This window comes from Astatotilapia calliptera, chromosome 8 (assembly GCF_900246225.1).
Source record: "Astatotilapia calliptera chromosome 8, fAstCal1.2, whole genome shotgun sequence".
In the NCBI taxonomy this organism is placed as follows: domain Eukaryota; kingdom Metazoa; phylum Chordata; class Actinopteri; order Cichliformes; family Cichlidae; genus Astatotilapia; species Astatotilapia calliptera.
The window spans coordinates 1-52,704 of NC_039309.1; the positions used below are offsets into that span (position 1 = coordinate 1).

General features: G+C 39.9%; 1 protein-coding gene across 10 annotated transcripts; it reads right to left on the reverse strand.

Annotated features, from left to right (window-relative positions):
* Window positions 1-20,431: 20,431 nt before the first annotated feature.
* Window positions 20,432-45,567, reverse strand: lrrfip1b (leucine rich repeat (in FLII) interacting protein 1b). Of its 10 annotated transcripts, XM_026177726.1 has the most exons (19): window positions 44,381-45,408; window positions 37,899-37,982; window positions 36,934-36,951; window positions 36,668-36,715; window positions 35,011-35,055; window positions 34,500-34,550; window positions 33,540-33,617; window positions 33,374-33,409; window positions 33,059-33,184; window positions 32,668-32,838; window positions 31,297-31,389; window positions 29,042-29,134; window positions 28,794-28,886; window positions 27,327-27,465; window positions 23,902-23,951; window positions 23,682-23,799; window positions 23,370-23,449; window positions 22,600-22,704; window positions 20,432-22,465 (listed from the first exon to the last, which is right to left on the reverse strand). In XM_026177726.1, the coding sequence occupies exons 1-19, from the start codon at window positions 44,468-44,470 to the stop codon at window positions 22,355-22,357; spliced, it is 1,629 nt and encodes a 542-aa protein (XP_026033511.1). In that variant the 5' UTR covers window positions 44,471-45,408; the 3' UTR covers window positions 20,432-22,354. The 10 variants fall into 10 exon arrangements, with proteins under 10 accessions (XP_026033511.1, XP_026033502.1, XP_026033501.1 ...); XM_026177717.1 differs by lacking the exons at window positions 20,432-22,465; window positions 22,600-22,704; window positions 23,370-23,449; window positions 23,682-23,799; window positions 23,902-23,951 and adding an exon at window positions 24,485-26,367 and having other exon boundaries at window positions 44,381-44,675; window positions 45,130-45,567; XM_026177716.1 differs by lacking the exons at window positions 20,432-22,465; window positions 22,600-22,704; window positions 23,370-23,449; window positions 23,682-23,799; window positions 23,902-23,951 and adding an exon at window positions 24,485-26,367 and having other exon boundaries at window positions 44,381-45,567.
* Between the last annotated feature and the right edge of the window lie 7,137 nt (window positions 45,568-52,704).

A 52,704-nucleotide genomic window follows, 5' to 3' on the forward strand; every position in this document is an offset into this window, starting at 1 on the left:
AAGGACACCATGCTCTTCTGATTTTCAAACGAACCTTCTGAGCCATTTTAACATTAGAGTCTATGGAAGAGTTGGAGGGAGGAGGCTGTGCATTGGTGACATTTACGGAAGAACCATAACACCTAGGACAATAGTAAACACATTGGATGAAAGAGGACAGCGATGGCTACGTTTTGAGGGTAAAATCATACCTGTAGAGCAAACGCTGCGGACACAGCAGCAGTTTTAAAAAAGATTTTAAGATTAATTTTTTTGCTCCTCTCACTCTAGCAGTTGAGCTGCCTCACTCTAGCCCCAACATTCCGTCCCATACACACCCATTATAAACTCTGAAACGGGTGAAAAAACATCATGAAACTTAAACTGGAACTGAAGAAAAAGTATAATAGATATTGAAAAGATAAATACAAGTTGAATAGTTGAATGTCGTGTCTTCGTTTTAAAGTTTGAATGGTGGCTCTATGTGAACGTATGTTGAAGTAGTAAGAGTTTAAAAATGAGTAAGTTAAATGAGAATTTGAAGGGTCTCCCCATTGAAATACATGGGAAATTTTTGTTGAATAAAGTTGAATAAAATTAAAAATATAAATGTTAAAAATGAGAAAAATAGAAGCAATGTTGTCCAAAATAATAGGAATCTAACGATGTTTGAATGGTTTTTCTAAGTTGAACGGTTTTGAAGGAGTAGGCTTTCAAAAAACGTACGGAATACAGAATAAAATATAATAATAAAGATTAGAAGAACAATACTGTGAATGCTTTTCAAGCATTCACACTAATAATAAAGATTAGAAGAACAATACTGTGAATGCTTTTCAAGCATTCACACTAATAAAGATTAGAAGAACAATACTGTGAATGCTTTTCAAGCATTCACACTAATAAAGATTAGAATAACAATACTGTGAATGCTTTTCAAGCATTCACACTAATAATAAAGATTAGAATAACAATACTGTGAATGCTTTTCAAGCATTCACACTAATAATAAAGATTAGAATAACAATACTGTGAATGCTTTTCAAGCATTCACACTAATTAGTTAAACTGCAGGAATGTCTTAAAGACATAAAGACCTGGATGGCCGCTAACTTTCTGCTTCTTAATTCAGATCAAACTGATGTTATTGTACTCGGCCCTGAAAATCTTAGAAATATGGTATCTAACCAGATTCTTACTCTGGATGGCATTACCTCCAGTAACGCTGTGAGGAACCTTGGAGTCATTTTTGACCAGGATATGTCCTTCAACGCACATATTAAACAAATATGTAAGACTGCGTTCTTCCATTTGCGCAACATCTCTAAAATTAGAAATATCCTGTCTCAGAGTGACGCTGAAAAACTAGTTCATGCATTTATTACTTCCAGGCTGGACTACTGTAATTCATTATTATCAGGATGTCCAAAAAACTCCCTGAAAAGCCTTCAGCTAATCCAAAATGCTGCAGCAAGATTACTGACAGGGACTAGAAAGAGAGAGCATATTTCTCCTGTTTTGGCTTCCCTTCATTGGCTTCCTGTTAAATCCAGAATTGAATTCAAAATCTTGCTCCTCACATACAAGGTCTTAAATAATCAGGCCCCATCTTATCTTAATGACCTTGTAGTACCATATCACCCTATTAGAGCACTTCGCTCTCGCTCTGCAGGCCTACTTGTTGTTCCTAGAGTATTTAAAAGTAGAATGGGAGGGAGAGCCTTCAGTTTTCAGGCCCCTCTTCTGTGGAACCAGCTTCCAGTTTGGATTTGGGAGACAGACACTATCTCTACTTTTAAGATTAGGCTTAAAACTTTCTTTTTTGCTAAAGAATATAGTTAGGGCTGGACCAGGTGACCCTGAATCCTCCCTTAGTTATGCTGCAATAGACATAGGCTGCCGGGGGATTCCCATGATGCATTGAGTTTTTCCTTTCCAGTCACCTTTCTCACTCACTATGTACACTGAACAAAAATATAAACGCAACACTTTTGGTTTTGCTCCCATTTTTCATGAGCTGAACTTAAAGATCTGAAACATTTTCTACAAACACAAAGGACCCATTACTATCAAATACTGTTCACAAATCTGTCTAAATCTGTGTTAGTGAGAACTTCAGGTTTGCCGAGATAATCCGTCCCACCTCACAGGTGTGGCATGTCGAGGTGCTGATTAGACAGCATGAACATTGCACAGGTGTGCCTTAGACTGCCCACAATAAAAGGCCACTCTGAAATATGCAGTTTGATCACACAGCACAATGCTACAGATGCCGCAAAACCAGTCAGTATCTGGTGTGGCCACCATTTGCCTCACCTTCTGAGGCAAATGGTGTGCAATGGACATAGAGTTTATCAGGTTGTTGATTGTGGGCAGTGGAATGTTGGTCCACTCCTCTTCAATACTTGTGCAAAGTTGCTGAATATTGGCAGGAAGTAGAACACGCTGTCATATACGCCGAGCCGAGCGTCCCAAACATGCTCAATGGGTGACATGTCTGGTGAGTATGCTGGCCATGCAAGAACTGGGATGTTTTCAGCTTCCAAGGAATTGTGTACAGATCCTTGCAATATGGGGCCGTGCATTATCATGCTGTAACAGGAGGTTATGGTCATGAATAAATGGCACAACCATGGTCCTCAGGATCTCAACAATAAAATGCACTCGTGTTCATTGTCCATAACCCCACTGCCACCATGGGCCACTCAGTCCACAACATTGACGTCAGCAAACTGCTCATCCACATGACGCAACACAAGCTGTCTGCCATCTGCCCTGAACAGTAAAAACATCTGTCAACAGAACACCTCTCCAACGTGCCAGATGCCATTGAATGTGAGCATTTGTCCCCTCAAGTTGGTTAAAATGATGAACTGCAGTCAGGTCTAGACCCCGATGAGGACCACGAGCATGCAGATGAGCTTCCCTGACACGGTTTCTGACAGTTTTTGCAAAAATTATTTTATGCAAACCGATTGTTGCTGCAGCTGTCTGGGTGGCTGGCCTCCACCTGGTCGACCATCCTGGAGGTGAACATGCTGGATGTGGAGGTCCTGGGCTGGTGTGGTTACATGTGGTCTGCAATTGTGAGGCTGGTTGGATGTACAGCCAAATTCTCTTAAACGCCTTTGAAGATGGCTTATGGCAGAGAAATGAACATTCATTTCACAACAACTGTTCTGGTAGACATTCCTGCAGTCAGCATGCCAATTGCATGCTCCCTCAAAAGCTGCGGCATCTGTAGCATTGTGCTGTGTGATCAAACTGCATATTTCAGAGTGGCCTTTTATTGTGGGCAGTCTAAGGCACACCTGTGCAATGTTTATGCTGTCTAATCAGCACCTCGACATGCCACACCTGTGAGGTGGGACAGATTATCTCGGCAAACCTGAAGTTCTCACTAACACAGATTTAGACAGATTTGTGAACAGTATTTGATAGTAATGGGTCCTTTGTGTTTGTAGAAAATGTTTCAGATCTTTAAGTTCAGCTCATGAAAAATGGGAGCAAAACCAAAAGTGTTGCGTTTATATTTTTGTTCAGTGTATTAAATAGACCTCTCTGCATTGAATCATATCTGTTATTAACCTCTGTCTCTCTTCCACAGCATGTCTTTTATCCTGTCTTCCTTCTCTCACCCCAACCGGTCGCAGCAGATGGCCGCCCCTCCCTGAGCCTGGTTCTGCCGGAGGTTTCTTCCTGTTAAAAGGGAGTTTTTCCTTCCTACTGTTGCCAAAGTGCTTGCTCATAGGGGGTCATATGATTGTTGTGTTTTTCTCTGTATCTATGAAGCGCCTTGAGGCGACTTTTGTTGTGATTTGGCGCTATATAAATAAAATTGAATTGAAAAAAAATTGAACTATGCACATTCTAAAAAAAATTATTGAATTTCATATGTTGGTTAATCAATGACATTAATTAATGACATGATATGTTTAAAGAGTAATTTAAAAAGTAATTTTTGTTCATCTTATGTTGGACAAATGTGTACCACATTACCAAAAGTATCTGTTATCAAAAGTAGGTAGCAAAAAACAACTCTAAAATATGCAGTTGTATGTATTCATTGTTTTTTTTAATATTGACAATTTTATTAATTTGTTATTTATATTTTTCAGATTGATGAAACTGTCATTCCCTTAATGACAGACAGTGACCTGGCAAAGTACATCCCCAAAGTTTATGATAGAGTCTCCACTGTGGCCTTCTGCAGACAAGCAACACTGTCACCGACGTCACCATCCAGGAAAGAATCTATACTCTCAAGGCTACGACAAAGACTGACAGGAGCTGAGGGAATGCCTCCTAAAAAGAAATTGTCTCAGTGGGCAGAAAATACAAATGCAAAACGAACAGTGAGACGAATTGAGGTTGGCTGGATGGATTTTGATGAGGAGAAGGGTGGGTTCAAACAGGTGAAGTCTGTAAGTGGTGGTGGAACAAGGCATTTATCTGTAGATAAAAATGAAACAGTGTCAAATATCAAACTTATGGCTGAAAATCTGTTTTTCCCCAATGGCACCTCAAAAAAAAAACTAAAGTCTTTCACACTATTCAACTCATATTGAGAGCTCACAGATGCATGTGGATGCTTCCAGTACAGTTGATGAGTTGTATATGCAAAGTAAGGTCAAAATTCTGCAACTTTATCTGTGTACCAGAAAGAAAACACAACAGCAGCCTCAAGACATAGAGGCCGATCATGCAATAACCCAGCCCTCTGGTAGATCTCACTGACAATGACCCTAATCAGGCCGCTGATGATCTGTTGGTGGAAAACATAAATTCAGAACCATCAAACCACTTAATGATGGAGCTTCCATAAGTGGATATTTGGAACTGAATGACACATTACCATGGGATGGTCTGCCAAATGTAGGTGAAAGTGAAGATTCTGATGCAGTTGTTATTATTAGTGGGGATAACAGGGTGGATATTAGTGTGGTTGAACTAAACCCTGAAACACTGTTTACAGAAAAAGAGTCTGATCCACCTCATCACACATTGTCTCTCTCACCGGGGCTGACAGGAGAGCCAATATTCCTGACCAAGCACCCCCTGAATCACGATCTTGTCCCGTAATGCTAACTGTTAGAAGAGGTCATTGTCTTACTGATTTGATCAGTGCCTTTAAGGACTCAAACATTATTTCATCTCAATATCAAAATGTTGCTACCAAATGGAGAGCTTGAACAGGGGGAAGGAAGTGGTGTTTTGCGGGACTGCCTGACAGAATTTTGGATGGATTTCTATGACAGCTGCACATTGGGAGTTGAGGTGAAAGTCCCATTCATCCGGCATGACTTTCAATGTGAAGAATGGCAGGCTATAGCTAGAGTGTTTGTTGTAGGGTGGAAACAAGCTGGTTACTTCCCAGTGAAGCTTGCAATACCCTTTCTGGAGGAGATATTGTATGGCTCGACAACCAGTAGTTTAAAAGAGTCCTTTCTTTTGTATGTCTCACAAGAAGAGTGATCTGTTCTCCTGAAGGCTTTGGATGACTTCAATTCAGTGGATACAGATGAATTGCTGGAAGTACTTGATGCATATGAGTGCAAGCAGGTTCCTACCAAGGACACACTGCTCCCTGTTTTGGCACAGATAGGACACAAAGTACTTATTCAGGCCCCAATGTTTGTAATCAAGTGCTGTCGTCCCGTTGTGGGTTCTGTAGCTGGTTTACTCCCACCAGAAGGACTGCATCATTTCATTGCAGAAAAAACAACAACTGTAAAAACAGTGAAGGAGCTTCTAATCTTTCCAGAGGAGATGACAGCTGCCCAGTCAACAGTTTCTCGTTACCTGAAAAGGTACATTGGAGAAATTGATTTCAATTATATTCAGCTTTTCCTGCAGTTATGTACAGGATCCAATCTGTTGGATAAAGCCATACTAATTGAGTTCATAGAAACTACAGATTTCCTCCGCAGACCACAATCCCACACATGTGGATGTGTACTAAAGCTGCCCCTTGGTTATCACAGCTATCCAGACTTTCGCAGTGAATTTAACAGCATTCTCGCAAGCTCTATGTGGGTGATGGATGTAGTGTAGGTCAGTGTTACCCAACCTTGGTCCTCAAGGCACTCTGCCCTACACGTTTTAGGTTTTCCACCCTAACAGTTCATAGAAACACGGGTGTAGTTAACACTAACATGAAGGAATGAATGTGAATGTTCAATAGACTGGGTGGTTAAGTTCTCTTAACAGTGTAGGCCATTGTGACTTTTTCATGTGCAGCCTTTTTTTTCATCTGGTCAGTAAGTGCTTTCTTAGTTTCTCCCCCCAATTAAAATAGTAAGCTAAAGGGAATGTTCAGGTTTTTTGAAGTGGAGTTACCTGTAGTAGACAGCACTTAGCACTCTGACTTTGCAGAAGCAGCAGTGAGTGTTGGGGACAAAATAAGGCAACAAATTGCTTGGGGAATGAGACCACAAAACAACACCATACCACCAAATACATATACATATTTAAATAACATTTTCAGTGCTTCACCTGGTAGGAATGCGTACACTAAACATAGAAGAGCATCTGTTCCTGCTGCACACATTGTTGCTGTGTTTTTGGCTAGTGCCAAAATAAATTACTAATTTTAACATCCTAATACTTTTTTACTACAGGAAGAGTAACAAATATTTCCAATATAGCATACAGTAACAGTTCTACAAACTGGAAGATTGCTGAGTGCTGTCTACTGTATATACAAACATAAGTACAACACCATTACAAATACCATATTCCAACTGATTAAGCATGTTCTATATTAAAGTATTTCAGATGTTTGCAGAAATCTTAATAGAAACAAGAATGTGAACCTTTATGTTCCTAATGGGTTTAGAAGAAAAGTTGTCAATTACAGAGATTGGTTACATTGTAAAGAGGTTTGTATAACATTTTAGAAATAACTGTTATTTTATCCTGTTATTATATGCAAAATACAACCTGTTTTTGAGTATGGTGTACTTTGAAAGACACCAGTAAACCATTCTCATTTGTACAAAACATTGTCCTCTCTGTTACATTCTATACATCTTTAAACATGAACATGTCTAATGACACCACTGAAAGTTATTTAACTACTCACTCTATAATGTCATACACGTGCTGTGATTTTTAAGAAAAGAAGCCGTTCTTTATCAAACATGGGATTGCTTTAATCTATTCCACTATAACAAAATTATAGGCTCAAGAAACATTTGGAGCATTGGTGACACAACTATGATTCTACACTTTAGCCTACTTGGTCTTCTTGTCTAATTGATCACAACATTAGATATATTGCCAGTCTATGTGGTTGTTATCCAAGGTGCTCTTGTTTTTGTTAGAAATGAACACATTTTTGCTACCAAAAACTATTATGAACAACTTTTGATGCTTTAACAGTGTGGTAAGTTTAACTCAATCCCAAAAGGATTTATTTTTTTCTAACCTGTATCATATTTTAGTTTAATACTCCACGCTTTGTAGCTACCAAGAGCAAGCAACACTTCATGATGAGTTAATTTACTGACATGGATAAAATGAAAATTATGTTATACAGTCTTTTCTGATAATTTTGATACAAAGACAAGATAACTACACACTGGAGAAAAATAATTACTTAATAATAAGTACATTAAGCTTTAGGAATATGTACTGAAGTACAAAATGTACTACATTTGTATGTTTGTGTCCATTTAAGTAGCCTCAAATAACTGTGAACGAACTGTATCCCTGAGATGAAAATATAAATCAAGGGCCTGGGACATGGTAGATGGGAATTCCAAGCTTGATTTCTCCATTATTATTGTGCACAAATCAAACACTTGCACATCACATGGGACTGAACTAACAAAAGTGCAGCTATTTTTACACAAGGTCAAATCTTCTGTTAGTGGAACAAGACAGTCTTCTGCACCCCAAAGGTGAGGGGCCATGTACATGACATCAGGTATCCCACAGGTAGGGATGGGTACCGGTGTCCGGTGCCATGATGGCACCGGTTCTGACATAAACAGACCGAAAAGCAGCGCACATTTCGGTGCTTTATTTCGGTGCTTTTTTTCCTGAGCTGTGATACACTTCTAGCCAATCATTTTACGTTTCCGAGGACAGTAGGCGGGTCCAGGTACATATGTTCATTTAGAGCAGAGCTACAGATTAAAAATGTCCAAGGCGAAGCGGTCAAAAGTCTGGCTGTACTTCACAGCAAAATATGCAAACTCAGCAGCCTGCAACAAGTGCTTTAAGCTGATACTGTGATACTGTCAAAGGAGGTAACACCTCAAATCCGATGAAACACCTGGCGACGCATAGCGTTTTTTTTTTAAAAGCCCAGAAATGCGCCGTATGCTTGCTGCGAGACCTCACACCGAGCGCATCTACTGTGTGTGGGTTGCCTGTTATCGGACCCGGAGTTAGCAACATCCCCCAAAAACCCGAAGAGGAGAGTCCTGGCCCCTAGCCCTGCCAGTGTAGCAGAAATGATGAGGATGATGATGCAGCAGCAGCCGTTCTTCTCTGTGTGAGTAGCTTAATGTTCGTGTGTAATTTACGTTGAGTAGGCTAACCACGTTATTATATTCATGCATGTAAGGTGAACTAGCAAACATCATCATAGCTACATGCGGCTGTCTTCTTGTTTGATGACAGATACTCCCTTCACCCTGGCCAAAAAGGCTAAAATGACCAAAGAAAAAGTGGAAAACAGTTAAACATGAGAGGTTTTGGATAAAGTTTGTGTTTTTTCCATTGATTAAGCACTGCTTCCAGCCAAGAGTGATGCCATATATGCCCCCTAGCTGCAGAAAAGGCTAACATTGTTATCTTTTTACAAAAAACCAGCTGAACATGAGAGGTTTTTGGACCAATTTTGTGTTCTCCATTCTTTAAGCACCGGTTTGAGCACCGTTTGAGCACTGGCACCGTTTCAAAAGTACCGATTTGGCACCGGTATCGGATAAAACCTAAACGATACCCATCCCTACCCACAGGGCACGTTGTTATTCTTTGAGGGCCTTATACGGTGAGCATTCCAAACACTCCGGATGTCATTCAATACCTCCTGATGAAGAAACAAGAATTAGGTCAGAGCTGTAATACAAGGCATTTTTAAAATGGTCGAAAATAAGTGTGGTGCATCCTTAAATGAATTGAAAAGCAGCAATGTTTGGATGCAGTTTAATGAAAACCAAAGGAAGAGGGAGTGATGGCAAAAAAAGAAAAGAAAGAACCACACCAGGCAAACCACTGAGTTGTGGGATCTGGGCTTTATACTAATACTAATACTAATCTTGGTGCGGATGCGCAAAGCTTTTCAACTTTATGCGCATAATACAGGTGTCAAAATCAATATTTTTCAATCCCATGAGGGGATCCAATATCATCTCAGACCTGAATGTACCAATGATAGAGCGCTGAAGAGTTACTGATGCATGAAGCCTCTGACTGCTTTTGACAGACTGGCAGTGACAGATCGGTAGCTGCAGCATAACTGCTGATGCAGAATGAGCGCAGACAAGGATAATGTCCTCCGATCAGAAAAAAACAACATTTAAGTCGTGCTGACTTCTGATCAGTTCAATTGGCAAAATGTTCCCTGATTTAAAAACTTTGGCTGGGTCGCAGAGCGCAGTTGACCTACTTCAACAACGTTAGGAATACATTGCATTTACCGTTCGGTAAAGGTAACGTCGTTTTAACTATGTAAAAGATTATTTTGTTACCCTTACTGCTAAAACAGCGTAATTTAATGTAATTAATTACCACCACTGGTTATCATAATATGGGCCATTTATCTGAATGATAGGCATGAAGCAGAACTGTGACAGAGCTTTGTCAATGAAATCCCCAAAGAAGAATCCTTCGTCCTTCAGTTCTCCTAGAAGCGTGATCCATGACTCGACTCCTTCTTTTCTCATCACTCCCCACCAGCTCTCAATTCTCTGGTTTGCGGTACTTGCTCCTGTGACGTAGCTTCTGTCTCCTGCTCTACCATCCCCGTCATTTCTCCATAAATAACGCTGGAGGTCTCTGACCAACACGTTCTCAGTGCCCATGTCAGTTCGTACGAGCCTGGGGAAACCCCCACGACTCTCCACTGCTTCCACAAAGTAACCTCCGATGTCATGGTCCTGGGTCGTGCGACCCAGTGTTTTGTGTTTAACCTATTTTTGATGATTATCGTTTATTGTTTGTTTAGGTTCACTAGGTAGTCCAGCCAGTTGTATATATTACCCTTGTATTAAGTCTCCCTTGCCCTTCGTGTCTTTATATCTGTGTGTCTTGTATTGTCAAGTTCATGCTGTCAGTTATATCATCTCCCCTGTACTACGTCTCCCCGGTTCATGTGTCATGTCTAATCTCCATGTTTCCTGTTTTACTTTGAAAGCCTGTATTTACTGTCAGTGTATTCAGTTTCACTCCTCCTGTCCTGTCGTTACGTTCATGTGTGTCAGCTGTGTTCCCATGTGTGGCCACTTGCCCTGATCATCCCTCATGTGTATTTAGTCTCTGTGTTTCATACAGTCTGTGTCGCATCGTCTGTGTTCCCACCCTCCATGTTGTCACAGCCAGTCTTAGTATTCATAGTTATGGTTTCCTGAGTCTTCATAGTTTTTCCTAGTTTTACTTTCCCAGTTTAGTCATAGTTTAGTTTGTCACTGCGTTTCTGCTTTGTCTGCACTCCTTGTCACCAGCCACAATAAAGGCTCGCTTTCAGTTAAGGTTACTCCAGTCTACTCTTGTGTGTTCGCACCTGGGTCCACCACACACACCACCGCACGGTCTGCCTCCTCAGATCGTGACACTCCGATAACCTTTGGGTCACTGTTAGTGTGTGCGGCCCGCAGCCAAATGATGTTGCGTGAGAAACCGTCGATGCATCCATTAATACATATCCCATATGGCTTTAGTTTGTCATAAGAGTCTATGTGCCTTACAAAGTTAGGTCCCTGAGCAAAATATTGCCTCCTTCTGAGACGTCTGGTCTGGCGAACCTGGGAACCTACTGGGTCCAGTAAAGAGATGAGGATCCTGACGTCTTTTTTCCTGATCGCAATGCCGTGTTGTTTGCACTTTGTAAACATCCACCGATAACCGTGATCCTTCCCAGGCCCTTGCAGTTGGTTCACAATAAAATCTATCCCGGCGTCCAGGTCGTACTTACGTCTGTAAAGCGACTTGGCTCTCAATATCCGGTTTAAATGTCTCTCCGTAATGATGGTTCCTTGCATTGCCAGGCTTTTCAAAATGCATTTGTAGCTCATTCCCAGCCTAAAATAAAACTCAATCAGACTGTCTCTGTCCATGGTGTATAGGTTTAGCCTACTTTTATGCTTGTGTCTCTACGCAGCTGTCCAGGAATTCTATCAATAAGATGTGCGCACGTTATCTATTTCGTGGCCATAAATGCGTAATTCGTTGCCACGTTATACCCAATTCGTGCCCTCGAAATAGTATTTCGTGGCCACAAATAAGTATTTCGTGGGCACGTTATACCTATTTCGTGCCCTCGAAGTAGTATTTTGTGGCCACAATTTATTTATTTTTTGGACCATGTCATCAGAGGGGCTCTGTAGTTTATCAAAAACCCTGAAAGGCCAACGTAAGGCTCCAGTTAGCTAATGTTAAACGAAATTATGTGATAAATAAATTAGTAATAATCAAATATAATGGGAAATAAGATTTATATATTTTTTTCAGCCTAAATTTACTGAGTATTACAAAGTTGCATCAGTGTCTGTACTAAGTGGTGTTAAATGCAGTGGCTTAACCATTAAACAAGCTAATAGGGCAGGGATACGACTGTCTTCTGCCACAAAATAAAGTAAATTCGTGCTCATGTAAGGTCATATTTATGGGATGTTTGCTTTTCTGTAGCTTTAGTTCAATTTATTCTTCTAAAATCTGTTTTTATTATTATTAATATGGCTGCTCTGTTGATAGTCTGTCAGCGGTGACATTACCAGCACATAGCCACAGCCGCTATAAACATGCTGATAGGATGATGTAGCTTCTGCAGCCAGCAGCGAGAACACTCAATACAGACTTAAGATTCAGTGTAACAGTTATCTAAATGTTGCGTGTCCTGTTTGTAAGCCCAGAAAATAAAATTAAATAAAATGGCAACCTCTAGCTTCAAGCTAAAGTAAGCTTCATGCTATTGTGAGGTTGTTAAATTTGCAAATATGCGCTTCACATATTCGACATGAATCATTTATATTTTTGATCTAAACATAATTCAGTCTCACGCTTTTCACTTGTTTTTAAAAGACTGTTCAGTCTTTTAAAATAAGTCAATTAAAATAATCGAAAATAGTTATGTTTTCTGTTGAAACCCCGCCCCTATAGGGTGTGTTCTGCGAGGGAAGATTGACCGTGGTGTCCGCCATTTCTTCTCTTCGTGGGAGGTGTACGTTTGGCGCAGAGCTCTACTTTGTCGAGGTAAATTAAACTTAAAACTAAATTTTCGAGGGAAAATTATGGAAGCCCGTTTCCGCCACTAAAAAAAAAAATAAAGATCCATAACTCAAAATTTCGAGTTATTTTCTCGAAATTTCGAGTTATTATCTCGAAATTTCGACATATTAACTCAAAATTTTGAGAAAAGCAACTCGAAATTTCGAGTTAGCGCTGCCAATCAGTAATCTACGTGAATGACGTCATTTCCCTGTTACCCGGAAGCTGAAGCCCTCAGCTACAAATGCTACAGCTAAGCTACCGGTATTACATCCAGTCGTGACTGCACAGATTGCTGAGTGTTTTCAGCCTGGCTTCACAAATGATGAAATCCCTGTGTTATTAGCTGAATCACATGGTGTTACTATCAGCAAACATACTTTAATTTGTTGGGATCCGTTTTTGAGTGCGCGGTCCTGCGCCATATGCTTCCGGGTAACAAGAAAGCGACCTCATTCACGTATATTTTTGATTGGCAGAGCTAACTCGAAATTTTGAGAAAAGTAACTCGAAATTTCGAGTTATGGATACTAGCTTTTTTTTTTTTTTTTAGTGGCGGAAACGGGCTTCCATAGGAAATGAAGATAAAATCTATCAGATGTGTGAATTTTTACCGAGGTAGTTTTTCGTATATACTGCTGTTGAGCAACATAGTGGAAAATAAGAATTATTCCTCAAATTATCTGACGATAATGCTAGCTTAAGCTGCAGGATAGTATTATGCATGTTAACATCTTTTCCAACAAACTTGTGTGCTTTTAGTTAACTGGTGTTAGTAAAAATGTTTTACAAAAAAAGACAGGTATGAAGGGCCTGCAGTAGTCATTAGTGCCAGAGAAATTGTAAGTTTATTGTATTTTCTGGGTCATTGTGATAATATAATTATTTGAAATGTATTGACTTTTTCTTTACAGACATTTGGTGCTTATCACTCATTTAAGAAAGTTAGGATGCCCTGAGGTGGTTGTGAACTCTGTGACACAGAAACCAGGGGGCAAATCAAGTGCTGCTTTTGCCATTAAAAGACCACGGCGGTCTGAAGTAAACTATTGTCCCCCCTATCTGGTTGGAGAATCTGAAGATAGCCTTGAGACTGTGAGAGTGGAGCTTCTTTTAGATGTGAAGAAGACAAACAACCGGGAGGTGGTGAGAATGAAAATGGAGAAAACATTTGCATATAGGAGACATGAAGTAGTTTGTGACACACCCATGATCAGCGACTTCCAGGCAAGATGGCCAGCACTCTTTGAAGTGAGCGAGGTATGTAATTTGTGAATTCTTTTGTGAAGATCATTGTGTTTTAATGGTATCCTGTAATAGAACATTGACAACATTTACGTTGTCTGCCAGGTTTGTGGAAACTGTCAGAAATCATTTTGAACTGTAAAGATTTTTTGTTATTGATTGTAGCACCTGAAGCATACACTGTATATAAAAGATAGAAATGGTTTCTAGGTCTACTGACTTTATCTTTGACCTCAGTAAACATGATTTATGGTTCCTGAGTGTTTGTGGTCTAAGTTGCTAGTTTCATATTCATTATGACAGGGTGTTCATTGTACCCATTAATATGGAAAAGGACAGTGGACTAGTGTATGCTCATTGGCTAACGATTTTTGATTAACTAATGAGGGTACAGTGTCTCTTGGTTCCATAGGCAGATCTACACTGTGCTAATGACATGCTATTTAAAAAGAAAGCTTGAAGGGCAACTGTGGAAATGCACAGCTTAAGACTTCAAAATAGAAATTAACAAGTGGTGACATCATTCTCTTTTTATATACAATCAGTGGTTATAAGCCACTTCTAACTCGAGCAGTTGTGTAACTTTTTTCCTCTGGAAGTCTGTCGAAATAAAAATCAGTCCATTTCACCACAAAAGTGAGTGGGATGCATAGCTGAAAATTAGTAATATGAGAAAAAATATAACTTTTTGTAAATGTGAGCTTGTTACATTTGAGTTTGTGACTGTTATTTTTACGTGTCAACTTCTCTTTTTAGATAAATGCAGAGTTTAAGTGCATTACCACTAGAGCTGGGCGATATGAGATTTTTTCATATCACGATATGTTTTTTTCATTTCAGGCGATAACGATATCTATCACGATATAAGCCAAATAACTATATTTGTAAGATTTTAATGTGCCGTTGCTCACAAGTAAAATGTGAAATAATCAGCAGCTTGTTTTTATTTAACTATTTATTTCCCATAATAAGTTCAACAGGGTAGATGTACTTAAGGAACATGAGACTTTTTCAGATAAATAAAGGCAAATATTGCAAACTACACAAAAGGCAGCCGCTAAAGCGTTTAAGTTTCAAAATAGAACAAACGAAACAGACTAAATTGTCAATTCCACTTAGAAACAAAATATTAATTCTAAAAATAAATCTTAGTTTGTTTTACAGAAGAACAGACAAAACTGACTAACTTTTGTCAATATCAACTGAGATATAAACTGAGAACTAAAAGGAAATTCTCAATCTCTCCTTGTTGTATAGCTTAGCTTTTCAAACAGTTTTAACAGTTACTTTAGTCTGACAAAAGCCGAATGACGAATTAGCGCTTCCAGTCAGAGACTGAGGCTACGTCCACATGTACACGGGTATTTTTGAAAACGGAGATTTTCCGTTTTTGTTTAAAAAAAATAATCCCGTCCACACATAAAGGCAGAAATGAAGGAAAAGGCTGCTATGAACATGCCAAAGCAGCAGGTGGCGCTAGATTCCTAACCGTGCAGAAATGTTGGCCAATCAGAAGTCTAGAAGCCTTGGTGGGAAAAAGTAAACAAAGCTGGGGCATAGAAGCAGAACAGAGTCGTATGTGTGGACGGACAGTAACTGTGTGTATATGTAAGCATTTAAACACTGCAGAGAGTAGAATTAACAGTATTGTAGAAATTCATTTCACCGGGCTGTGGCCCCCCCACACCCTCTAGCAGATTATTACATGAAGGAACCTTTTAAAAAAACAAAAAACAAGCGCGTCCATGCTCACAGGTGTACACACGGGTGATCACACCCACAAACTACACCCTTTTTGGCTCCTACCTCAAAGCACACTGTGTTCTGTTGATCTTATGTGCTGCACAATAATGTTTAACATTTAGTATTTACTGTCATATTCCCATATATCATTGTGATGTTGTTTATTCTATTACTCTTGTTCTCTTCTGCTTGCTTTCTTTTTTCTTTCTCAGCAGGTGATCCAGGTGATTGATATATGCATTTTTTTTGCTCTGCCCGTTCTGTTGGTTTTTGTCTTTTGCCCTTCTCCCCCGTCCCTCTTCTCAGCTGTTTCTCTTTCCCTCTTTCTTTCTCCCCTTCTTTCCCCCAGACAAGTCTGTCCCGTATTCAGTAAGTGAAAATAAAATAAACAATAAAAGGTGAATCAAATGGACCATTACGGCAAGGCTGGGATGGTCAGTTTGGTAAAGTAAATCCGTTGGGCATCTTTCTTTGCCTTTAGACAACAATTCTGATGGCAAAAGAGCCAAACGGGACAGGCCAAAAAAAAGAAAAAAAAAAAAAAAGAAAAAAAAGAAATTCATTTCACTGAAACAATAACGTGGCGCACAGTGTGACGCATGCACCAGTTTATTGTATTTCCAGACTTGCTTTCGGCACAATTTACAGTGCACGCTACTCTGTTTTTTGTCAGACTTGAAATAGCCGAAATACCTTCACACTACGGAACTTCTTTGGCTCTTCCGTTCGACAATCTCTCCGGCATTGGAACCATCATTTGTTTTCTCTTCGGTCACGCTCGGTTGATTTTTCTAGTCGGCACACTCATTTCCTCCATTATGCGCTGGCTCCATTACCCGCTGGCTGCTTCCCAAACAAACACACGTGCGGCTTGGCACTTGTGCTGTACGTAACAAGTCACGCGACGTGACGCTGCGGCTGTGATTGGTTCGGCTCTGCGCTACTTAATTTGGATTGGCTGACCTTTTTTTTTTTTTTTTTAAGAGGACAAGAGCGGCGAGGTCTATCGTGATAGCTTAATTTCTCTATCGAGTAAAAGTTATATCGCGATACATATCGTTATCGTTCTATCGCCCAGCTCTAATTACCACCATGCCACTGCAGTCCCGATTTCTCTCGCAGATAGATGTGCTATCTGACAAATTTATAAAGGTGTTCAAAGAGCGAGGAGGACAGATAGGAAGAAGACTGCAGAATATTCTGGAACCCATGGCCCAGGTAAGAAAGAATTTTAATTTGTGTCTACAGTTTAGAGAAAATAATAATTTTAACAAAATGCTGCTTGTCACCCTTTGCCAGGATGATGTTGATCTTGTGCGTGAATGTATTATCAAGGGGCTCTGCGTGTACCTCAACGAAGACCCCAGCAATTTAATGACAGAACATGTGGTAAGTGTTATTATAGAAGGTCATTTTATTGAAAATAAATGTGGTTGCTTCATGAACTAAACCCCCCCCTCCCAAAACTTAAAAATCTAAAATCTCTTACCCCTTGGCTGAAAAAGGCTTTTATTGCCACAATGACGCATGGACAACTGAACAACAAAGTCATGTAGGACTGTCAAATTCATCCCATTGGTGCAGCTACTAAAAAGATTTTGAATCTCAATAACATTGACCTCTCGGATTTTGAAAATGATCTAAGATTTTCAAAATTGTGCCACAGGTGTATCTGCTGGTGACTGTGGGATACCACTGGTGGCCCCTAGTTTGTATGTCTTTTTTAATTCTAAAATGAATAGACATATCTGAAAATGATTAGACTATATTTAGCTATGACATCTTGTTTTATCTACATGCGGACATGCCACAATTTCACTTTTTAATGGACATATTTAATAAATATGTCCTCCCACTATCCAAAGACATGTAGTTTGTGGGGATAGGTTAATTGGATAATCCAAATTGCCACTAGGTGTGAATGTGAGTATGAATGGTTGTCTGTCCTTGTGTGTTAGCCCTGCGACAGACTGGCGACCTGTCCAGGGTGTACCCCGCCTCTCGCCCTATGACAGCTGGGATTGGCTCCAGCACCCCCCGCGACCCTGAAAAGGATAAGCGGAAGCGAATGGATGGATGATGGATGGATATTTAATAAATATTGGGACCACCTTATTTATTAGACAAAATACTGTATGGCCTGGAAGTGTTTATAAAAAAAAATATTTATGAAATACTTGGATCCAGCTAATGTCTTTGTTTTGGATCATAGTTTAGTACAGTTCAGATGCTAGTATCTCTACAGTTATTGCTTTTGACAAAATTAACATAATAACCAAAAACCAGACTAAATCGACAAGCTTGTTTTGTGTCAGTCACTTTGTAAAAATACTGCTTTATTCAGTGTCCTTTCTAAACCATGGCAAAATGTAGTTATCTACTAATAAATGGGTTGAACGTCACCTTAGCCAAGGGAGAAAGAGATACAGAGAATTGTCTATATGGGTTAGAGAAGATATTATGTTTAGGTGTTTTACTTTTTTTTTCCTTCTACATGCATTAGGACCACGTGTTCTCTGAACACCTCTTCAGAGAATGAAGAGGTGTTCATAGTTGAACACCTCTTCATTCTCTGACAGTATTCTGCTTCTTTGCAATGACCAGTGTTCTGTTGAATTTAATTTTGGGAATGTGTATTTTCCAGGCCACAGATGAAGGAGTTATCCAACAATCTATTGAGGAAACAACCATGGGAATCTACATCATAAAGTCAAGAGATGCCAGTGACAGCCCTGAGGACATTGGGATAGTCCTTGAAGGCCAGAGAGTCTTGCAGGATTTGGATAACTGTGCCCTAGCAGCTGCTATGCTATTTGGATTAATGTACACTTTGAACCTGACCTACCCACCAGAACTGATGTATACCTTCGAGGTATTCCAGAAACTGGTTATGGAGCTCGAAGGGAACAGCCTTTCAAAGAAGGCCCTGGTTCTTAAGAACAGACTGTACGAGTGAACAGTTATGACATGGAAACTATATGTCTACCTCTCTGAATATGTTCCATTGATTCTTTTTTGCCAACACTGGCAAAATTACAGTATATAGTGAAACTGATTTTTCTCACAATTTTATAGGTTTTTACTGGTAGGAGCAACTTTCACTTTTAACTTTGGGGCCATCATTACTATAGCATTCAATGTTCATTTTTCAATCCATACTCTTTTGAGGAATAGTTTGTACTCTAGTGTTTTTTCTTGTTTGTTTTTTTTGGTTTGTTTGTATTTCTCATCACATTGAGGCTGAGTGTGCCACACTTTCTGCTTCTGCACAAAAATTTTCAATCAAGGTGTATTGCCACTGACATTGCATGTAATTGCCAACTCAGTCCCATTCAATTGTAAAATGATCGTTGCATCATTGCCGTCACCAAAGTCATTTTGAAGCTGGTAACTGCTCTCAGGTCAAAAGCCTGAAATAATTGAAGCAGCTGTTTAGAAGGCATACAATTTTTAAGTTCATTGGACATGGTTACAGTAATTTTGGTTATGTTGTGATGTCCAACCACTGTTTTGTTTTGTTTGTTAGTATAAGTTATTGTGATGTTTTACTTATAGAAGGAAGCCAAAACGAATCATATTTTAGGGCTCTTGGTTTTGTGTTTGAAAATGTTATTTTCAAGCTTTTCTTCGTCACATTTTAATATTTGCATTCCTGTTGCCATATTGCCTTAAGGCTCTTACATTTAAAAAAAAGAAAAAAAAATACCTGAGGAATTCTCACCTTTTACCTTTGGGCCAGTATTCCTAGAAAATTCAGTGTTAACATTTTCATAGGCCCTAGAATGTTGAATTCAGGATCCAGCAGTTGTTTGTGTTTGGTACATTTTGGAAGAGATGCATTCAGATGACTCATGTATAATCTGAACTGCTGTTACAACTTCCAATTGTATACTGTTTTGAAAAATACAGGTCATTGTTAAAAAATGTTTTGCTTGTTGGTTTGATTGAAAGCAAAACATACAGTACATACTCTGTGTGTGTGTGTGTATATAGCATAAAATGATCTTGTCAATCTAACACATGGTAGTCAAATACAATTAACGTAAAAGAACTCTTTACATTTTACATAACCAGTTAATGTCTGATAAACAAGTAACGTCTATAAATATTTGACATGAATGAAAAGGATACAAACAACATGAAAAAATCATGTTCATGTTACAAAAAATTTGTGTGCAGTTATAACATGAAAAAATAAGGTTGACAAAACATAACTTAATTGCGTGTAACCTATTACAATATTTTTTTTTATGTTTATCCCACTGATTATTTTTTTTTAGTGTATCCCAGGCTGCTCCAGTCTGCATGCCAAGTATCCTTGGGCAAGATACTAATCATCGGAGTGTGAATGTGTATGAATGTTAGATACTAAGCACTTAAGAGCTTAGAAGAGGTGCTGGTGTCAATGAATTAGTTGTATAAAGCGCTTTGAGTGCTCAAACAGAGTAGAAAAGCGCTATATAAGAACAAGTCCATTTACATGGTGCGACTCTCCATTCAATGGCTCTGGTAAATATTTTAGAGAGTCACCTGTCATGTCTGCAAGTAACCAGTTGTCAGCAGCAAAGTGATGTGCAATGACCAAATCACTTTTCGTGGACGCAGCTTTAGAAATAAGAATGTAAACATGATTGCTCATGTGCTTCTGATGCGCAAGTCCATAACATGCAACTGTTCCAATTAGACTGTTTGTCATTTTAACTGAATTTTATCGAAGCATACCCAAAACAGAGTCCACTGAGACATTTCAGGTGGCCAACCCGGAGGCCGACGACAGAGACGGAACAGGTCCGGAGGCCAGCCGTGGGGAGGGCAGCGGCGTCGACAAAACCGGTCCGGAGGCCACCTGCGCCGGCAAAGAAGTCCAGTCAGCGGCCTGTCCATTAGTGTTATGAGTCACCTTACAGTGAGATGACAAACAGCAGAAGGTCACGTCCCTCAAGCCAATCCAGTTTAGTACTACAGGCAAGTGGATGGTGGATTTTAACTGAGAAGGCTTGTTCATTCACAGAAACCACAAACACAATGAGATATTGCATGAGTTTAATTGAATACTCCATCACACTGATCAATAAAATCAATAAAACCCCACTGACTGATATATTGACACCCCGCATCCTAATCAATAGGACAGCCGATACAATAAAATAGATGAAAGTTTCCCCAAACATGAGATAAAATATTGCACACTGAATGATCAGGATCAGCTTGTATTGATGATTTCTGCTCAGCAGGCAGCGACCCGTACATTCACAAAAACATCAGAGATTATTGATTATCAGATTAACACTTGAAGAGTTTGATCCAAACATCCTTCAACACCCAGAGAGACAAACATAGGTGCTGCCGTAGAAAATCCCTCTCACTGGATCAAAACAGCAATTCAAACTCTTCATCCATTCATTCATTCATTACATTTACAAGCTGGTGATTTAACATCCCATGTGCCAAGAAAAGTCCCAAAATCCAACACAGAGACACAAGATGACCTCCTCCACTGTGGCCACACCTCCTTCTGTTGCCTGGTTCCATCAATAAAATATACTGGGTGGCGCTGGGCACTGCTATCTGGGTTAGGTTCCTGTCCAGTCTCTGAGGGAAACTGCGCCCCCAAGTATTGGAGAAGAGGTAGTGCCACACTGCACACAGATGGATGCTGATGAGGCAGATGTAGAGTTTGTTTTAACACACCTGGAGGGCCAGGTGGGCGATGTTTACCCACACTGGGACACCACAACTGCAGCTCTGATGGTTTTTAATGTGCATTAGGAGCGTCAGAGGGTAAAAACACAGATAAATGGTCACATTCTGTTTGCTTAGTTTTGTTTTTAAGTCTGCACATTCTGTAATGTGACCTTTAGATATTAGATAATAGCTAAATAAATACAAAATCAGGGGAGAGGTTGGATATGATGATAAAACACTGAATTTGGGGCGATTTCATAGGCACTTTCCTGCTTCAGCTCTTGTTTAAAAATGCTCATGAAAACTTTACCCTATAATATATGGACTACTGAAACATATTTTGTTCAAGGCAACCTATATATTGTGAGAAGATGTGCTGCAGTCATGCCGCATAAATATATTTGGTTTGGTTTTGTTCCAACAGACCTCACTAACATGAACAAGAACATTTTTCAAAAGCCACAACTATTCATGTATATCCATTTGAGGCTGCTTAAGGTTGAGGCTTTCCTAAAAAGAAAAGGAAAAACAATAAAATACTGAGTACAGGTAGCATTGCTCAGCCTTTAGGGATTGATAAAAGCACAGTGAGGCTGGTGACTAAATAAATCACTTCCAGTCACTGACTAAACTGTCCACAAGCATTGAAAAGTGATCACTCCTTTTTCATCACCTATCATGTGTAAACTATTTGATGAAAGACTGTAAAGCTTCTACAAGATGGCCTGGATATGGACTTCCATGTCCACAGATAATGCTCGATATGGGATTGTTTAAGCAAGATAACCATGGATGTACTATGAAGCTTCTACAAATGGCTCCAGTAAAGACATACTGAGTGGAACCAGAATTTCTTAGCTTCTGCTGGGGCGTAAGGAGTGTTGAGCCAACATGATGATCTTTGCTCTAACCTCTGGAACTAAAATACGTGGATGTTGAACTAGAATACATTGCTTTAATGCAGTGGAGGTTTTTGTGTCTCCTGGCTCGATCTGCTCTGTTTTTTTGTCCTCTGAGGCTTGATGGATGGACAATGCTACAGTCTGAAGTCCGATGTGGTAAATCCTGCCATGACTATGGATGGCATGTGTTCACAGAGCTACATTAAAGATCACATTTCATTTTCTCAGATTCGGGTTTTGGTTTGTTTTCACTGCCTCAGCAAACACCACATATCTGGTGCTTATTTAGAGTAAAATCAAGCACTCGCAAAGACATTCTGTTCAGGTCTGATTGTCTCTGGAGATGAAGATGGGAAGAGCAATCACTGCTGGGCTAGCAGGGCATTACGGTTGGCCTTCATCTTCTCCAGGCGCTTGGAGAGGTGGCTGTTACTGACCTCCAGCTCATCAATCCGATCCAGAGCTGAGCGGAGCTGCGAGAGACATAGAAACAATAAATGTTCCTTAGTGCTCACATAGAAAACAGTGAAGACAGAATACATGCCCAAGAAACCAGAAAACACAAAGCAAGGAAAGTCAACTCCCAGACAGAAGGTGGTGCTCTCACCTCTCTCTGCAGCTTTCGTTTCTCTACCTTTAGCTCATCTTCGATCTTCTCTGCATTCTCCGATGCCCCTTTATAGCGACTCACCTGACCCTCCAGACGGATTACCTGAGGACATCAACAGCAACATGAACCGTCTTATTTAAGGCAGATAAAGTTTCAAACTTCTTGATGAAGTCAGATGAAAGTGGACTTTTAGGGAGGGAGTGAGTACAACTAAACAGTTTTGTTGTGTTTCCTGGCCAAGCTACAAGAAAGACCTACAGGAGCTTTTATGACATCCCACACATCTTGACTGATCCCCTCATCGCAGCTATAACAGCTCCTGCTCTTCTGGGAAGGCTTATGGTCAGACAATGATGTTTTGACATTTGCAGTCTCCATTTTACTTCATATCAAAGGTATGTGATGGAGCAGATATTAGGGCTGTGTGCAGGGCGGTTAATTTCTTCCACAGCAAACTCATTCATTCTAGCTTTTATGTACCTCACTTTGTGCACAGTGGCACAAGAGAAAAGGACCTTCCCCAAAACGGTTCACGCAAAGCTGGAAGTAGAGAATTTTCCAAAATGTGACAGTAAGCCGAAGCATGAACATTTTCCTTCAGTGGAACTGAGAGACCTAGATAAACAGGGATTTACAGTTGGTGTGGTCAAACACTTCTGTCCATGCAGTGCACCTATGATAAAGGTGCTCCAAAGATTTATCTTGTTTGAATATTTCTGAGATTGAACCCATTTGGGAAGGAAACACTTAAGCATGTCAGTACTTACATTTTGTTCAAGCGTGGTGACTTCCTGTTCAGATTTCACTAATTTGAATTTAAGGTCACTGATTTGTCTGTTGGCATCTCCTACAGAAAAAGAAAATCAAACGAACAAAGAAACTTAATGATCATTTTAATTATTATTTAATTTCACTGACAACGAATCCACAGAAATTTCACAAATCCAATGTACATTTTGTGAATACTACAACAACGACAAAACTAAACAGAAAACATGAAACTGAAGAATGGCAAGGGGTAGATGAGGAAGATTAAACAGGATGAAAGATTAAAAAGGATGAAAATGATGAAGACTCACTCTGCAGTTCTAGCAGATGAGAGTCCATCCCGTTCTCCAGACCATCGTTTTCTGTATTCTGAACTCCTTCTGTGATGATCTTCTGTCTCTGATCCAGCTGAGACTGCAGTAGCCTCACCTGTTCACACATTCAGAAGCACATTTCATATACTTGGCTAACATCGGATTAAACAAATCTGCAGTGGAGGTGCTTTCCAACTTTATAATACAGGCAACTCACCTGATCCTGTAAACTCTCTCTTTCTTCAAAAAGTTTTTTCAGCCGAAACTCTGAAACAGCAGAAAAAAATTAGTCCAGGAAACAGTCATATTATTCTAGCCTGAATTCTCTTATGGTTTAACCTTGAATTAAACATCAAACACTGATTCGGCACATCTGCCTTTCATTATAGCTTTATTGATTGTGAGCAGAGTGCCCCTTTAATTGTGTTGGAAAAGATCTGTGCCAATCCTTCCCGAGAACATTATGAGTGACGCATTATGTGAGAATAATAATAAATCCTGTAAATGGAAGTTAAAAGCTCCATTAAGTAAAGTCCTTTGACTAGTTGTGGTTTTTCAAACACACTTTGCATGTGTTGTGTCTGAGCAGCTGAAACATGATAGAAAATATAAAAGGACCCAATGTAGATCCTTGAAAAGCTAATCTAAAACTCTGACTCTGAAGTTATCAGTTCTTTAAGTTCTTTAAGTGTACTGGGCACCAATTTGAAGCCTTTCTGCTTCCTCAAGCCAAAAATTACTTAATAAAACTTTACATTTATTCATGATAGAAAATTTCAAATGTAAAATACAGACAAATATTCTTTTCAAACAAGTGCATTTTATTAATCTGAAATTTTTTTTTTTAAAAATACCATCAACCCATTTAAACAGAAATAAACTATTGATTTCATGTAATTGTTTTGATGCCAAATTCATGGCAGTTAAAGTTTACAGCTGCTTACCCTTGTACAGTGTTGCAATTAACTGTCAAGAAAACAATTTCCAAGCAGTCAGCTTATTAAAACATGTCAGTAAAGAACATATTTATAGGTGAATGGTTTAAATATTCACTTTATTTATTTGATCAGTTCAAATACTTACGTACTGATAACAGTACTGATGCTTCATTGATATTTCAAAGTCTAATAATTTAGAATCTAAAGCTCCAACACCGTGACTACCAAATCATTATTTCCTTCATTCTTGTGATTTTAGGAAATGCTGCACTCAGATTTTTTATTTTTCCTGCAGTCTGAACATGACTCTCTCTGTCTTCTGTGGCATTTCATGCTTCCAACTTCAGCAAGAGCCTCCATTTCCATCTGCTGGCCATCCTCGTTGATCTCCTCACAACTGTCAGCTTCTCCGACCAACTCCTTTGAATTTTTGGCAGCTACTACATGACAGCTTTGACTCTTGAATCTCTTTGAACTTGTTGACGAACCCAGATTTGACCCAGACACCTTTGCTGTGGCCTCTTCAGGTTTAGTGAAGTAGGAGTCGATAAAAACAAAAGGCTCTGAGCAACTTGTTACAGTTGTGTCATCTATATCAGCAGGATTTCCTCCAAACAATTCTACCACTTCCATTTCATGGGTTTTAGACATGATCCTTTGTGCCTTTTGGTCAGCATTCATAGGACGATCCAGATTATCTGCATACAGTTTACTTGTGGAGGCTACTTCCAACATCCTTGAAGCTGAATGGTCTCTCAGTAGGCCTAAAGGTCTGGTCAGACATTTTTCCACATGTTTATTAAGTGTAGGATCCATCATGTGGCCAGTTTGCTCTTTGTTATGCTGACTAGGCTTGTTCTTTAATATATTTTCCACATCTGAAGTCCACTTTTGAAGAGATCCCAGGATTTCTGAGAAGATTTGCGAGATTTCAACTACAAAAACTTGATTTCCAGCAAATCCTTGGTGGATATTTTGAGTCATCTTTTCCAAACCAGCACAGATGTCCAGTGGGGCAAATGATTTTGATGTTTGAATGTTACGTTCTGCACATTTGGAGGAACTATGTCTAGCTGGTTCATGAATCCTCTGGTCTTTAAGTTCTTCGGGTGATTGAGCTGTTTCATGAAATGTGTCTTTGTCCACCTGAACCTTTTCCACACTACCAGAAACATCACAATTGTGACTTGATACACTAAGCAGTACCACTTTGCTATCCTGAATGACATGTTCAGTAGGATGATGAAAAAGTTTTGATTTGAGAACAGGTGAAACAACCTCAGGGCATTTTTCTGAATTTTCCTGAGTTTTGCCGATCTGTTCACTAAAGGAGTGTGTCTCTTCTGTTGGATCCTGGTTTGCTGGTGCCGTTGAAACCAGCCCAAATTTATTTTTAGGTTTGGTTGCCATTTTTGGTTCATATATCTTACAAGCAGCCCCTGGCCTTTCTTTATTCATACGTAGTTTGGCTCCTTTCTTTCTATGTAGAAGACGTCCATGTTGCCTGCTCTGGATTTTCTTGATTCTCTTGGGTCTTGGTTGCTTGGTTCTTGCAGCCTCGTTTCCTCCTAGATGTTTGTCAGCTGTGTTTTGTCTTTCTATAGGCTGTTTGATCAACTTGCTTTTGCTGATGGTGGAAATGTCATTCAATGACTTTGACCGTTTAAGAACTTTCCAGAGGTAGTTTTTCTTGTTGTTCTCAGGTGGTCTGTTGCCTTCTTTTGTCTCCCACTCTTTAGTTTTTCCTGAAAGACCAGGAAGAAACATTGGAGGACCAAACACAGCTGACTCTTAGAGAAGTAAAACATAAATTAACTGTCTAGAAGAGAATTAACTGGCTTGTGGTGATGAAGGAAGAAGGCGATCAGAGGGATTAAACGTCAATTCTTGAATTAATCTTCTGTAGCACGAACTCGAAGAGCTGATTTTAAAAATCCAGATACGATGCTGAAGCGATTGAAATCATTTGAGATTTTTATCAAAATTAAAGAAAGATTACGCAAGCATGTGTTTGTTAGAGACTCATTCAGACATGCACATCATGCGATATTAAAAAAAGGGAAACAAAAACAAACAAAAAAAGAAAATGGTTCAGTAAAGTAAAAGGAGATGAAACATTACAAAAATAAAATTACCAATGCCAAGTGAAAATAAACTACTCCAGTTTTATGCTAACATATCTCAAAATTCCATATGTCATATTCCTGCTACAAACTTGTGTAACTAATAATAATGACTTAAAATATAACAAATTTTTTAAAGTCAGAATTGTAATTTACAATCTAATATCCTAAATAAAAATATGTACTCTGGATTTTAAAAAACTGAACACACTGAATTACACCTTTTAAAACATTGTAGCAATTCTGACAATTATAATTTCAAAATGTTAACATTAAACATAAATGTTGTGGTATTAAAACTATAATATGATGTTGATAAGTTAATGCTTTATTTGCATTCACATTAACTACTGTAAAGTTAGCACCTATTCTTCTACATGTACACTTACATAATCATAAAATATAAGTTGGACATACGTCAAAAAAGATAAAAGATTAAAAACAATAACAATAAAATAATTAATATTTATAATAAATGTATAAATAATTAAAGGAATAAAAAAGTCAAAAAAAAAAAAAAAAAACCCCACCCCCCACCCAAACACTTATATATTCTTATGAAAGGTTTATTTGGGTCTTACCAAGCATGTTCTCTCTGCCACCTTGAGGAGACTCCTGAGCCAGTCGAGAGGCAGATTCTGCACTTATATCGTCCTCGTTCCCACCGAGTTCCGCATCCCCATTGGTGGTAATGTCAGGAGAGATGGTTACCCCGTTTTTCTGTCCAGCAGAAATTCATAAAATCAGTAATCAGTCAACAACATAATCAATACCAGTCGCCCTCTGTGTGTGAACGTTGGTTCTTGTATTTAGTCAGAAAGCCTACAGTTCAATTTTAAAAATCTTAAACAGCTTCACATTAACTGTCCTGTGACAGTTAACAGATGTCACGATGTATTTGCGTAAGATTTAGAAACTTGCTATAAAATTTAAAAACACAGCAAACTAAAATAAATATTCTAATAACATAAACCCCTTTTTTAAATGCTTTAAAAGGAATACCGTAATTTTAATAAAGAAAATAATGAAAGTTTTAGAGAATAAATTCTAAATTAGTTAAATTTTTCAAAAAGTTAGTTTAAAGATTCTGATAAATGTAGAAAAGAGTGTAGATACTGACACAGTTTCAAAAGGAATGAGCGCCGACTTTCCCTCCAAGAAAAGCAAACAAACAAACAAACAAAAAACCCTAAAAAAAACTTTTTTGCAAGTATAAATTTAAGTGGTTAAAGTGCAGAGAGAATAATCTGTAATTTAGCAAAACATGTTTCAAAATAAACTTTCACATTTAGAGGCACAAATTGAAATGTTAAGAAAGTTATAAACTTTATATAAAATTAAATAATTTGACCTTAATATCAATAAAGTTGAAATGTTAGTTATAAAAGTATGATAGAATAGGTTTAATTTTAACAATATAATTTATGCTAAAATGGACCATGGCATCAAAGCTTTTCACTTTCATGTAAATATATGTATTCATTTGAATTTATTTAGATAAAAAAAAAATTAGAAACATTAAACAATTTTATCAATTAAAAATTAGTTTTAAAGGAGTAAAGAAGCAATTTTGCAGAAAACCCCCCCCACTGAAAATTAAAAGTTTCATTAGTTCATTGGAACTCTATATGTCCCATTTATTTACCACAGAACAGAGAAATAACAGTAATAAAAATATAAAACATGAGGGATCTAAAAAGTTAATTTGTATAATAAAGCTGTAACTTGACAAAAAAGGGCAAATTTATAAAGGTTTATCAGATTAACAAGTCTTTAACAGATTTAGATACCTAATTTTTTTTTTTTTTTTTTAATTGACACAAGGTTCATTGCAATAAGAACAAAATTTAACAATTTATCTTTTGTAAGTGCAATGCATGAGATTTTAGGTGAAATGAAACTCAAAGGTTTTTCAGATTGTTTTTTTTAAAAGAAGGTTTTTACATGTTAGTTTATGGAACTAATGCTCAGTTTTAAAATGCTAAACTGATGAAATCAGATGTATTCTCAACTCTGAGCTCTTGCTGCTGCTCTTCAGAGTTTGATACCTTTAGTAAATCTCGCAGTCGAACCACCTCGTCTCTGAGCCGGTCACGCTCAATGCAAACAATGTCCGAGATTTCTCTGTGCCGTTCCAACGCCTGAGCGACAACGAGCGGGGAGGAGAGGAAAGAAGTAAGCAAGTAAGGAAGAAAGTAAAGAGTTAGTGAAGGAAAGAAAAGTAAAACCCTAAGAAAGAAGAAGTGAAGCTTCAGACTTAAGTTTGAAAATCGTAAAGCACTGAATGAAACCATACCCCGATTTTTTTGTCTTTCCACTGCAGCGCCTCCTGCAGGTCAGAAACTTCCTGACAGTAACTGCTGCTCTTCAAACGCAGGTCAGCCACTTCCTGTTCACCATAGACCCAGACGAGGGCAGCAGAAAGCAGTAAAAATGAGTAAAGAGCAGAAGAAGGCGGAAGGAAAGAAAGAAAAAGAGGAGGAATAGGACGGCCACACAGCCCAGACAAGCACCTAGACGGCCCAGTCAACCGTCAACACAAACAGTCATACGAGTTTTCTAATGAGCAGGCGTATCGATATTGAACCGTTCGATACAGTGCTTTCGGTTCGGTACGCATATGTATCGAACAATACAACATTTGTAATTTATTTTATCAACTTTCCTTCTGACGATGCTGTCTGTGTTGAGCGCTCAGTGAATCTGCGTTCGACTACTCCACCTAGGGTCGACAGTGCAGCCTAGGCGGAGTATTCGAACGCAGATTCACTGAGCGCTCAACACAGACAGCATCGTCAGAAGGAAGAGCGCAGGGCAAGCTAGCGAGGCAGAAGTTAAGCTCTCCTTACAACATGGACCTCCCCCACCCTCATTCAGATCTGGCGTTTGGAATTATTTTGGTTTTCATGTGACGTATGACCCTGAAGGTAAGCGAGTCATGGACTAAAGTAAAACAGTATGTTGGATGTGCCATGCAATGCTCAATTACATGGGTGGGAACTAGTGTGTTAGTGCAGTTAGCTCGTTAACGTGTTGGCCGTCTAGCCCCATGCACGGGCGATCGGCGGTAGCTCGTTAACGGAGATTTGCCGTGTTGTGGCGTTAAGGTCATTTCAACGAGATTAACCTGAAAGCACTAGTGGGAACACAACGAATATGACTGCGCATTTACGCCGACATCATCCTAGTGCAAAGACAAGTGGAAGCAGAAAAAAAACAAGCAAGCATGCTACTAACTTTAGCCGAGTCATTTAGACAGCTGTTTAATATGCTGCTGAGAATATAGCCCAGAAGAAGCGGATAGTATAGCTTTTATTTTGGAAAGAGACATTTCTCTGTAATAAACTCTTTTCTAAAGATGAGTGATTCCTCAATCAGATACAGGGCTCGCAATATCGCTAGCCCAACGTCCTGGGGCTAGCAATTTTTTTCAGTCGGGGTACCAAAATCTATCTCTGCCCGTCGGGCTATTGTAGGAAGGAAAAATATATGTCAATGCTTTTGCATTCTTTCGGAAATGTAGCTGGGTAATTATGTCATTGGCATCGGTGAGCCACTGTCAATATGTGACATATTGAAATCGCGTTTGAATTTGCGCTTGTTTTTTTGCTTTCACTTTGCAATCGCGCGAACTGTGTATAGAGAGCGACAGCACTGATCTGTGAGTGATGATAATTTGTGCACCAATTCCTCTGACATCGTCTTATTAATTGTTAGCTTACTATGCAAACATGACAAGTGAAATCTCCCGCAGCTTAAACATGTGAGAGGTTGATCGCGCAGAGAATCGCTGAGCTTATGTGAGTACGTGTGTAAAAGCAGCAGGATTTATATTTGACTACGATGACCTGGATGACTGAGAACCTTCACAGACAGATATATATTTTAGTTCTGCTGAGCCAAATAAGACAGGTCAGGGTGAAGAAGTGACAGCCAAAGAAAAGCTTACCACAAAACGGAGAAGTTATGACAAATCAGACTATAAGGCAAAAAGAAAGTGCAGCTTTATGGTTTCATGGACAAAATAATTTCTGTGGCTGCAATATGACGAGCTAAATAACCAGGGCTGCACATAAGTGGTCCGCAGGTGCGCATTCGCTGTCAAAATAAAAAACACGCACAAGGGTTAGGATTAAATTTAAAAACTGTACTTTTGAGTTAAAATATATATTTATGATTTTAATAAATGACAAATTAAAAAGGCATGAACATTTTTTTGTATCGAAAAAATATCGAACCGTGACACCAAAGTATCGAACCGAACCGTGAATTTTGTGTATCGTTGCACCCCTAAAATAAAAAAATAAAATATATATATATATATATATTATGCAGTGTATGAATTCACTGGTGTACAAAGTTATCAGATAGTTTCCTTATATACTGTTACAAAGATGTCAAATGAATTACAAACAGCGATTTGTTCGTTTGGTGTCATATTTATCTCTGTTTTTTGCTTTAGTTTGAGCTTTTTGGACTTTGTGTGCTCAACTGTTTCTGCTACATGTCTTCGCTGTAATTAAAAGTAACATAGTGTGCGTGTTAACCAACCGTGAGCAGCTCCTCAGTCTTTCTCAGAGTTTCTTTCATGTCTTTGAAGTGAAACTGCAGTAAGCTGTGAGCATGACGCTCACGCTCCCACTCCTGAAAACACACACAAACACACACTGATAAACAACAACAGTAGACGAGAAAAAAAAAAAAATCCTCAAATCTGCAGTTAAGATAATTACAGACATGGTAAAAAAAAAAGAAGACCCTCTTTAAATTGCTTAGGCTTTATGTACCAAACGTAATACACATCTAATATTATGCCGTGTCTTTATTTCACAATATTTAACTGTTCATGAAGAACAAACTCCAGCCTCACTGCTTCCAAAGGAACTATGAGGGTCGGTAACACCAAGGTGCATTTTGAGCAGTTCTGAAGTTTCAGGTGTGTTAACATGAAGGTAAGGAAGACATAATCAATGATATTAGAGAAGCAACTGCTGCTTCCTGTCAATCTGGGAAAGGTTATGAGGTCATTTCAAACAATCTGAGGTCCATCATTCTACGGTGAGAAAGATTATTCACAAGTGGAAAACATTCAAGGCAGGAGAGGACGTCCCAGCAAACTCACCCCGAGATCACACCGTGCAAGTCTCAGAGAAAAGATAATGTTTTTTTATTGAATCTTTTTTACTGATCACATGTTGTGAAATGTGCAGAGCAGTCCTGGGTTACAGAATGCTATGAAACAAGGAAGTAAGATACTCTGAGAACGCTGTAATCTCAGAGGTGTTGGTGCTTCAGAAAGCTGAATGTATCACAGCCTGTAAGCAGAATTTCAGCCTTTACATTTAAGGTTAAAGCTCTCAAAGAAAAAAACAACAAAAACAAAAACAAAAAAAAAACAACGTCTTCAATTCAAGAAACTTAAAGAAGCCCAGACGTTTTTCTTTCGAAGATCCATAACTACAATGACCTGGATGGACTGAGAACCTTCACAGATGAGATTTTAGGTATATTTAATTTTTTTTTGTAATAATTTTTTTTTTGTATTTATTGCATGTTTATGTTTTTCACTGCTGTAATCAAAATCATATAAGCTGCTGCACTGAACAACTTTCCCTTCTTGTGACAAGAAAGTGAACTGAAAGTTTTCGAGTTAAATCTGAGGCCGTTAGTGTCACAGCTGAAACTGGGTAACAGCATGATGATCCAAAGCACGGCAGCAAATCTCCGTTAGAAACGTTAGATGCCACAAACGTCCAGACCTCAGTCCGACTGAGACACTTGTGGTTCTATATTTGGGTTCAGTTTTTTTCAAATAAATGAGACACAGTGATGATATATAAAGATGATACGTGGACTTTCTTTTTCTTTGACTCTATTCATATCAAACATGGTTGCAAATATAAATGTATACAAATATGTGACCTTGTGTGCATCGTCGCAGCGGCGCCGCGTCTCCCACAGCAGCTCCTCCATTTCGTTGAGCTCCTCCCTCAGCGTCTCCACCTGATACATCAGAGTCGACTTCTCGTTGTGCAGTTGAGCGTTAGAAACCATCGCTTTACGGTACTTCTCCTCAGTCTCCGCCAGAGAGTCCTACAGTCACAAAATAGGTTTTTATTTTTTTCATATTTATCACAGTAAAGCCCTTGAAACAAACTTTGTACATTTATTTATTTATTATTTATTATTCATTAATTCATTATTCAACATGAGCACTAAAACTGGTGAGTGCTTGAGACACATTTATTTAAATCTTGAATTCAACTTGTTTCAAACACTAAAGAAACTGTCTCATGGTTTTTTTAAACGTGACCTTCATCTCTCTAATGGACGCTTCGGTTTCTACGGAGAATGACGTGTCACAGCTTCCTCTGCGAGATGAGGCTCCGCCCAGCGAGGCCAGAGTGGCTGCTGAGAGCGTCGAGGCCGTCCTAGAGCCCTGACACAAAAATGATTACCAAATTTATATCAGATCATTTAAAATAAATCAATAACAAAAAATGTATTTACTTGGTAAAATTACAGTATTTTAGTTTTTAAAAAATAAATATTAAACATAAATTTTATACAAGTTTAAAAAACATATGATGTTTTTAAAAAGATAAAATAAAATCAAGAGTGGGCTCACTTTATCTGGGAACTCTCTGTCTGTCCTCTCTTCCACCTGAACACAGAAACACTGATTATTGATATGACTGATTGAGTTTTACTGTAAACTTCAATGAGTGAGGCTGCGAGCAGCCAGCAGGGGGGGCCACAGAGTCAGACTGAGACATCCAGAGATGAGAGCTCACCACTGGGCTTGCCCGAGCTGAACTGGCCCTGGAAGAGGCCCGAGAACCCGAACCCAGAAACCCGCTGTAGTCCGAAGGCTGGACATAGGAGGAGGAGGGTACAGAGGATGTAGGAAAAGAGGAAGGGTGAAAAGGAATGAATGCAGGTGAAAGGGAAATAAGAGAAAGGAGAAAAAAAAGGACGGAGGGAGAAAAATTAGGATTGAAGGAAGGAAGGAAGAAAGGAGATGAGAGAAAAAGAGGATCAAAAATTAAATGTGAAGGTGACACAGGAAGGAGGTAGAGAGGGAAAGAAAGAAGAAAGAAAAGAGTTGGTGTCATCAGTTGTTTATCACTTTATCAAGATGTAAAAATAAATCTTTAGAAAACTGATCAAACTCATTAATGATCAATGGAACTTAAATGTTTTGATTAATCAGGATGAAATCAGCATGTGGGTCAATAATGAGTTTGATCATTGCTCTAACTTCACTGCTACTCAGTTTGATCTTCTACTGAGCTACACACAACCACAGGAAGTGATGTCAGAGAGTCAGACCCTATAGCCGTGGCAGCGAGGAGCATCAGAGAAAAACGCTGAAGGCTGCAGACAGGTAGAGACGACCAGACTCTTTATTTTCACAAGAAGTGACCTCACAATGAGCAAGCTCATGATGTGACTCAACCTCTTGATGTTATTGATTATTAATCGGCCTCCTGTCTCTTTCCTGCTTACAGCTGCCGCAGCAGCGTCCCCGTCTGTACATGACCTGCAGTAATCAGCATGAAGCTCTGCAGCTCTGAACGAGCTGCTCATATCTAGTCTTCACGTTCAACCTCTGTCATTTACCACCAAAATGCTTCATACAGCAGCTTAACGAGCCGCAGTCCATTAGCAGAACCTGAGCAGTGTCCATAAAAACTAGGTTTTTATGTAGTAAACTCTTCTTCTGTGGTTAAAATGCTGAGATGTGAACTCACCCTGAGGCTGCCTCGACTCCCAACTGACATCCTCTCCTCATCGTCAGAGATCTGCAATTAAACAAGCAGAGCATCAACAGACAGCACAGTTCTTCACGTCATTGATTCTGTCATTGCCCAGGCTTTACCTTACAGCATAAAGCGTCGTGAGGTGACTGCTGCTGTGGTTTGGTGCTATATAAATAAAAACTTTAAAAAAAAAGCTTTACTAGACCTGAGTTAGACCTGAGTGTAAACTATCCAGAGCTTATTGGATGATCTAATGTTCTTTAGAAGTTGATCCAGCCTTAGGATGTTGCTTTGTGTTTAGATTTTAGGGGACCAAACACTCAGACCTCCTGGTGAGTTAGTGGAAACTAACCATGCCTACAATGATGTCATAGTGTCCCAAATACACCTTTCCACACAAGTCGTAACTGGAGGTGTGATAGTCAGCGTGGACAGGTAACACACATGATTTTTAATTTGTTAAAGAAATAAAGAAACAGAAAAACAGGAAAGAGATACAGACCGACGCGTGCCTCCGAGAGTGGCGAGAATACCGCTCACTATCCTCCTGAAAGGCCACGAAGTAGAAAGCAGGTTAAAAGATTGAAACCAAAGAAGAAGGCGGCAGGTGTCCTCTGAACACGTTAAACAGCAGGTTATTGCATCATTGGCATGGTCTAATAAAGCACAAACACATGAAGGCTGCTGCATGCAGACAAGAAGCATGGGGGGAGAAATGACAGACCATAGCCTGTCAAAATACTACAAAAATTTTGTAGTTCTTATTTTAAAAAAAAGAAAGAAAATAAAAGTAATAAAAGAGGTCTGCTTAGGGGATAAGTCGAACACAGTGTAAAAGTATAAATACAAGAATAAAAAATGAAGATACACAAAAAGCAGTTAAAAGTAATGCTCTATTAATTTAAAAATAAATGCAAATTGACACAAATATAAAAGTTAATATTAATTAGAATTAAACAGAAATCAGACGCAGGTGTGAAACAGCAGCAGCTGCAGAGACGTGCGAGCAGGAACGGTTACTGGGAGGATGATAACTGATAATCTATCAGACAGGATTAAACAGGCCATTAATCTGAGCCTGTCTGAGCACGTGCAGAACAGACAACAACAACAACAACAACAGACAGTGGCATCCTGCTGACACATGAAAACTCCTGCTGTTACGCACTTAAAAAAAAAAAAAAAAAAAAAGAGCTGGGTAAATGGGGTCAGGCTTTAGGATTGAGACAAAAAAAATCAGCTGGTTTCACTCAAACATCTGGATTCAGGCTCAGTTTTATTTGACTTTTAACATAACGTTAAACTGTGCTCATGTACATGTAGCTTACATTAAGGTAATACTGTTTTATTCTTTTTTATATTCATTACATTTTAATATGCTGTGTTACGTGATATAAAAGACACCTTAGTGTTGCTTTTACTTACATCACGTTCCATTAAATCGCATTAAAGTTTAAACTTTTATTCAACTTTTTGCTGAATCACACTGTGTTAACAAAATTAAATTCAATATTTGATGAATTATTGTCATGATCTCTGTCCTGTAATATGAACTCAACATTTAATATAAAATTACGGCATTTTCAATACAATTTTATTTTTCCTTTCTTTTATATTTATATCAAACAAATTACATTATTAGTATTTTATTTCAAACTGTGACACTCTTAAATGTAACTCATGTTAACGTGTACAGCCCAGAGTCACATGGGAGGCTTCAAAGGGCTGGTTTATTTTATGTTACACAGAAAACAGGTTCTGTTACATTGTTTAAAATATTGATTATAATTATAAAACTCTAAAATCGGATACTTTTTACTTTCTATTTTTTAATGACTTCTAATACAACGCCTATTTAAATTCATTTCTGTTTTATTTGTGGATACACATTTAATATGTTGTTTCATTTCTAATGATGCATTGCATTGATTGCATTTTGCATATACAGCTCATGTAATATGCTACACTGTTATCTAAATGTAATTATTATGTACTTACACGACGGGTATTTTTTATTAGACCGTGTTTTATTATAACTCAAGTCTTGTTTTAGAGTCATATGATTGACTATGAGCTGTTGCACAGGTAATATGATGAAACGGCCCTTTATCTCCACTGGAACTTTCATGTGTCAGCCTGACACTCGCACAGAGTCCTACCATCCACTGCTCAATGTGACCCCACTTATTATCCACACCGTAATACTTCTGTAGAGGAGGACGAAGAGGTGGAAGAGGAGAAGATCAAATGGGGGAAAGGACAAAGTTTCAACTATTCAAAGACAAAATATGAAATCTGTTTGCTTTGTCCTTCTGGGGACACCAGCTGGGTGGAGTTAGTGCAAAGCCCTACCCAGCTGGTTCCCCCAAAAAGATAAAACTAAAAGAAAGAATGAGTTAAGGCTGAATGGAGGACTTATTCATACCTTATGACTGTGAAACAGCTAAAGGAAGAACGAGAGGAGAGAAAAAACAGGTCAGAGAAGCCAGAGGTCAAAGGTCAAAGGGGTGTCCAGGATAATGAAGACAGAGGACACAAACAGACTGCAGCTCAGTGGGAGATAACGGCTGAGACTTTAAACCCAGAGTCTGTGTCTCCAACAATTTCAAAGTAACTACACATTTATAGAAATGTAACTATTTAACTTCTTGTCCGACTTTCACAGCAAAAGCAGTTTTTTTTACTTTGTCAGAGGCTGATGATGCTCAGCTCTTTTCTGAATCTCATTCATCAGTCACTCACTGATCAATGACCCGTCATTCAAAGCCCTTTCTTATTTTTTATATCTTTGGTATAAGAAGCAAAATCAGAAGAGCTGATGAAAACAAACTAATCATTACAAACAATCAGTAAACAGACACACTGTAATAATTTATTGTTAATAAAGTTGTTCTGAGACTCACCACAGCAGGACAAGGCCGGGTTACCTCCACACTTCAGACCGAGCGGTGACTAAAGGCTCAGTCAGACTGGCCTTTGACCTCACATAAACACAATTTGATGACTTCCTGTCTTTGTTTATTCTTACTCTTTAGTAAACTGAGTTTTTTTTACGGCATGCAGCCCTGCTGCACAGCCTGAAATTTTATAAGATAAGACTTGAGAACAGGAACAGTGTTTACTGAGGTCAAAGGTCATTAGAATGAATGAATCAACAAAGAGAAGATGACCTGCTTTTTACATTTTCAATTTTTTTTTTTTAACTGTTCTTATTTACGTGGTTTTAAAACATACCTGAAGAAGTCAGTTTTTCCTCCTTGCATCAAACTGTTTTCACAAGCTTGTAAAATAAACTGTTTCCATGTGAAATTGTGAGCTCTTCTCTTTCTGATCAGTAATTGATCACCACAATTATAATCATTGTTTCTTAAAAAATAAAAGCCTGCTAACCTCTTTCTGTCGCTCCAGCTCCTTCATGCGGATTTCTCGGGCCTCGGCTCTCGCGGCCCGCTTAGCTGCCAGCCGTGCCTCCGCCTGAACACACATGGAGAGCAATACATCAGCCAAAATTTTGTGATCAATAACCAATTACCGGGTCACAGGTTTCAAATGCTATGAGTCAGCAATAAAAAAAAATTATAATAAACACCAAAAAAAAAAACAAAAAAAAAACCCAAAACTGTGATTGATAATAAAACATGAATGTTATGTAACTTTAATAAGAATGTAAGTTAAAATTAAATAAATAAATAAAAGCCTCATTCAGCTGTCTGTTCGTCATTGATCAATAACTCGATCAAATTCCTCTCAGCTTTAATCAATACACTCAGTGATGTCATCAGTCACTGTTAGAGACCATAAACCTGAACCACTTCCTGCTTTTATTAAATTAAATTCTAAATGTAAAACTAAAGCTGCTAAAAAGTAATGACATTAAAGCTTAAAATTTAAAAAAAAAAAAATAATAAAAAAAATTCACACCAAAACAAATAAAAATAAAATAAAATAAAAATGTCCTGAAAATTACATTTTAATAAACAGTTTGTTGCTTATTTTGAAACATTTTCTGTTCTTTTTTTTTTTAACACTTCTTATTTACAATCTTTCATTTTTATTTTAAGCATTAAATAATTATGTAAATACAAGTTTAAAAAAAAGTTTGTAACCTAAAAATATTTTATCTGAAAAAAATAAAATTAAAAACAACATCTTACTTGCAAAAATAACCTAAAATACTGTGAAAATGTTAAACAGTAAATATATTTATGTGAAACTGATGTAAATGTTTGAGGTTTGATTCTTCAGGTGAGTCTCAGGTGAGTCCAGCAGGGGGCATCAGTGTGTCTCTCAGGTTCATTCAAAAAGATTTATCAGCACAACAACAGCGTTATTATAAAGTACAGGTGATCACAGTCAGACACCAGCTGATCAATTACTCCACAGGAGACATCGTCTTAATTACTGAATCAATCTATAGGTGTCATGTGATTGGCTGCCACAAATCACCTGATAACACATGCCTCAGCTCAGGCATGTCTAAAAAGAAAAGGTGTCCAGACTTGTGACAACATCAGAAATGACTTTAAATTACCAGAGAAGAAAAGCTGCTGTTTCCAGGACACCACTTAAAAGGACAGTACACCCGAGTGTGCAAACACCTGTCAACATTTAAGCTGTGTGTTCTGTCACTGCAGAAGGAATGTGGTCCATCCACCTCTCTTCATACCTGAGACACTCCCTCCATCTAACTGTCAGCACACACCTGAGAGATACCTGAGAACACTCAACTCTAGGCCTGCCACAAACGATTATTTTGATAGTCGACTAGTCACCGATTATTTTTGCGATTAGTCGACTAATCAGATCATGCATCCATTGGACGTAAAACATACAGCTTATTGCACCAGCATGCATCTGCTCTTAAACAGTGGGGCAAAAAAGTATTTAGTCAGCCACCGATTGTGCAAGTTCCCCCACTTAAAATGATGACAGAGGTCAGTAATTTGCACCAGAGGTACACTTCAACTGTGAGAGACAGAATGTGAAAAAAAAAAAATCCATGAATTCACATGGTAGGATTTGTAAAGAATTTATTCGTAAATCAGGGTGGAAAATAAGTATTTGGTCAATAACAAAAATACAACTCAATACTTTGTAACATAACCTTTGTTGGCAATAACAGAGGTCAAACGTTTACTATAGGTCTTTACCAGGTTTGCACACACAGTAGCTGGTATTTTGGCCCATTCCTCCATGCAGATCTTCTCGAGAGCAGTGATGTTTTGGGGCTGTCGCCGAGCAACACGGACTTTCAACTCCCGCCACAGATTTTCTATGGGGTTGAGGTCTGGAGACTGGCTAGGCCACTCCAGGACTTTCAAATGCTTCTTACGGAGCCACTCCTTTGTTGCCCGGGCGGTGTGTTTTGGATCATTGTCATGTTGGAAGACCCAGCCTCGTTTCATCTTCAAAGTTCTCACTGATGGAAGGAGGTTTTGGCTCAAAATCTCACGATACATGGCCCCATTTATTCTGTCCTTAACACGGATCAGTCGTCCTGTCCCCTTGGCAGAAAAACAGCCCCATAGCATGATGTTTCCACCCCCATGCTTTACAGTAGGTATGGTGTTCTTGGGATGCAACTCAGTATTCTTCTTCCTCCAAACACGACGAGTTGAGTTTATACCAAAAAGTTCTACTTTGGTTTCATCTGACCACATGACATTCTCCCAATCCTCTGCTGTATCATCCATGTGCTCTCTGGCAAACTTCAGACGGGCCTGGACATGCACTGGCTTCAGCAGCGGAACATGTCTGGCACTGCGGGATTTGATTCCCTGCCGTTGTAGTGTGTTACTGATGGTGACCTTTGTTACTTTGGTCCCAGCTCTCTGCAGGTCATTCACCAGGTCCCCCCGTGTGGTTCTGGGATCTTTGCTCACCGTTCTCATGATCATTTTGACCCCACGGGATGAGATCTTGCGTGGAGCCCCAGATCAAGGGAGATTATCAGTGGTCTTGTATGTCTTCCATTTTCTGATGATTGCTCCCACAGTTGATTTTTTCACACCAAGCTGCTTGCCTATTGTAGATTCACTCTTCCCAGTCTGGTGCAGGTCTACAATACTTTTCCTGGTGTCCTTCGAAAGATCTTTGGTCTTGGCCATGGCGGAGTTTGGAGTCTGACTGTTTGAGGCTGTGGACAGGTGTCTTTTATACAGATGATGAGTTCAAACAGGTGCCATTCATACAGGTAACGAGTGGGGGACAGAAAAGCTTCTTACAGAAGACGTTACAGGTCTGTGAGAGCCAGAGATTTTCCATGTTTGAGGTGACCAAATACTTATTTTCCACCCTAATTTACGAATAAATTCTTTACAAATCCTACCATGTGAATTCATGGATTTTTTTTTCAAATTCTGTCTCTCACAGTTGAAGTGTACCTCTGGTGCAAATTACTGACCTCTGTCATCATTTTAAGTGGGGGAACTTGCACAATCGGTGGCTGACTAAATACTTTTTTGCCCCACTGTATAACTATCATTAGCTTACAGCTTGAAGTGTTTAAGGTCTGTGCTAACCAAAAATAAAGATAAGATGATAGTTTATTAAACTTTTAATGAAATTTGCAGATTGTCTCGGTGGAGTTTAGTAAACCCAGCCGTCTGCTCTTTGCTATCTAAAATATAACAGGACACTGGAGTATGTTCTTGAGCTTCTCACACTTCTGATAATCAGTTGTCTGCTTGATGTTTATTCAGTTGTGTAACAACTATAACTTTAATCTCAGCCAAACCGATTTACTTAGGAACAAATAAAATACTGAAAAAAGCCAAACAATAACATTTTAGAGTAATATTAAAACTAACTAGCTGCCGCCATTGTTGGAAACTGAGCAGAGCTGCGCTATGAATTCTGGGATAGGTTGGGCCACGAAGCAACCCATCCTTCAAATCTGGGGAAATGAAGGACACATTTGTCGGCTGCATTTGTCGGAGTCTTCAAATTTGGACAGTCTTCGTCGTGTCGCTGTAACGTAATCGGCCTAAAAATGCGGGAACAGGAGGATGCGATTCTTGAATTTGGACACAGCTACGATACCCGACACTGCTTCTTCTTCTTTGGGGTTTAGCGGCAGCTGGCATCCTTATACACGCAGTGCTGCCATCTTCTGTTTCAGTCCGTTATTACACTCTTAAATCCTGCTACTTACTTATTCCTGTGTCTTTTGGGATCTTACAAAGCTTCAAATGATGCGTCGAAGACTAAATTAGTCGATGATTTTGATAGTCGACATAATCGTGACTAGTCGACTAATCATGGCAGCCCTACGCCCAACCCAGCCTTCAAATCTGGGGAAATTAAGGATGCATTTGTCGGATGCATTTGGAGAAGTCTTCGAGTTTGGACAGCCTTTGACGTGTCACTGTAACGTAATCAGCCTACAAACGCGGCTACAGCCTACAAAATATTTATATTTTAATGCAATTACTTTATTATATTATACATTCATTATTGTAAGCATAAAAGTACCTAATTTTTTGGAAAGATTTTTCACAATTTGAATTAATCTTTTTTTTTTTTTTTAAATGATAAAAATACTAGTTTAGTGTTTAAATAATAAAAAGTACCACCAGTTTATTTTGTACTTATAAACTCCTGAATATTATACTTTTACTGGTTTTAAAAACATTTTACTTTATCAAACATGAATTTGATGGTATATTTAAACATGTACAAGAGTCCTTGTCTTTACACTGCAGTGATGATGAGTCTGCTGGTGATGAAGATGAGTGGGCTCGTCATGTTGTGACTGCTGAAATGCAGATTAATGTTTGTGCTTCAGCAGGGGATTAAGAGAGGTTGCACATATACACACACGTACAGAGTGTGTGTTTGTTCTCCCAGTAGGTCAGTGGGAGGGAAAACTTTGGTATTTGTGTCACACCAGACTCCAGTGAAAAAAAAAAAGCCTGATTTAACAGTGTCCACACTGCTGATTAGAAACACACACACACACACAGCTTAAAGGCTGTGTGTGTGTGTACGTGCTTCAGGCTCACTGAATGTGGCCAAACCAGTTTCAGGGTGAGGCTCCACAGCTAGCGCCACCACCCGCTGAGAGAAGAACCACAACCGAGCAACAGCAACATCACCGAGCAACAGCAACAACAACAAAAACAAGCTCCACAGTGAGGTGTGACACATGCTGGGAGTTTTCATTGAATCTGATAAGTGTTGGGTTGGATGAAAGGATGTTTACTCCACATCCACGAAAGCTTCTGACCAGAACCGGGCAACGAGAGCAAATCAGCATCTCGCCTGCATCATGACTTACGAGTTCTTGCCCTCATAGTTAAACTGGTTTGTACTGCAGATATGCAGAGATGCTGTTTTCCTGTAATGTGATGGGACCCAAGTGCTGCAACAGACTAGTGAGATCACCAATCATGATGGTGATCAGTGGCACACAGTTTTTAGTTGTCTTCATTTCCATTCATCTTCTCTTTTCTAAAACCAAAAATGTGTTACATTTGTAACTACACACCCTGCACTGCGTTTTAAAGTTGGCAGTACATACACAGGGAATATTAACAGAATTACTAACATAACGAAACAAACTAATGCACATGGACGAGACTATGTAGCTTTTCAATTACAGCTGAAGCTGCCACACTTCAAATTTATCATAAAAGAAAACCTAGTGCTGTCAGTGTTAATCTCGTGAAAATGACGTTAACGTTAACGCGGCAAATCTCCGTTAGTGAGTTATCGTGGATCACCCTGTATGTGGGGCTGCACATTATCAACACGTTAGCGCGGTTAGCTAGTTAATGTGTTACCGCCGTCCAACGTCATTTTAACAAGTTACCAATCCAACATTTTGTCCTTCACATCTTCCAAATCCATCAAACTGGCCAGATTAGAGTCCTTGCTGGGCCAATTCTGGTCCCCAGGCCTTACATTTGATACCCCTGAACTATACCATAGGCGTTGCTCCATTATAGTCGAGTAGTACCTAACGTGTGTGGAGTTGTTACATCAAATGACTTCCAGTGAAGTCCTTTGTTTCAAAAATGGCAGTTTTGATTTTTGTTAAGGAGGTGCTCTCGTAACTGATCAAGTGACGTTACTGTGCAGCCAATTGGTGATATGCAGTCTGTTATTTCCAGATCACCTCTGGTCACTATAAACCCAGGTCAAGTACTAAAAGTGTCTGATACCAAGTTCTATCACCTGAAACAGACAGTTTACTAAAAACAGATTATAGTCAGGGCTCAGAGTTAGAAAGCAGTCAATCTGCAACATCAGTCTGAGTTTCCAGCTTGAGCACCCAGGGCGACACACTTTTGTTCTCACATTTTTTCCTCCCAATTATCATCATCATCACAATCATCAGGTCTTTACTACAAACCGCTCAGATGTGACACCAAACGTGACCTGCAGCAGATCTCCTGATTTAATCTCGATTTAGACTCCATACACCATCCACTGATGTCACAGTCAGATGGAAAATATGAGGAACCAAAGATCTACAGATCTGTGACATACTGAAAGTAAAACTGTACAATACTCTGAAGTATCAAACTATTGGAACACAAATTATACTGTAATTTTATCATTTCACTTTCAAATTGAGTAAAAATTTCATGATTTGTTCCTATTATTTTTATGTAAACACATTTTAAAATGTTAATTTTTTAGACGTTACTCAGATATATTAATATTTTACTGTAATAATTTAATGCTTCTGATCTTCTGCTGTGAAATAAAGTCTTGGCCGGGGTCCAGAGGGGCCCCTAAGCAGTGTGCGGCCCTGGGCCCTAAACAGCTGGGACCAGCTGTGATTCACAGAAACGTTTCTCTGATGTCAATTTCTCCCCCTGATCGATCAAATCGACACCAGCGGGTCTATTAATAAACATCCTCACCTCCCGAGCGATCTGGTTCAGTGCATCGTCTTCTCCGGTCAGTTTCTCCCGGTTTGGGATCCTCTTCCGGCCCGGTCCCTGAGTCCCCATGGTTCCGGATGATCCTCAGAGACCCCCCGTGGTCCGGGACATGCGGCTCAAAATAAAAATAAAAAATAAAAAATCCTGAATAAGCCGGATGGAGACTAAAAACTGGTTTTCTTGATGCTAGGCTCCGCTGCAGGCTCCGCTTCTCTCCGGTCGGGTTCCTGGTCCGGCCCGTATCTCATGTCTCCATAGCCCAGGAGGATTTTACCTGGAGCCAAATTATCCACAAAGGCCCCCGTCAGTCCTGAACCTACCCACTTCAAGTTTAGAATGAGATTATCCAAAATAAACCGGGCTATCTTCAAAGAAAAAAGGCGATTGTAATGTGATTCTGCAGTTAGACTCTCCGGGATCAGAGTCCCGCAGTTCGCATCACTCAGAGGTGTACCTGCGCCCGAATTATCCACAAAGGGCCCCTTTAGTCCTCGGTGCACTAACCTGACAGTTGGAACCAATAAAACCCCTGATAAACCCGGGTTTGTGTCAAAACCGGGATCCTGCCCCTGCGGTTTTGCGGTCAGAGGACGTGCGGAGCGGCTTCGGCCGAGATGCCGCAGCAGAGAGCTGAAGTTAGCCGTCTGCCGGCGTCACCACCGGAAAACCTCAGCCGGAAAACCGTAAATATCCCGCATCTGATCCCGCACCCCTCCGCAGGGACTAACCGTCACTGCAGCGTCGGTGAAATAAACGTCAGCTCGTTAATCCGCCATCTTATCGGAGCTCCCGAGGAGGAGAAGGCGCTGCTAACTCCCGGACCCTGATGTACACACGAGACGGGCTGGCAGGTGAGCCGCAGGTGGGCCGTTCCCTAACAGTGAACGCATCACGACACGCCGCAGTGTGACAGGGAGGGGGCTTTTATTGTGGAGGAATCAAACATGCACCGCCGGAAGAGACGCTAGAAAACAAAAGCTGATGAACGATCAGTCAGCTTTATGTGTGTTCAGAAGTGACGTTTCCATGGTGACAGTGCTCATGGACTAAACCTTTAGCTGTCTCATGACGACTTTAAAGTCCGACCTCAGTTGGGGTTTGGGGAGGCAGGGAGAGTCTGGTTACTGAGGGAAACCATGGAAAAATGAAAGAAAGGGACTCCAGGAAGCAGCGTTGACAGGTGACTGATTCTATAAATGTTCCTATTGATAACTGAGCCAAATGTATTTAAATCGGGTTTAACAAACAGGAAGTGTTGAGCTCAGACCTCACAGTGTAAACACATCTGAGACTGTCATTTTTCCACACCGATTTTTCCAACCTCACCACATGCTCTTACTGTTTCACTTAAGCAGGACAGGAAAGAAGCTCTCAATGGGAACAGATTTTCATATTAAGAGCACATTTGAATGGTTTTTTCTTTAATTTGTTGTCAAATTCTGAGAACAGACAGGCTGTTTGGATGCTCCATGCTCCATACTCCAACAGTACTCAATGTATAAAATATTAAAGACATTAAGCATTTCTCATGTTTCTATCAAACACAGCTGCTTTTGAAAACTGATCCAATTAAAGAGACATGAACTTCCATATTGATAAGAACAATACGTACCCCCCAATAATCAGACCCAACCAATATAGCCCCCACAATAAAATTATGAATTATCTTGCATAAATAGGCTTTTGACTTTCTTTACTCATTTCAGGCATTAGCAACAAAATAGTTGCATGCTTAAGCATCTGGGAATTTACCCAGATTTATTTATATTTGTTTATTTATTTAGAGATCTTGACCCCCCCCAAATGTTCAGCACAGCTCTGATGTCGCTAACATCTCCTTGAACTTCATTGATGGCGATTTGTGGCCCTCTGCTGGTGAGAAGAAAAACTGCATGATGCCAGTTTAAACTGTGGAAACAGCTTCAAGAAACTCCGAATTTCATAATAAAATCAGTTGATTTACACTTTTATCTTAAAATAATTGTGTGTGTTCCCAGAAGATGTTGAAGTTGTCAGTGTCTGTGGTCACAGGTGGGAGTAGGAGCAGACGGGTAGATGAGCCTCACAGATTGCTGTAGTGAGCTGAACAGAAGCACAAAGTAGTCTTTAAGAAGCAGAGCTCCTCCTATGTTCTGGTCCAGAAGCTCCACTCACTAGACAGTTCTCCTTTTCTGTTCTTTTCATGACCACTGCTTTCCCACATTCTCATTCTCAATACTGACATCATTACTGTAGTCCAATCATCTTCTCGCCTGCCTTCTTTGAACCAATTAGCCTTCACTTTGCATGGTTTAAATCTGTGCTTTCCATCATTCTTCCTTTAAGACTGTCAGGGACCAAGCAGTAAAGCATAAAGGACACAGGTGGTTTTAATTCAAAAAAAGGGTTTTATTGACCCAAAAATATGAAAATATATTTAACAAAGCCAAACTTAAACAGGCAGACCAATAAAAGAGGTCAACTCAATAGACTAAACTCAAGATAATAATTAACAAAACCTCAAACAAACATATGGTAAACTGACCTCCTGAAATGACACACAGGGGGACTTAAATACTGGTTTAGCTAAACCAAATGACACACATGGGGGAAAACAAGATGGCTGCCATATAACCAACTAATCCAAAACATTTAAACAAACATGAAACACCCCCCAGGCAATGAAGCATGTGGTGCAATCCAATTAGGCTGTCAGTAGTACTTCAGGTCTCCCAGCCCTTTGCCACACCTTTTGCCAGACAGGAGGAGACACCAACCCCCAGGTAACTCAAACAAAGAAAGATGTATTAATATAAAACAGAACTTTGACCTTGCAAGGTTAATATGTGTGCACTAGTGATGGGCAGATGAAGCCCCATGAAGCACTGAAGCTTTTCATCCAATTGGTTCACCCCAACGCGAAGCTTCATGAAGCTTCATTTGCTCTAGCAGGACACCTACTGGACGTAAAAATAATAGCTGGCATGAATTTGAAGAGTGTGGCATTTTGCACACAGCCTGTAAATGTCAACAACAAAAGGAGTGTGTAAAACATGTATATTGTAGTGATGGCAGTATACTGTGTATATTTATAGTGGCAGTATGGGAAATGATTATTTGGAAATGCTTGAAATGGAAATGATCATTTACTGTGAGGTGAGGTGTGGTTGGGGTGTGGACAGTGGTTGTGCTTTTGTAACGTTGAGGTATGGACAGCTACAGACTGAGGCTTTGAGCCTCAGTCCTGCCTGTTCACATTTTATTCTGTAAAAACTAAATTTTCACTGCTTTTATGACCTTTTTAGTGGGGAGAACATAGCTAGGATTTAATGATTTAACAAATCTTTTGAATCCTTTGTCCTCCACAATGCTAAATGGCTGGGAGTCCTCAATCACCATGCTGACCAGGTCTTCATCTATTTGAGATTGTTCTCCTGAGGAAAGACAATAAAGACAAAGCACAAATATAAATATCACACACGTAACTTATAACAGTTGTATAATATTGTTATATCATTTAGTAACATTACTGCATCCTATATTATCATTGCATTTGATGGCTCACCTGGTCTTGCTCCACGATCGGTGTCCCCCTTATTCTCATGCAAAGCTCTGTAGTGCCTAAGCATGGATGAGGTGTTGCTGTTATATCCCAGCTCCCTGGCACATAGCAAACACTTCACCTTGTACAAAAGTCAAGACAGCTCAACATAAATTGTATTGCACCATCAGTATCATGAAAATACATCTTCTGTAGAAATTTACATACCTTGTTGGGAGGAATAAGATCAAAATGTTCCCACACAGGGGAGGACATCCTCCTCTTCTTAGCTGGCTCCATTCTCTCCTGACTTTCCTCACTCTCATAAACCTCCATACGGTCTCCAAACTCTCACTAACCGCAACTCTCCATCAAACACCCACATTTTTGAATGAAGTCTGAGGGGTTTATATCGCTGTCATATCTCGCGGCAAAGTTCGAACCACTTCATGAACCAGTCACGTGGTACAGCCGGGCAGCGAGGCTTCGGACGTCATCATTTTCAGCTCCTCCCATAAATGAAGCAAGCCTCGATACGCGCTTCGCGGAAACGCCCCCTCCATTACTCGACACACGCTCCGAAGCCTCGATACAGAACGTCCCATCACTAGTGTGCACGCCATATAAACATTGGAAGGTGTGATGGAAAAATGAATACATTTAATAAAGAAACGATATTGAACAATAAATAGAATAATTTACAGTCACTACTTTAAAATAAACTAAAGTGAATCAACAGATGGTGAGGTGTGGAGCTTACCATGTGTGGCATGCCATCACACACCTCCCCTCTGAAGAGGGGAGGTGTGTGATGAGAGAGATAGTCAGCAGTAAGGTTCTCCTTGCCTGGTACGTGGTGGACAGTGAATCGGAATGGCTGTAAGGCCAGGTACCAGCGGGTAATTCGCCCATTTGTGTCCTTCATCTGCTCAAGCCACTGTAGTGCTTTGTGATCAGTTTCCAAGGTGAAGTCTCTTCCCAGTAGATAGTAGCGGAAGGAGTCCAGGGCCCACTTGATCGCTAAGGTCTCCTTCTCTACTGTGGAATACCGAACTTCCCGTGGAAACAGTTTCCGGCTGATGTAAGCCACTGGATGGCGGCCTTCCATGGTTTCCTGAAGGAGGACAGCTCCCAGGCCCCGATCTGAAGCATCAGTCTGTAATATGAACGGTTCATCAAAGTTGGGACTGTACAAAACCGGTTGCTTACTTAGTGACTGTTGTATGTCATGAAATGCTGCCACTGCCTCCTCTGTCCACTGGATGTAATTGGGGGAACGTGATCCCGTCAGGTCTGTGAGCAGAGCTGCCCTGTTGGAGAACTGAGGGATGAAACGACGGTAGAAACCTGCCATGCCCAGAAAGGATCTCAGCTGCTTCCTTGTTTGGGGCAGGGGGGATGATTCCATGGCCTCGATTTTGCTGACTTGTGGCCTGATAACCCCCTTGCCGATGACATGGCCCAGGTATTCTGTCTCAGCAGTGGCGAAAACACACTTTGACGGATTCACTGTCAACCCAGCTGAGTGCAGGTGGTCCAGAACAGTTCGCAGGTGTTCCACATGCTCCTCCCAGGTGTTGCTGTGGATAACAATATCATCCAAGTAAGGAGCAGCAAAGTCAGAGCAGTCATGTAATACCTGATCCATCAGCCGTTGGAAAGTTGCTGGAGCTCCATGTAGTCCAAATGGCAAGACTGTAAATTGGAAAAGCCCCCATGGTGTTCTGAATGCTGTGAACTCTCTGGACCGTTGAGTGAGTGGGACCTGCCAGTAACCCTTACACAGATCTATTGTGGTCAGGTACCTTGCTTTTCCCAGACTTTCAAGTAGATCATCAATTCTTGGTGTCGGGTAGGAGTCAAACATGGATATGGAGTTCAGGTACCTGAAATCAATACAGAACCTCATACTCTCATCCTTTTTGGGTACCAAGACCACAGGGTTGCACCATTCACTCTTAGATCTTTCGATGATCCCTAGGGATAACATCAAATCAATTTCCTTCTTCAATGAAGGCAGCAGACGTTCCGGGATCCTGTAACTTAATCGTCTCACAGAGGCACCTTCTCGTACCACAATATCATGTTCGACAATGTCAGTTCTCCCTGGATTCTCTTGAAAGACTGCTGATTTACAGATTTCTCTCACCTGCTGCTGCTTGTCCTCTGGGAGATGGCTGAGATCATAATCTAGAGAGCCAGCAGGTGGTAGATATTGCTCATCTTCTTCAGGCACTCGCCGTATGAGCATTGCATACGCCTTGTGTTCAATACGCTCCACCCACTCCTTCAGAAGGTTTATATGCAAGACCTTGCTGGAGCGCAACTGTCCTGGGGTGGACACCTCATATGTGGTGGGTCCCAGCTTCCTCATGACTTCAAATGGCCCCTGCCACTTTGCCAACAATTTGTTGTTGTCACTGGGGAGGAGCACGAGCACCTTTTGTCCTGGCTCAAACGCATGCTGACGAGCAGATTTATCATACCAAGACTTCTGCTGCTGCTGGGCCTCCACCATATGTGATTGAGCAAGTTCACTCATTTTCTCCAACCGTTCTCTCATCTGAATGATATAAGACAAAATGTTCTTGGATTCCTCCTCCGCCTTGTCTCCCTCCCAGATCTCCTTTAACAGAGTTAGAGGGCCACGAACCTCATAACCATACAACAGCTCAAAAGGGGAAAAACCTGTGGAGGCTTGGGGGACTTCCCTATAAGCAAAGAGTAGATATGGCAGCCATTGATCCCAATCGTTACCACTGTCGTTGACAAACTTCCTGAGCATCTGTTTCAATGTCTGATTAAACCGTTCTGTCAGCCCATCAGTTTGAGGGTGGTATGGTGAAGTTCTCAGACTCCGGATACCCAACAACTGATAAACTTGCTTTAACAGAGTAGACATGAAGTTAGTGCCTTGATCAGTTAGTATTTCTCGTGGAAACCCAACTCTTGCAAAGAACTGCACTAAACAAAACGCAATGGGCTTGGCCTTTATAGATTTTAAAGGGAACACCTCAGGATATTTTGTGGCATAATCTGTTACAACAAGCATGTAACGATTTCCTGCTTTGCTCCTCTCAACAGGCCCTACAATATCCATTCCAAGACGCTCAAAAGGAGTGCCGATGACAGGGAGAGGTTGGAGTGGAGCTCTATGGGGGATTTTAGCAGATGTTATCTGACACTGTGGGCAACTTTTACAAAACTGAGCCACATCTTTGCTAAGACCGGGCCAGTAGAAATGATGTTTGATGCGAGCTGTGGTCTTGTGTTTACCAAGGTGGCCAGCCCACGGAATAGAATGCCCTAAGGTGAGAATGGCGTTTCTAACCTTCTGGGGAACCACCAGCTGCAGCACCGACCCCTGCTGACGATAGAGAATGTCATTTTGCAAGATGTACTCACTGTTAAGAACCTGCTCTACTCCAGGTTCCTTTTCTTTGGCCTTCCGAAAAAGAAATATTAAAGATTGATCAGATTTTTGGAGTTCAGCAATTTCAGTTGGAATATTAAACCCTAGGGGTGACGGTGTTGGCTCAGCGTCTGTTAGTGTATCCACAGGTGAAAATTTGAATTTCTCCTGCCTTCTTTGTCTGCGGGTCTTCCGTGGCTTCGCCACAGTTGTCTCAAACTCCTCATTAAAAAAAAGGCAGGGCACTCAGGGTCTCAGAGTGGGTACTGACTTGCTTAGCCTGAGCTCTGGTAACAGCTACATTGCACTCCTCAGTCTGCTCAGACTCCAACAAATCAAAAAGCACAGGAAGGTCACGCACTAACACGGCAGAGTAAGGCAAACTGTTCACGACACCCACATTCAGCAGATACATCTGGTCCTGAACTTTAATGTAGATGTCAGCTGTCGGATATCTTTTCTCATCTCCATGGACACAACAGATTGAAATTGTATCACTGGTGCGAACAATATTAGGTGGGGCAAAATCTGAGTGAATAAGAGACTGAGAACTGCCAGAGTCAAGAAGGGCATTGAGTAGAACCCCATTCACTTCAATCTGACTCATTTTGATGGATTTGTCACTCTCCTGCTCAGGATCAGCATTAGAACGAGGGGCAAAGCACATTTGCACCATTTTAGCAGAATTTCTTGGGCACATGGGTTTTGTATGGCCCTCTAATCCACAAAGATAACAAATGAGCTTCTTACCAGAGACCTTTGGTGGTCTAGTGGTAGACTGAGAGGTCTTACTGGTGCTTGTATTTGCTGAATCCAGATGGTTTTGCTGAGGTATTTTCCGGGTGTCCCTCGATGCGTTCCATGCATTATGGCTCCATGCTTGCCCCTTCTTTCTGGCAGCAACAAAAACATCAGCTAACCGAGCCGCTTCCATTGCTGAACCAGGGTTGTGTTCTTTGATCCAAACCTGAAGCTCAGGAGATAACATTCTGAGAAACTGCTCCAAGATTATAGTTTCACCAATGTCATGAATAGTTTTACCCTTTGGCTGGATCCATTTCCCATAAAGCTCCTCCAGTCTCTTCGGAGGCGTGGGTTCGAATCCCACTGCTGCCACCAATTGTCAGGGACCAAGCAGTAAAGCATAAAGGACACAGGTGGTTTTAATTAAAAAAAAAGGGTTTTATTGACCCAAAAATATGAAAATATATTTAACAAAGCCAAACTTAAACAGGCAGACCAATAAACGAGGTCAACTCAATAGACTAAACTCAAGATAATAATTAACAAAACCTCAAACAAACATATGGTAAACTGACCTCCTGAAATGACACACAGGGGGACTTAAATACTGGTTTAGCTAAACCAAAT

Excerpts from the sequence above, each read along its gene's own strand:
- lrrfip1b (XM_026177717.1), bottom strand. The coding sequence starts at position 44,470 with ATGGGGACTCAGGGACCGGGCCGGAAGAGGATCCCAAACCGGGAGAAA. Across the intron at positions 31,390-32,667 it reads GCTGCGACGATGCACACAAG|GAGTGGGAGCGTGAGCGTCA; the intron begins GTCACATATTTG and ends GTGTGTTTTCAG. Across the intron at positions 26,368-27,326 it reads TGGCAGAGAGAACATGCTTG|GAAAAACTAAAGAGTGGGAG; the intron begins GTAAGACCCAAA and ends CTGGTCTTTCAG.